The sequence below is a fragment of the Temnothorax nylanderi genome, unplaced genomic scaffold, assembly GCF_030848795.1.
Source record: "Temnothorax nylanderi isolate EJ_2023f unplaced genomic scaffold, tnyl_v1.0 TNYL_tig0336_pilon, whole genome shotgun sequence".
Taxonomy (NCBI): Eukaryota; Metazoa; Arthropoda; class Insecta; order Hymenoptera; family Formicidae; genus Temnothorax; species Temnothorax nylanderi.
The window spans coordinates 14,895-86,983 of record NW_027249398.1 but is presented as its reverse complement, the minus strand read 5'-3'; the positions used below and the strand labels follow the sequence as shown (position 1 = coordinate 86,983).

The following is a 72,089-nucleotide window of genomic DNA, read 5'->3' as shown; positions in this document are numbered from 1 at the left end:
GTTACCTGCCGTGTTATGATTTTTACGAGGGCAAACGTGTTTTCGGAAGGTGAAAGTTACATTTTCTGCGCGTGGAAATTTTGTAATATCTGCTATAATATTTGCTCTCCAAATCTCGAGGTACGTGATTATAAAGAGTAATGCATGCTGAACACGAATCCAGTGTAGTTTTTTCATTATCATTGATGTCTAATATTTCGTGGGCGATCAAACCTGAAACTTGTGTTTGGGGTTAATCCGTCAGTAAGCAGTCCGGGTGCATTTCCAAGGCATTTCCGGGCATTTCCAGGCTCACTGCATATGGAATATGGATGAGACGGGAATTACAACTATTCAGACACCGAATAGAGTCATCGGACGTCGAGGAGTGAAACAAGTCGGGCGAGTGACTTCTGCGGAAAGAGGAACCCTCGTAACTATTTTTTAATAACGTTTCGCATAAAAATTTTAAATAAATTTTTATATTTTTCTCTTAAAAAACAATTATTAAGATGTATCCTATCATTTTTCAGGATTAGATGTACGTATATGTATTGAAAATGCAGTGTAACGGTTAAACCCCGGCATTTTTGAGATTTCAATTTTTGCACCGTTGTCGTTTTTGCTCTATACCGGTTAAACAAAGCGACGTAGATAAAAATTTCCTGTATAAATTTTGTAGCTAAAGGTTCACTCTTTACAGTGGTATACCACATTTAACTACAATTATTTATTTTGTTGTTAAAAATCGGCACCGAAAAAAAACGAACGGTCTAGCCCCGGTCTCCCCTACATTCAAATTTAATTTCTCCATTTCTCCTCCGAAAGATAGCCCAGTTTCTCCGCACGAGGCCCCACTCGTGCGGGGGGTGCAGTTTGGAATATAAAAATTCCTGTGGTCAGGTGGACTCGAACCCGGGTCCTCGGGATTACGAGTCTGGCGCTTTACCACAAGACCACACTGCCACCCTCTTGTACCTCACATACATTATATACACATATTACATGTATAAATTTCAAAATTGACGCATATCTAGTTCACCTTCCTCATCGTTATTCATCCGTCAGACGATAGCAAACAATCATATAATTATTTTTAAATAATGTTACAGAATCGAGTGACGACCTTTCTGAGGATAAAGATGACCTAAATGATTGTGACAAATACGATGAAAAAGAATAAGAAAGATTCCTAGTTTTTTTATTTATTTTTTATGATGATGATTCAATGCTTGATTATATTATAATCAAAACAGAAAAAGTAATGAAAAATAGCATTGAATCATCATCATAAAAAATAAATAAATAAACTAGGAATCTTTCTTATTCTTTTTCATCGTATTTGTCACAATCATTTAGGTCATCTTTATCCTCAGAAAGGTCGTCACTCGATTCTGTAACATTATTTAAAAATAATTATATGATTGTTTGCTATCGTCTGACGGCTGAATAACGATGAGGAAGGTGAACTAGGTATGCGTCAATTTTTTTCTTCGAAAAAGAGAAAAATCAGTAGTCAAACAATCATATCATGATTTTTAAATAATGTTACAAAATCGAGTGACGACCTTTCTGAGGATGAAGATGACCTAAATGATTGTGATAAATACGATGAAGAAGAAGAAGAAAAAGATTCCTAGTTTTTTAATTCAATGCTATTTTTCATTACTTTTTCTGTTTTGATTATATAATAAATAACCATAAAAAAAGATATTGGCTTCAGTTTACGATGTACTTTTAATTATTTATTTGAATAATGAAAAGACAATAAGAATTAAAATGAGTCCTGATGACCATCAATGGTGAATTCAAAGAAGGAAAAAATTCATAAGTTGCAGACTGTGGAATTTACAATATTTTATGAGAGTTTTGAGACCCACTTTTTTGTCAGTCAATTATGCTAATAGTCATAGAACATATCAAAGACTTATGGTGCAAAATGACTGACATACCGAAATGATTTGAAAAAAATGACATTTTTGGACGGTTTTATACCCACAAGCGACTCACTATTTTGTCAGTCCCCGGAGCTTTGATCATTGAATAACATTCTGAATCACCACAAGAAGTTTCATAAGTACCGAAATAATCACGAAAAAATGGAGCTAGCTCCCCTACTAGTATAAGAGGTCCCTTGTATTTTTCTGGCGTTTGTTGCAAGAAATAAGTTAGCAGTGTGTCATATTGTGCAGGTCAAGATATTCTGAAGCGATAGCAACGGAGATGGATCATCCCGATCATCCAGAGCCGTCGACATCGGGTAACATCAAAGAAGAGAAGAGGACATCAAAAATGAAAGTATTCCAGTACTCTTGGTTAAGTATAGATATTTTTAAAGAATGGTTAATGCCACACGAAGATAATAAAAAGGCTCTCTGCACGGCTTGTAATAAAGTTATTTTATGTGGTAAATCAGAATTAATAAGACATTCCAAAAGAAAGTCACATGTAACGAATATTAGTAAGAGCCGTAATGTCACACCATCTGCTTTATTGCCTAAGCTCAAATATAATATTAAAGATGCGGACCATGTTAAGAAAGTTAAAACAGCCGAGATAAAGTTAACTGCTATGTACGCGGAACATAATATAGCTTTTAGAATTGTAGATCACATGGTCCCTGTAATAAAAGAAACTTGCTCTGATCCACAGGTACTTAACGATCTGACATTGTCAAAAACAAAATGTACAAAAATAGTAAAAAATGTCTTAGGAAAACGCGAAACCGATAAACTTACTACAACTTTAAAAAGTCAGAAATTTTCTATTTTAGTAGATGAAAGCACAAGTATCTCAAACGATAAGTTGCTTTGTATTTTAGTAAAGTATGTATCATTAGAAACCAAAAAGTGCATTACTCAATTATTAGAATTAGTAGCATTAGATGCAACGGATTGTTCTGCAGACAAATTATATTCTGCATTTGAAAAATGTTTAAAAAGTAAAGGAATACCATTGTCAAATATTGTAGGAATGGCTTGTGATAACGCCTCTGTGATGATAGGAGTTCGAGATTCTTTTGCAAGTAGATTAAAAAAAGAGGTACCGGCCCTTGTTGTATTAAATTGTATATGCCATTCCTCAGCTCTTATATCGAGTAAAGCTTGTTCAAAATTGCCGGATTCTTGTGAAGATGTCTTGCATGCAGTTGCTACATATTTTTTGAGCAGTGCAAAAAGATCTGCTATCCTGTGCGATTTCCAGAGCTTTTTTGGAGTAGAATCACGTAAAATCTTAAAATTATCAGGTACAAGATGGCTCGTCTTACAGAAGTGTGTTACTAGACTTCTCGATAACTGGGAAGTCTTGAAACATTACTTCCACCTGGAAACTATTGAAAGTAAAAATAAATCGGCAATAACAATTTTTAATACTTTAAATGATAATAAAATTAAAGCATACATGTTATTTTTAAAATATTGTTTGAAATTCTTTAATCAGTTTAATGCGTTCTTTCAAGGAAGGAACATTTTAATTCATAAAATAGCTGAGAGTAGTGAGCATTTAATAAAGCAGATAGGTAACAATTTCTTGCTGCCTCAGGCGTTAAAAAATATTTTTTTGGAAATTATTAACTTACAAAATTTTTTACCAGTAAATTCAATATATGTTGGTCCCGAATGCGAATCTTTGTTAAAATTAGAGTCTTTGGAATTTGTTATAGAAATAAAATCCAGATGTTTATCTTTTCACATAACCGCGTTAGAAGAAATGATAAAACGATTGCCTTACAATAATGAAATGTTTCGAGAACTGAAATTTTTAGATCCAAGTATAGCGTTGAGCGACGAAAGTAGACTTACCTTTCCAGACTTGAGAAATGTAGCAAGACATTTTCAAATTTCCGATATTACGGCTCTAGCCTGTGAGTGGAGAACGTTGCCTATTGTATTTAATGATGCGGATAAAATTCGTTTAGCTAACTTAGAACTTGATGACATGTGGAATAATATTTTTCAAAAAAAGAATTTGAATAATGAACCGTCTTTTCCAAATTTAGAAAATTTAGTACATGCAGTTATGTCACTTCCACATTCCAATGCCGAAGCAGAGAGAATTTTTTCAATTGTTACAGATGTGAAAAATAAAAAGAGGAATCGGCTTCATGTCGCCACTTTGGACGCAGTTTGTAAAGTACGTTCTAGTTTCCAAGCTAATAATATTGATTGTCGCACTTTCAAAGTAGATTCAACACATTTAGAACTGCACAATTATAAGAATTTATATTCTCTTAACAATAGTCAAGATAAAGATAAATAGGAATTGTTAATTTTTACGCATGCTTTTTATTATAACTTTTCCTTCTAGTGTTGATACAATTTAACCTCATTTTTTTTAAATATTTCAGTAACATTTTAACAAGTACAAATGTAACAACTTCTTTGAAAATTTTTCTTTTGCTCCCGCGACCCATGTGTTTTGCCATTGCTTTTAATATTTTTGAGCATAGGCATTTTCCTCTTTTTATTTCAGTGATAATTAATATTTCTATACTACTTTGTTGTCACACAACTCGTGTTCAATTATTTTTTGCTTATTGTTTATTGTAATTTTTTAATTTTACTTTGTGTGACAATATCAAAGCAGTGCAATACTTTTTTCTTTCTGTGATACTTATTTCTTTTTTAATTTTTTCTTTTTAATTTTACTTTGTGTGGCAATATCAAAGCAGTGCAATACTTTTTTCTTTCTGTGATACTTATTTCTTTTTTAATTTTTTCTTTCTACGATCCAGCATGCACAGGTGCATGCATCTGAGTTTTAAGTATTTATGAATATTTATTTTAATATTTTTTTAGATATTTAATTATTTATTGTCAATTGCACTATTATTTTCTTTGTATTTTATTTGTAGAGACTTGTCTTATATGTACCTGTTATTAATCAGTAAAATTTACTTTGTTTTAGCAACCTTCTTGAGATGCCTCCATTTCGTCAGACTGCGGCAATATTAAGTATTTATCACATTGTATATTTATTCACATGTATATTTCTTATGTACAATGTTTTTTAATACTGGTAAGGTTTTCTGCAGTTTCCCTTACCCTTGCAGCAAATGTTGGTATTGATATAATAAATCGGCTGCAGACGTATAAAATCACAAATAAATTAATTTCGTTATTATCATTTATATTACACTACATTCTATTTTCTTAATATAAACTCTTTCTTCTCCCCCTGCAACTTCCTTCACATCCTTTCATACTTTACTTTCCTTTCTTGCCGGGCCCTGATAATACCTCATATTTGGCCGAAGTATATACGTTACTTGCTGTGACGTCAGCTGACGCATGCGCACGACGCTCCCGCGCGGGCCGAAAAACCCACGGCGTGACAACACTGCCCCCGTGTGCCGCAAACCCGCGCGCCCGCGATCTCCGTACACCACTACCGTATCCGCATCCGCGACTTCCGCGATCTCTGTACATATCGTCGACTCCCGCGCTCTCGGTATATACCGTCGACTCCCGCGATCTCTGTACACCGCTCCGAACTCCGCGATCTCTGCGTATCGCCGTTACCGTATCCGAATCCGCGACTTCCGCGATCTCTGTATATATCATCGACTCCCGCGATCTCTGTATATACCGTCGACTCCCGCGATCGCTGTACATGCCTCCGACGCACCCGCGCTCTTTATACATAGCTCCGATGCACCCGCGCTCTTACTGTACACCATTTTACGCTTTATAGAATAAACTTGTTATATTGTGCGTTTTAACCGAGTCTTGTGTCTTCCTCCGCGCCTACTCCGAACCCTGACCAGCCGCGAGCTAGATCCGCGCTTCGGAAGCTAGGTTGTTTTAAATTAATTCGATGTTTTTACATTCCTTATAACTCTGTTTTAATTCTTAGATGGCACTGTGAGGTATTAAACGCCCCGGCCTAGTTCAGCTCAAATTTAAGCTCCTTTATATTACTAAGCTCTAATTTAAGCCCCCTATAGTACGTCCCAGTGTGCCAGCTATGTGATTCTGGTAAAGTGTTCCAGCTAAGGGTTAACATTAACCCTAGAACGGTACACGGGGTTAGCGTGACCTATAGCGATTTCAAAAGTCGCGCCACTTCTATATCGTACAGGAAGGGGGGTCCGAACCAGGGGGGGGGGCAGAGATGCCAATTTCAAGCCGCTTATAGCATGCGCACACAAGCGAGCAGCCATGGTATAAGTAATAAGGTGTGCTACGGCGCAGGCATTTTTACTGACCAATAAGAGAGCGTGACAAAATTCCACTATCTTGTATAATTCAAATGGATATTAAAACGAAGATTCGGGCAAGAAAGGGTTTTAATTAAAGGGTTTTATGAAAGATCTTTCGTGTGTAACTTGTGACGTGACAGGGTCACGTCCTCTGTTCAGATGGTAGCTCGACCGAGGGGAACGTTCGGGATGTCGGTCGCCTCCATCCGAGAGGAGCGGGGCGACCGCGTACTCTATTAGGAATTACATTCTTTTGCGAGACTTACAACTGCAGAGTAGATGGCCAGGAGGAGTTGTAATGGCTTAAGTCGCATAGCGGGAACTGAACGGAGGCGTTCTACGGAGGAGTTGGCCGACGGGCGGGTCACGCTCGGTCCCATTGCCGATACCGCTTGGAGCGTCTCGCAGGGCGAGTGCTCAGCCCGATGACGCCGAGATAAAGCCCGCTCATAGAGGATTCAGGCAGGGGGACGCCCCGACAAGATTCCAGCCAAGGGTGTAGAACGACCCTATCGCCCACGGGATTCTGCCTACCGGTCGACGTAGCCATGGCCCGTCCAGCCTGGCAGTCGAATTACCGGTCCAGAAGTCGCGGCTTGGACAGCCGGACTCATAGCAGCTTTCAAACATACCGCCGGCGGGCGAGGCAGACGCGAGGGGCGCCGACAGGAGCGGAAGGCGCTCGGATCGGACGCAGCGCTCGCGAAGGGCTGATCGGCAAGGAGGGCTTGCAAGTATGGCGCGCAGGCGCGCGGACCCAGCGTGGTCCCGCCGGGCTAGAGAATCGCCACTGTCGTGTCAGCGTGGCGCTAGGCAACATCCCGGGAAGCACCGGCTGCCGAGCTTGCGACACTACTCGAGCATCTTGGTAACAAGTAAGATTCTTCTCGAGGCAGAGGCCCTTCCGGGAGTCGCGCAGTGCCGCGTGAAGCATGCATACCGTGTATTAATTACCGAAAGAAACACTGACGGAGGGCCCGGCCGAGAGTAAAACGTGATCGCCCTTCTCGGAGAAACGCACGCGGCCGACAGTCACCGCGTAATTAGAGCCACGTTGTACATACCGTCCCATAAGGTGGGATCGCATAATTGTAGAATTATTGTAAAGTTATCCTTGTGGAATTCGGATTTGTGTGTTTGGCGAGGTGTCGATCGCGTAATGCGAGGCATCTTTCGGGTTTTGGCGAGGTGTCCTTCGCGCTTATTCAGACATAGTATTGTCGCGGAACTGTGAGATACGTTTCGCGTAATCGCGTCTTGATGTGCGAGGCACCTTTCGCGTTTTGGTATTGCGGACTTCGCGAGGTATCGTCGCCTGATTGCGAGATATCATTCGCGGAGTCATTGCGGGACTATTTGCGAGATATCGTCGCGTATTCGTGAGATATTCGCGTAGTCACTGGTATTGGGAGCGAGGTATCGTCGCGTAAGGGCGAGATATCATTCACTATTAATTGTAGTGTCAGACGGAATTCGTGTTATTCGTTGTGGAATGCTTTAGGGTCGTTACGGTATTATTGAAATCCGCGAAACGACTTGTCATATACCTTATCCTTATGAATTATTAAATATATTATCTTTATTGTTTATACTATTTTTGTGTGTGCTAATTGCGCTGCGCTCCCTCTCCTTCTTCTATCCGAGATCTAACAGCGATCTGAATTACTAAGAATTCACGCCTGAGATATTTAGCGTTGGCTTGGATTTAGTGTACCGTGGTGCGAGTATTCGCGCCTGGCGCCCATATCGAGTTTTGGAGGACATACCTGGTCGAGCTACCATTCATTACCATCAATACCTTTTACCGATTTCTATATATTGTGAATTTGAGATATATTTAGTGAATTTGACGGCGTGCTCCTTCTCGGCAGGCGAGACCAAGGGACTCGCGTCGTTCATAAACTATAATTACAGTGATTATATTTTTTAAAAAATAATAAATACAAACACATAAATATAAATAAACAAATATAACAGATTCATAAACACGTATAAGAAACAATAAACACATAATAAACGTATAGATATAGTAAAAATTACTTAACTTAAATTACTTTTTATTTGAGAATTTTGTCATTTTTCTTTTATGTCTTATTCTATTATTTTCTGCCGAAATTTTTTTATTAATTATTCGATGTCTTATGTATGTATGATGTATTTTTACACTTTTTAAATAAACACGACAGCATTATAAATAGTATATACTATACATGGTGTAAGGATATAAGGTGTACCATTGCGCATAATGGCTGCTGTTAGTACGGAGCAGCCAATCAAATTTTGACCATAAATGTAGCGCGAGATTCAAATGCAGTATTAAGATCGGATTATGAATATTCTGTTCTAATACATGTAATGATAATAAGTAAATTGATAATATATATGATAAGAAATAAAATAATAAAAATAAATTGATTGTACAAAAATATATATGAAGGTTAATGTGTAAAAATAATTATAAAACATAATAAATGCATTTTTTTGTACATGTTATTTTATTTGTGTAAATACATTTTCTTTGTTGCTTACACCCAAAAAAAAATAATCTCAGTTTTTGCGGAATCCTCTAAATTTTAGCGGATTTTACTCTTATATATGGCCTCAAGAGGAATCCTCTAAAATCAAGAGGAAAATATTCTAAGCACAATATTTTTACAATTAGAGGAATTCGTCTTGCATTTACAATCTTGCTCTTCTTAATATCATTTTCCTCTTGTATACAGATTATATTCCGTTTCAAGTAAACATATTCCTCTTAATACAAGAGGAAAACCATTAGAATAATATGTAATAGATTTTTGATGAATAGTCCACTTTATTGACAGAGGAATACTCTTTCTGTAAAAGTTTTTGCTTAGAATATAGGATTACAGGAAATTTCACTTTGTAAATAGAATACTTTTTTTTGGGTGTAATTTCTTAATTTTGTTTGCTTTTCTCTTTACTATGTTATTTAGAACAATACCTTATTTATTTTGGAGTGCTGCAAGGCTCACATCTTGGCCCTCTTTTATTTGTGTTATTTATTAATGACATAGCTGCTTTTATTAAATTCTGCTTCTTCTTATTGTATGCTGATGACCTTAAATTATACCGTCGGATTAATGGACCTGCTGATGCACTTTTATTACAACATGACTTATTTGAACTTGAGGCCTGGTGTAGGAGGAACTGTCTTCGGCTTAACGTCTCTAAATGTTTTGTCATTCATTTTACTCATAGACGTAACTCATATTTATATAATTATACTCTTGATGGTTTACCTCTCTCAGCAGTGCGCGAAGCTCGAGATCTCGGGGTCTTATTCAGTGCGGACTTATCATTTAATACACATATACAATCAATAGTTTCATCTGCTTATAGAACGCTTGGATTCATCCTCCGATGGGGTAGATTTTTTAAGAATATAACCATTTTAAAATTATTATACTGTACGTTAGTTCGCCCCAAGTTGGAGTACTGTTCCATAGTTTGGTCTCCGTATTTTAAATGCCATCAGCTATATTGATTGAACGCGTGCAGCACAAATTACTGCGTATGGCTGCTTATCGGCTAGGTAATCCCATGTCAATTACTTGCCATGACTACTGCACTATACTAGATAGATTAAATCTGCTATCGTTAGAAAGTAGGAGACTAACCTTTGACCTTACATTTATTTTTAAGCTTCTCAATCACTCTACTGATTGTTGGAACGTATATATTTTAACATCCCGACTAGAGAATTAAGACAGTACTCCATCTTCCATATTGGGTACCACCGTACTTTGTATAGCGCAAATTCTTGTGTTAATAGGCTAATAATATCTGCAAGTAATTTCTCCAATAGGGTTGACTTTTTTGGTGGTTCTGTATCAACTTTTAAACAAAAACTTTCTCGTCTACTCTTGTAACCTGAATGTTCTCCATTTTATGTTGTAAAATTTTTAACTTTATTTTATTGTTTTTCTTTTCTCTTTGTACGCTAAAGAGTTTATTACCCGTTAATAAAGTTTATTATTATTATTATTATTATTATTATTATTATTTTTTTTTTTCTTAAACGTATGTATGTCCTAGTACGCACCAGACATGCAATAACTTCTCTAGGAATACAATTATTACTTTTTAAACATACAATGTTCGTTAATTTGTCAAAAATTTTGTCTTGTGTACTTAAGAAAGTACCGTGAAATTTTATGAACTCTGTATTCATTATTTCTGCTACATTTTTAAGTTTTTCGGAAGGATACATGCAATTTCCTCGGGATAATGTGCAAGTCCAATTATTTGGTGGATTTGGGAGATCTTTAGTAGGAACTCCCAAATCACCATAACGATCACGGAATCTGTGTGCAACGTAACCGGCTATGTAGAGAAGTGCATTTTTTTCTATTACGTCTTGTGCAACAAGCCGCTCAAAATCTTCGAGTAATTGTACTTCATGCAGACCAGGCTCATAAGAACTTAGATTTAACACTAGAAGGATATAAGATTGATATTAATGATTAGGGTTGCTTTTCAATACATCCTTTTCGAGGAAAATTTAATTGAAAATCTATAGTAGGGGAGACCGGGGCAATTCGTGACAATACGAAAAATTTCCCGCGCGGATAACTTCTATGCATTTGCTGGTAGAAACCTGTATTACAGACCATAGATGGGTCTAATGGTCCTCTATATTAGAACAAAATTCGGTGTGCGTATCTATTATGTTTCGTTGTCAGTGGCGGAAAAAGTGTTTACCTCGTGTAAAAGTAAATTTTTGAATCTACGGATATTTTGTATTCAATACGAAGCAATTGCTTCCAGATTTGAAACGGTAAGTTTTACTTGTTCACCTGGCATTTACACACACATGTGTAACGCAGGTTGCATGCATTTATTTCTTGTCTGGGTTTTTCGGACCACGAAAGATAAAAAGTGACGCTGGGGCATTTCGTGACATGACCGCCTGGGGTAATTCGTGACACATTGCGTGAACAATCCTGGGAAAACGATGACGATATATGACATCCCTTCGATCGTCACCGATTCTTTGCCTTTAGCCACAACAAGTACAAACATCAGGGCCGGATTCAAAGCAGCAGGAATCTTTCCTTTCAATCCTAACGTTTTTGGTGAAATCGATTTTTTACCCGGTCAAGTCACTGATCGAACATGGAATGGAGATGACCAACCACAGCCAGGTACCTCAACTGAAAATGATGTGTCAAGGGCCTCAAACACAAATGAAAGCGACGATGACATCCCCCTCGCTCAGGTCCTTCAATCCCTTCGATCGTTTCCAAAAGCGGGCGAAAGGAAAGTCACGACAAGAGGACGAAAACGAAAGAGAAATGCAATTTTGACTGACGCTAATGAACTCGATGCACTTGTTGACGAAAATGACGAAAGAGTACAAAATAAAAAAAAGAATATAAGGATCAAGCCCCCCAAGAAACAGCCAGCTTGCAGAGGACGTGGACGCCCGAGAAAGGTCGTTACTCGCAGTTCGGAAGACGACGAAAGCGAAGCCTAACGATTTTTTGCCCTTCCTATTCCATTTAATGTACAATTTGATTAATAAAAACCTTTTTTGAGTGAGTAAGTGTACGTTTTGATATAAATAATGAAAATAGGACAAATTCGGATATTGAAACCCGTTGAAAGAAGAATTGTCACGAATTGCCCCGTGCCTTGTCACGATTTACCCCGGTATTGGGGCAATTCGTGACACAAGACAGAGTGAGGCATTTCGTGTTCTACTTTAAAAGTAATGTGATGAAAAGACACAAATAAATATTTTTTTAAAACTAGAAGGTTGCACGATAAAAAAAACCGGCTAAAACGTATTTTTATCTCAAATACTTATCTCAGAAAAAATTCAAAACCAAAAAATGTCACGATTTGCCCCGGTCTCCCCTATATGCAGGGGCGTAGCTACCGCCGTATCAGCCGTATCAATGATATGGGGCCCCCGGGCTACAGGGGCCCCGACGTGTGTAAGCAAAAATTCGTAAAATGTTATCCACAATCTCACTCAAACTCTTAGGCCGTACGCTAAACTTCCCGGGAAAATGGATTAAATTACAATTAATAAAAAATTAACTTTAAGAAGGAAACGGGCGCCCAAAAGTTGGCAACACTGGACGTCTCAGATTTCTCGCGACGCGCGTCAGCAGACATCAGTCATTACGGGATTTCCCCTGTTCAGGTGAATGAGAACAATCTATACGCGTTTATTTCAATCTGTACACGCGATTCATAACGTTCAAACGTTGTAAATCTTGTGATTATTTGTTTGTTAATAAGTTTAATTGTGAAAAAAATGAGTGAAAGAAAAAGAGATTATCCCAGTGGAGCTATGAAAAAAAAAAATAAACAGAAAAAGGACAAAGTAATAAAGAAATTGCCTAAAATTTCTTCATTTTTTCAGCAATCAGATTCTGTGAGTGATTTAGATTGCAATGGTAAGTACTAAGTACCTATCTACACCGAGAAAATAATCGGTATAGTTGTGAGAGTCATACAGATTGCTGAGACTGTAAACAGTTTTGTTCTAATATGTACCATAGTATAATAAGAACCATGATATAAAGTCAACTAAACCAACCTAACCTAAAACACGACGCCGGGAATCTTATGGACTGGAATCGTTCCGCAATCCGCACCGCTATTAATTATAAATATATAATATTAGCAGAGATGAGTTCATCTCTGATATTAGGCATGCCTACGCATTTAATTACGTATATATGTATGTAACATATATACCAAAAAAATTAATGAACTGCTTGACTGCTTGCTACAAAAACTGACAGCATTTTGGCTTCAAGGCTGCAGTATATATACTGTCGTATACGACAATGTATACACTATACGTCTGTGCTATACGTAAAGCACCATCACGAATACAAGTTTATTCCTCCCAGTTTGATAATCAGTTATTGCTCTCATAGCAATACCATATAGCTCAAATGAACAAACGACGTTCAGAATACTGGTATTGCTGAGACAGCTATACCGTGTCGGTATGGGGACGGCGACATGACAAGCTCAGCGCAGAGGGCAGCACCAAAAATGGAGACTTGTCATAATGTTTACGTTTAATGAGTAGAGAGGTTTGGAGAATTTTTTAACATGCCGGGGAAATGTTTGTGGCATATGGATGTAAAAATAAGGGAGGGCATCGGTTCCCGAAGGACAAGATGATGAAAAAACGGTGGATCACTGCTATAAAACGCGATTTATGTCCGAATACAAATTCGCTGTGCACAAACCACTTAGACCTGAGGATTATATTACCACCGGCTTTGAAAGTAGTGAGTTTACAATAAAATTAATAGACATATAATGAAACATATGTTTAGTCGCGAATTTGTATTCGGACATAAATCCTCGCGTTTTATAGCAGTGATGATCCACCGACGTCCACCGTTTATTTTTCATCATCTTGTCAGTCTTGTCCCTCGGCAGTGATCGGCAAAAAAAATTTTTTCGATATTTATTATTATTTTTTTTTATAACGATTAATATAATAAACTATTATTTTAATTTTTTTTTATGAAAAAAATTTTTTTTATTTATTTTTAAATTTTTAAAAATTTAATATTTAAAAATAAAGAAAATATAAATTTTATGAAAATTATTATTTAATAAAAAATAATTACAATTTTTTAACAATTGAAAATGGAATAAACTTTAATTGCTAATTATTCGAAAATTTAGTTTCAACATAACATAAAATAGTAAATATTATAAAATTTGTAATTTTCTCTGTAAAATATTTTTTATTAGTTGAATATTTAGTAATTAGCAATTATAATATTTCTAAGTATTTAGATATTTAGTAATTAGATATTACAATATTTCTAATTAGTTTGATATTTAGTAATTAGTTACAATAATACTTTCAAATATTTAGATATTTATATCATAAAAAAAGCGGCATAAATTACGAAGGGCATAATATCAGTGTAGAAAGATGGAAATGTCGGATAAATAACATTAATGAGGACTATAATAGTAGAAATGTGTATATAACAAAAAAATATATTAATTGTTCACAAATCATGCACTCGCATACAAAATGTGGGTATATAGTGGAGAGGGGGCAAAACGGACTCTCTAAAACTTTTGATGACTAAAAATCTTAGAGGCAAAATGGATTCCCTAAAGTTTTTTGTAGATTAGAAGTTTTGGAAGTAAAATGAACCTCCTAAAAGTTTTGATAAAGATGTAAAAATAATTGAGGGCAAAATGGACTTCTCAAAATTTTTTATGTCTTAAAATAATTGGAGGAAAAATGGGCCTCCCAAAATTCTAAGTTTTTAATGGACCTATTTTATTCCACATTTTAAATTTTTTTTGTGATGAATATACTATTACTTAGCGGATAAAATAAAAGTAAGTAATTAAAAATAAATGTAGTTAATTTCTTTATGGGGCCCATTTTGCCCCGAATTTTGAGTTTTTAATTATTGATGGCTGCAACATATTGATACCAAATACATATCCAGGGACTAAAAAAAAAGTAAAACGAGTAAAAAAATCTCAGGTTATAAGCATTTTTTTCTCAGGGGGCCTATTTTGCCCCACCCTCCGCAAAATGTAGTCACAATGGATTCCTAGAACTTTAAAACGTCGAGATCTGTACAAATCTGAAAATCGGAAATTCGGACTGAAACCAGTAACTTCTCTTTTTTGAAAATTTTCAATTTTCATGCAGTAGAAAGTTAACAATATTTTTTAATATTTGAATAGTTAAAAAATATTATATTGACAATGATAAAAATTGAATAATACAAAAAAATTATTTAAAAATATTTTTATTATTTTCATAGATAAATCAAGTAGGTATATAATATTGAATATAATATAATATAATATAATTTTGGTCAAGTTCGCGGCATCCGACGCGGCTTATCAAGTTTTAGAGCTGATTAAATTTTAGTATCGATCAGTTTACTAATTTAAAAGTTATCATCAAAAAATGATAAAGTTTGTAATTTTTTAAATCTTTTATTCACGATATCTCGCGAACAAATTAACCGATTTAAGTCCGGTTTGCGGCATTCGACGCAGCTTATTGAGCTTCAGAACTCATTAAATTTTGGAAACGATCAGATTATTAATTGAGAAGTTACGTACTAAAAATAATGAAATTTCTAATTTTACAAATTTTTCGTTCACGATATCTCTTGAACGAATTAATCGATTGAGGTCGGACTTGCAACATTCAACGCAGCTTATTGAGTTTTAGAGCTGATTAGATTTTGGAATCGATCGGTCAATTAGTTTAAAAGTTATTTAGAAAAAACACTTTTTGCAAAAGTATACTTTTAAAAATATCTTCGAATCTACTTGATCGATTAAGTCTAAATTTACAAGAAATCTAAGTTCCGGTAAGACCTTTCGAATGGCGCAAGTCCCATCCAAATCGGTACATTCGTTCATAAGATATTCAAGGGTTACACACACACACACACACACACACACACACATACACACTCGGACTCCCTCTGAAAATGATCAGAATAGCTTCCTAGGACCTCAAAACATCGACATGTGATGAATACTCGATTAGTAAAAATCGGGATGAAAACAATAATTTCCCGAATTTTTCGAAAATCTTCGATTTTCATAGGGGGAAGTATACCATAAATAATCTAATAATTCAAAGTTTTTTATTTTTTTATTTACTAAATATCGAAATATTTAGGAATATTTTATTGCAAATTACTAATTATTCAAATATTTAGTAGTTATTTTCGAAAAGTTAGAATTATTGAAATATTTAGTATTTATATCCGAATAATTAGAAATTATAAAAGTATTAAAAAAATTTTTTAATTTTTTATTGGATTTTTAAAAATCAATATTATTCCTAAATAATTAATTATTTAATAAACAATCAAAAAAAATTATGTAATTTATTTTATATTTTTATTTAATTAGGATTTAAAAATTTAAAAATATTATTATAATAATAATTGATAATAAATACTAAAATCGCTAGCGAAAATATAGTTAGTGCCGATTACTGTCCCTCGGGAACCGATGCCCTCCCTTATTTTTACATCCATATGCCACACACATTCCCGGCATGTTAAAAAATTCCGAAATATTCACGTTTATGTACACAGATTTTCTCGTTAACGATATGCTCGGTACTCGGTGACAGCTCGGTGTGTCTTCAATTTTGCTAGCGCCCCTAGCGGCTAAGAGTGGCACGCGCCGTCCCCATAAGTCTCTGAACTAAACAGTATTGCTCTGAGAATCAAAATATCGCCGTACGCCCCAAACTTTTTTTTCAGTGTAGCGTGGCATTCCACCCCGTGTGACGTAGAACTCATAGGTTTATTTAATTAATTTTTAGATTCTTCTAGAGCACATTGTCTATCAGAGGTTCCGGAAATAGAAGAAACCCATACCGAAGATCCTAAGAAGTCTGAAGAATTTCATAATATATCTTCGTCAGATAGAGGAAATTTTGGTGACAGCCTTACTGAATGCGAACAAAAAATAATTTTTAAATTTGGCCCATTTAAACCACAAGGACCGTTTTCAAAAGATCCAGAAACAAAGCGATGTTTTTCAGCCTATCATTACTCTTATTTAAATAAGGCTGGTATAAAAATTTCAAGGCCATGGCTATGTTATTCTAATATTTTAAACAAACCGTATTGCCACTTCTGTTGGTTGTTAGCAGATCGTCAAAGCAAATCGTACTCCTCCGCATGGGTTAACGGTGTTTCCGTTAGAAGCAATTTTACACAATGTATATCTGACCATGAAAACTCACAGCAGCATATTAACGCGGCTCTATCTTATAATAATTGGTTACAAGGAAATACCATCGATACTTTATTGCAAAGTGAAATCAACAGTAAAATTACTTTCTGGCGAGATGTATTGCATCGTATAATTAATGTTATAATTACTTTAGCATCATGCAATTTACCTTTAAGAGGCCATGATTCTGAATCTGGAAATTTCATGTCAATTTTACGTTTACTATCTAATTATGATCCTATTTTAAAAGAACTTCTTTTAAAGCCAAAAGGTAAAATCAATTATTTAAGCCCCACGATTCAAAATGAGATTGTTGTGCGAGAGTGCGCGGATGCGCGTTTAATGGCGCGAGGAAGACGACCACGAGGAAAGCGGTTCACACAAATCAAATACGTATAAGTCCAATAAAATAAGTATATTACAATAAAGTCTCAATATGTACAATGGATACAGTGTTCCTTTACTTTTAGCAAAGCAAGAAGCCGTAAACGCGCGCACAGATGTTAGTACGGCATGCAACGGTGGTGAAAGCGGGTTCGCGAAGCGCGATAGCGAAGAGCGAACTCAAAGCGGTGTATACAGCGGTGTTAGCTAGCGTAGTTAAGCGGTTTAGCGAGCGGAGATTCTGGGCGATGGACTTTCGACAAAGAGCCCGGAGCGCGACGAAGCAAGCTCTTTTATACGGGAGCTTCTTCTCGCAATAACCAATTGTTTCGAAGCGTTGTCGGTGACCTCCGATTTTCCCTTGTGATTGGCGGCAAAGGGCTATGGCACGCATTGAGTCGCACCTGATTGGCAATCGGCTGCCTACGTCACCGCATCGCGTCGACGCGAGCCGAAACATTGCTAACCGGCCGTTAGCAATGTTGTTGTTTGTCACACCGGTGACTGTTTATAGCGTGGGTTTCTCCATCGCGCAAGGACATGAAAACAGCGTTTTGGAAACGTCTTGAAAGGTATCGATTGCGAAATGCCTTTAGAGAAGCCCACGTTATAATGCAAAGTATTCAGAACTTACATATTCGGATTAGGATTTTTATTGAAACGATGAACTTACAATACAGAGAAGGCACGCGCATTGTGCCCTTTCATTTGACGAGACCGATGCACGCTATGATGCACTCGTGATCTCAAACAATTGTTAATTTGCTTGGTACCGCAGTTAGGGAAAATATTGTTTTAGAAATTAAAAAAGCTCCATTTCTGGCGATTATTTTGGATACAACACAAAACCTGTCAAAAATTGACCAACTTTCTGTAGTTTTTCGATACATCTCGATAACAGAAAATGATGATCGTGTACCTAAAGAAATAAAAATCTGCGAGTCCTTTTTTGGGTTTATATCAGTAGCCAATTGTAGTGCAGAAAGGCTTAAAACTGAAATTTTAAATATCATAAAAGAATATAAAATTGATTTGTCCAAATGTAGAGGGCAGGGTTACGATGGAGCAAATGTTATGTCGGGTGTATATGGAGGATTACAAGCCCTTATAAAAAAGCATGCGCCAAATGCCGATTATGTTCATTGTGCGGTACACGCATTAAATTTAATTTTAAATGATGCTGCGAAACGTGTTCCGGAAGTGTCAAATTTTTTCAATAATTTGGAAAAAATATATACTTTTTTTGGCAATAGTATAAAACGCTGGTCAATGTTGAGTAACGATTCATCTGAAAAATATAAAATTACCCTTAAAAAGGTATGCCCTACTAGATGGTCTTCAAGAAACGACGCTTTATCGGCTATAAGGAAAAATTATTCATTAATAATGAAAACTTTGTACCAACTAAATTTAATTTCCACTAAAAAAGACGAACGTGACGAATGTAAAAATATAATTAACATTTTAGAGAGCTACGATTTTATAGTGCTTGTCGCCTTTTTTTCTTCACTATTTGAAATCATTAACCCTGTTTCTAAGGCCCTACAGCATGAAAATAATGACTTACAGAAAGCTAGTATTTTACTAAGTAATTTTGAATAGACTGAGCGAAATAAGAAATCAAAATTCATTCCATGGTTTGCTAAACGAGTCCACAGATCTAGCAAAAAAGTGGGGGCTAACAACTGTTTTCAAAAATAAAAGACGGAAGATAACGAAGCGTTTTTTTGATGAGTTATCAGAAGATGAGAGAATTTCAGACCCGGAATCGTACTTCAAAGTCAATGTATACTATTGCTGTTTAGATATATTAATTTCTCAAACTAAACAAAGATTTCAGAGCCTCTGTGACCTGAGTAATACGTTCGAAGTGTTACAACCGGAGAAACTCTTATCGTTTTCAAACGAAATAGTAAAAAAGGAAGCCGGAAAACTGACTGCTAAATACAGTAAAGACATGTCAGTTGATCTGTATGAACAATTAATTGCTTTGAAAACATGCTTAAAATCTGAAATTCAGAAAATTCATTCCATTAAGGAACTCACGGAATTATTACTGATAAAATTCAATAGCCTTGCATCCAGTTTTCCGGAGGTAATAACAGCATGCTTCCTATTTTTGACCCTTCCGGTTACAACTGCAACAGCTGAAAGAAGCTTTTCGAAATTAAAACTGATTAAAAATTATCTTAGGACTTCTATGGGACAAGAACGGCTATCAGACTTGTCAGTACTGTCTATAGAGGCAGAAAATCTCGAAAAACTAAAATCGTCTTCAGCTATGGATGATTTAATAAATAAGTTTGCCGAAAAAAAGGCGAGAAAAGTATATATCTGAATTGTTTGGCTAACTTGGCTCCTAGGATCATTAATTGTAAGTAATTACTTATAATCAATATATATTTATTTTATTCAATGCGAGCGTTTTTGTTTCTTTTGTGAAAAATCTTTACCCTCCATTTGGGCTTCGCCGCAGTCGGGTAGAAGGGCCCCCCGACAAATTTTGATACAGGGCCCGTCTAGGGCAAGCTACGCCACTGAGTATATGTAACGTAAACTATAGTTATTTCAATAACATTTTCCTTAACCCTTCGTAGTCACACTGGGTCGATTTGACCCGCGCTCAAGTTTGAAGCTAAAATATCGGTAAGTGCCTGGCTTAAAATGGGGTTTGGCTCGCCATTTACCGAGAGTTTGAAGTATCCTCTATCGGTAGAGATCGTTAGTCATTTGATTAAAGCATCTGTATTTGTATGACAGCGGTTGCGGAAACATCGTGCAAAAATGCGGGTCAGATTGACCCATAGTGTGACTAGAACGTAGTTTCAGTGAAAAAAAATCGGATTTTTTTATTGTCTTTAAAACAAGTGTCTGAACCGTAAGTGTGACTGTGGCACCTGCGATATTTTTTTTCCATTGTTTTTATAATAATAACGGTGTTATTTGTTATCAGATGGCATACAATCTGCGTAGCAGTAGTGAGTGCCAACTGCGGTGGCACTGAATAAATGACTTTTTTGTCGTTTTATAACGAAAAAACAATAATGCTTATGTTTCTGTGTACTCAGGATATACATAATAATAATAAAACACATTATTTTCTGATAAATCCACATTTTTTTCACTCCAAAATTGGGCCTCTTTATATGCCGGAATAAATACCTTTTTTGAAACGCGCACTAGAGGACTATTTTTTTTTTAAAGTGTCGTATCTTAGGAGTATAACCTGCAAATTTTATTTTAAAAAATTAAAAAATTAAAAAATTATGATTTTTTAAGTGAAAAAGCTACTTTTTTACGCATGTACTCGTTCACGATTTTTTTTCAACATATTGCCATTTGATCTCTCACAAAATCGCAGTTGTTTTATATTCTAGAATGTTCAAGGTATGTTCCAGAATTATTTGAACCCGATCGGACCGATACTATTAAAATGCCAACCATTTAAAAATCGACTGGGTCAATATGACCCAGTATGACTAGAATGATATTCTAGAGAAGTGTGACTACGAAGGGTTAAATAGGATGTTTTGGTATACAACATAGAATATATAGAAATATATAGAATATATAAGAATAAGAAGATGTTTAAAGATAAAGCAGAATAAGGACAGAGATTGTGTATTCGTCGATATTAGATTCAAATATAGTTCGAGCGAGCGAGTATAGATGGCGACCTTGCTAGCGAGCGCTACCAATTCACATGTGATGTAACACTGCGCGCGCGGCGCAAACCGCGTGGCAGCCCGGGTATTGCGACCGGTCGACAATGTATCAATGCGCATGCGGGAGCGGGCGTGTTCGTTCGTGCAGCGCAGCGAGCGTTCACTCTCGTTTCGTACGTCCACCGCGACGGATCGTTTGTTGAGTTAGCTATTGCGTCATAAAGAGTTGTTGTTTCTATTGGTAAATTCCGTATATTCACGAGCAATAGATTGAATCATCAATATCTGTACGACGAGGACGACACGCTTTTGAAAGGCTGTATTACATTCAACATCAAGAATCAACCATTCTACTGAACGAGGAACAGAAAGAGAGAGAGAGACGGTAAACGACGACGCAGCTTCTACTGGAACGTTCTGGAAAGCTCTGGCGAGATTGGTAACACGACCAATATTTTCACTCGAGAGAAGGCCCTTTCGATCTTGATCGAGGCCGTAAATCATGAGACTGTATTCACTGACGTCGACAGTACTCAGGTAACGAGTTAATTTCCTTTTCTTTAACCAATGATCGTTTATGGGAATGCGTTAGATTTCGATCTAGTGCGGAATCGACCGCATGGTCATATCACGTTTCCGATCATTGGTTCCAGATAATACGAGAGCACGACAAAAGAATCATTCATCTCTTACAAAGACGATGAGATAAATCTTCTGGATCCATTAGACTTTGTTGAAAATACTGAGCTCAGTAATTATAATTCTAAACTATTTCTTTGGTAAAATGGCGATCGTCGATAAAGTTTCTTCAATATTCTATTTGATTCATTAAATGTAACGATAATACTTTTCATTAACAACGTTATGTTTATCCTTACATACTTGAGTGTGATCAAATCAATCTTTCTTTGTGTAAACAAGCGTTTCATTAATTGTTTAACACGATTCAAGTACAAATCTGTCTTTTGCGTTTCTTTAACATTATTACGAGCGTTTTCTTTATAACGAAGATAAGAGATAAGTTCATATACATTCGTGCGAGCGTTTCATTAGCGATTACTTTAAGGTATAATAATTTGAGCTATTTGCTTTCTTTAAGAACGGACTTAACGTGTCACTGTTAATGAACACTGCTATACATTGCATATATTCTATTGTTCATTGAGATTGAGAATAATAATTATCATATTATTATCTCTTGTATTACTGGTTAACTGGAGAAACTGAGTAGTGTTGTTTTCTAAAAGATTATATATCAGAGACCAATTAAGTTGGCACATTAAGTCTATTCGTCTTATTTCTTATATTATTTCTGTGTTCTTAATATATATTGTGTTTATTATCCATGTTTGACAATTAAGATCCTTTTCTGGATAAAAGTAAAACGATTAGTCTCCTGAAAATCTGCAGGACATCAAAATCAGATAATTCGAGATACGTATCATCTTCAACTCAGTGTTGTAAACAACACGAAAATCATTCTCTTGAAATAAGTGTTACTAAGAGACAGATACGTAACAAAATATCACGGAAGGGATCTTTACGACTAATTACTTTTTCTTTGCATTATATAAGAAACAGCTTACGTTATTGTATTCTATTTATGTGAACGATATATGTTCTTTCATTGGTATATATTTCTTTGCGAATACACAGTCTCTGAGCAGTCCACTATTTGGTTTCGTGTTAGTTCCCTCATCAAATCATTAGACCTGGCTTCTGCGCGAGCTGGTACATTAAACAGAAGATATAGAAAGATATAGAAAGATATAAAACGAGTTGTTCTGTGTGATTTAGCATTTAGGTAAGTGCTTTATAGATTTGTTTACTGAAAACAATGAAGGATGTGGCATAAAAGTGGAAGCTAAATGAAGCAATCAATATAATAATATAGTGGATATAAAAGAATACTTGGTATGTGATACAATGTTCCCTTCATGTAGTCATATCACTATTTACCATTATTTTCGAATCTACAATACGTGTAGTAAGCCTGTATTTTTGTTATTCATTAAAAGAAATTGTACTCCGTTTTCTTATACCTTCACTATCTTCTTCTCTCTCTTGTACATTATGTAAGTCTTTATCTATGTCTCTTATATTTCTGACATCCTTCAATTGTGGAGTGCACATAAATAATTTTTCCTCTTCGCATGTTGGGTCATCAGGATCAATAGACTCTTCACATATTGAGTCATCAGGATCAATAGAATCTGAATTATGTACATCTTCTATACCCCAATCAACATTTTACTAGTACTGTCACCTTCAGTATTCCTTTGCTGCGAGACTACATGCTCGGAATGCTTGCCCAGAATATGTAATTTTAGTCTATTTTTTACTTCTACAGGTGCAGAATGATCATATGCACTTCCCATTGATCTTATATATGAAAAAAAATTTTCTAAAATATTCTGGTTTAATCGTCTTGTTAATATATATTTCACGTCGAATTCTTCAGACGAGTACTTATGTTGTATGTACACGAACATTTCCCGCAAGGATTTGTTGCACAATAAAATGCCCTTCTGAAATTACATCATACTTTTTCTTTGGCCAACCCGCATTTCCTCGATAAAGGACCTCGCACAAAAAGGCTGCGAAATGGCTCCCAGTCGATTTGGCTGAAATTTGAATATGATGTAGTTAATGTTGTCCTGATCAAATGTCTCATAGGGCTGGAAGACCAATAATGGCTAGTTTTTGAGATATTCGACTCCAACATTGAGAAAATAGATGTTTTAGCGTATGTATATAGCTTTAATATACAGGGTGGGAGAAAAGTATGGAAACCCTGAAAAATCTCAAAAACTATAAGTTTTACAGAAAAATGTTTCAGACAAAAGTTGTTTGGTTTCGAGCGGGCCATAAGATGGTATCATTGGTTTGACCTTGGATGGTCGTTTAAAGCTCACGTAAACAACACCTTTAATTTCTTAAATGGAAACCCCTATTTTTCAATGCATATTCTTGTAGCTAATCTCGAAAGCTTTTTAAAACACTATAATAAAGTATTTTTTCATTAAGAACTTTTGGAATTATGAGGCTTGAAAGTTCTAGTATTTTGACATAAAATACAAAATATCTTGTAAAACATTAAGTTTTCGGTAATGTTACCTTAATACTTTTATGCACAGAATAATGAGACAAATCAATTGGTATGAAAAAAAGACATAGTTGCTTTTAAGAAAAAGTATGCAGATGCGTGTTGCAAATTACATATTTTTTCTTAAAGGAACTGTGCCTTTTTTTCATACCAATTGATTCGTCTCATTATTCTGTGCATAAAAGTATTAAGGTAACATTACCGAAAACTTAATGTTTTACAAGATATTTTGTATTTTATGTCAAAATACTAGAACTTTCAAGCCTCATAATTCCGAAAGTTCTTAATGAAAAAATACTTTATTATAGTGTTTTGAAAAGCTCTCGAGATTAGCTACAAGAATATGAATTGAAAAATAGGGGTTTTCATTTAAGAAATTAAAGGTGTCGTTTACGTGAGCTTTAAACGACCATCCAAGGTCAAACCAATGATACCATCTTATGGCCCCCTCGAAACCAAACAACTTTTGTCTGAAACATTTTTCTGTAAAACTTATGGTTTTCGAGATTTTTTAGGGTTTCCATACTTTTCTCCCACCCCGTATACGAATTGCATGTGTATTCGTGTGCGCTCGCGCGCATGCAGGTGTGTGCGTATGTGTGTGTGGGTCGGTGGTTGTGTGTGTGTGTGTGTGTGTGTGTGTGTGTGTGTGTGTGTGTGTGTGTGTGTGTGTGTGTGTGTGTGTGTGTGTGTGTGTGTGTGTGTGTGTGTGTGTGCCCTGCTCTCGGCGTAACCCAGGATCAACGACGTGGACGTAGCAGGAAGCTGATCCCTTCGGGGTGTTGGTTTAAAGTGAGTAATCCCCTAACCTTTCACGTGTGTGTGTGTGTGTGTGTGTACTACTTACTTCAAGTACTAGCGCTCTCTGGGCTACTTGAAGTAAGTGGAACTTCTTCACACTTCGAGTGTTTCGGTTCGACTTTTATGCTGCTTAATTATTTTCAAATCCGGAGCTTATAAACCAATGATGATGAACGCGGCTCAGCTGTATGTTTTTTATATCGCGTATGTCATTTTGAAGGATGCGAATTCGCTCTCCCAGATTTTCTTTCAGGTCTCGTGTTTTACAGTTTCCCGAAGCGGAATAGCACTATAAAAGATACTAAACGACGGCAAAATTCAGACTGGAATCGATATTGGCTTTCTGTCTTATTATATAGTTTATTTTGGTAAGTACATTAATACGTATGTAACATTAAGTCTTTAAAACTTTTATTCTGCATATTTTCTTGTCAGTCTTCAGTGTGTACATTGTGAAACACATAACAGCTTCGTAAAACTCGTATCCTACTGTAATATTGTACATCTTTTACAATAATGGCATTTAGAAATCTTCTACGTTGTTACGTTTGCGATGGAAGATTCGTGCCCCGTATGATGACTCGAATTGATGGAGATAATAATGCTGCCAAAAAAGAAATTGCTATCATTCGACGAGATGGTTTCCAAAGACCAGCGTTAGAAGTAACTTGTATGACAAAAATATGTACCAACTGCAATCAATCGATTTGTGACGAGATTGTTGCTATGGAGGAAGATCCTGCCTGTTTAAGATTAAATGTGTTAACACAGACACGAAGTAGCACTTGTATTATATGTGATAGAACTGATAATTTGAATAGATTATCAGTTAAATGTAAAGTAGATGTTTTCATTTCACACAATATTTTTATCCCAGAAAACGTAAGATCTTGTCAACATCATTTGAACGACGATGGTGTGCTTCTCGGGCCGCTTGTACAAGGTTTACATTTCATCAACAGGCCCTATGTAATCAGAGGTTATTATCTTCAAGCTTTTTTGCAAGAACTTTGTGGCGTGGCAAATCAAACAAAAATATTGGATGAAAATAATCTTTCGGATAATGAATTTCAATGTCTGTATCCTATAAACAAACAACAATTCCAAGAATTGTTCACGTTTTGTGATGCAGTTTCTTGTCCTGGTGGTAATAGATATGTATATAAAAAGGACCTTCTTATGTTCTTATGTAAAATTCGTCATGGTTTGTCAGATGAGTTTCTCAAAGTTATGTTTCATTACTCGAGTAGGCAGGCAACAAGTATGGCTGTTGAGACAGTGCGAAAATCTTTAATGATTCGTTTTGTACCACAGAATATAGGATTTGACGCTATAACGAGACAAGATTATATCGATAGACATGTAACCGATTTTGCCAATCAGTTGTATAATTCGGAACCACAAACTCCTAGAGTAATTACATGCATTGATGGTACGTACATATATATACAGAAAAGTAGTTATTTCAGAGCTCTTCGACAGTCATATTGCGTTCACAAAGGTCGACACTTAATCAAACCAGTATTGATAGTTGCTCCTGATGGTTATATTTTAGATATACAGGGGCCGTACTTCTCTGACAGTCGCAATAATGACGCTGCGATACTGCAAAATGAATTTGATAGAGACGCCGAAAGGATGTTAAGATGGTTCCAAGAAGATGATATTGGGAGCTTTCCAGCAAGCGACACAAGTCGACACAAGTATCGTTTTATCTTTGTTACTCATTACCAAAAAAGAAAGATAGAACAATGCTCGTGTCGACTTGTGTCGCTTGCTGGAAAGCTCCTATTGTCATACTTGATAGAGGTTATAGGGATGCAATTGAACTTCTGAGGCGTTTGGGCATCACATGGAAGATGCCAGCACTTCTTCCACGAAATGAAGCCCAACTCACGACAGAAGATGCAAATGACTCCCGTCTTGTCACAAAACAAAGGTGGATTGTAGAAGCCAGAAACGGACACTTAAAGCTAATATTCAAATTCCTACAGCAAACAGTACCGATGCATCATGTTCCTAATATTGGTGATTTTTGTAAAATAGCAGGTGCTATCATAAATAGATATCATCCCACTATCCATATGGAAGGAGCTGACGTAAAAAGAGCTAATCGTATGTTCGAAAAAGCGAGAGAACCGAACGTTGTACAAGCTCTTGTTGAGGTTCAAAATCTGAGAACCAAAAACGCTCAACGTTGGGTACCAATAAATGAGGGGCAGTTAATAGACTTTCCAATGCTAGACATTGAATACCTTAAGAATTTAACGGTTGGTGTTTATCAAATAAAACTAGCACCCTCATACATTCAGGACAACGTACAACGAAACAACGATGAGCAATTCCAAATCGACATGTTACGTGATGCAAACCGTCTTCCACAGCCAGGATTACTGAGAGTGAGAGTTTATTCTAGGTTTCGTAATGCGACGAAATATCAACTTTGGATTTCATATAAATCCATCGATGATAATGAGATAGACGATGGTATGGACGAAAACATAGACGAGGAGCTGTCACCAATATTAGGATATTATTGTACCTGCAAGTCTGGTACTCGTACACTGGGTACTTGTGCTCACATATGTAGCGTTTTGTGGTATTTGGGTTATGCTAGAAACAAAGAGCACATAAAATATCCGTCAACTACACTAATTCAAACCGTCGCTAATGCAGGCAACCGACCACTTCCAAGGAATAGACACGTGCCTTAATTAGAAGTTCCACACGCGCGCCCGCGCGGGCGCGCATACGCACACATACACACCCATACACACACACACACACACACACACACACACACACACACACACACACACACACGTGAAAGGTTAGGGGATTACTCACTTTAAACCAACACCCCGAAGGGATCAGCTTCCTGCTACGTCCACGTCGTTGATCCTGGGTTACGCCGAGAGCAGGGCACACACATACACACACACACACACACACACACACACACACACACACACACACACACACACACACACACACACACACACACACACACACACAACCACCGACCCACACACATACGCACACACCTGCATGCGCGCGAGCGCACACGAATACACATGCAATTCGTATATATTAAAGCTATATACATACGCTAAAACATCTATTTTCTCAATGTTTGGAGTCGAATATCTCAAAAACTAGCCATTATTGGTCTTCCAGCCCTATGAGACATTTGATCAGGACAACATTAACTACATCATATTCAAATTTCAGCCAAATCGACTGGGAGCCATTTCGCAGCCTTTTTGTGCGAGGTCCTTTATCCATATTAATGATTATTTCATTTTGTCTTTCTAGATCAATGCCATATGCATGTGATGAATCACATTTACCATATTTCAATGAACTATTGAAAATGTCAAACCAATCGTTAAATAGTTTTAGTACGTCAGAGGTGTATTTCCAATTAGCAGAAGATATTAACCGTTTTCTCCACACCATCTTATTGCTGACGCATTTTGATTGGAAAACATTTGTGCAGCCAGTTTTACATTTTGTCGCTGTGTTCCTTTGACATCAATATGCGTTCTGTTTAGTTTATGCACTATTTTCAGATCTCTTTCATTTAATTTTAATAATTCTTCTAAACACGTTTTATTGACAGAAATTCCGTTCGTGTTAAATCCAAAGTCCAAAAGATTGTTTCTTGCGAGTTTTATCAAGTGTGGTATGTCGGCATAAAAGAATATTTTTAGAGCGTCGTTACAAGGATGCACAACAAAACATTTCCTCTCGGTGTTTGTACTGCTTTTGTCAGTGGAATTATTATTATCAGTTCCGATTTGTAATTCTTTCCATAATCTCATGTTCGTTGGACCCATATCGCATGTTATAGCGATAACAATATAGCCAATATCATATAGATGTTGTATGATACTAAATAAAATTTCCCGAGTCATTGCTGTATCAAAATTATAAAAAACAGGTTGCCTCCAGTTTTTAAATAACCTCGACTCATGATGAATTGGCAGGTTTTATGAGATCCATACACCTTTTGTTGCTTTCGTTCTATTTGTAATTGATTGGACACATATAATTCATCGAATGTCAGAACAGTCAATTTTTCTGTTATTGATAGGTCATCTCCTTTACTAGACATTATTTTTAATACGTCATTTAAAATGCCTGGTAACACATTAAATTTAGAAACCCAATTCTGCAAAGTGGATGCACACGGTAGTGGAATTTTCTGGACATTTCTTAAGTATCTGTAAGCTTTAGGGCTTAATAATCTTAAACCTATTGCAGACACAATATCTTCGGGCGACCAGCGTATACGGCTATTTGTCGATGACTTTAACCTCGCAATTTGGCCTGGTGTAAATATCTTCCTTAAAACTTCAACGGATATTACGTCAGTTTGCTTCTCTCTATCCGTAGTCATTTTGGTTACTTCTGCTTCTAAGTGTGTTACTCCTGTTTGCAACTTTGTCACTTCCATACGCAATTGCTCATTTTCTTGTTTTAGTATGTCTTTTTCTTTCAATAACTTTCGATTTTTTTCCTCTGACTCTTGTAGATGCACCAATAATGTGCCCATTGCATTTCTCATTGAAACATTTGTATGATTATCAACCTTTTTGTCTCTGTAAAATAAAACGTTTCGATACAAACTGTATATATTAATAAATAACATAATAAAATGCTTATAAGTAATTTTTGTTTTTGGAAAAACATTTACTACATACATCTCTACGTTTGTTGTGTCATTTTCCAATTCCATATGTTGCACATATTTTTCTGTAATACTGTTTATTTCTTCAATATTGTTAGTATTGTCTACATTTTGTGCAGCTTCTGCTTCCATATTTTGCACTATTTCTTTATGCGAGAAATGTTGCCTTTCTTAAACACATTTCACAAGATCTGTGTACGTTGGTATTCCAGTCGTTATTCTTAAAGAATATGACGAGATATTTCATTTCCACAGGCATGTGAGATTTATAACATTATATACAAATGTAAAAATACTTACGGTACTTTACTTTCACCGTTTTCTGGCATTCTCTTTCTTTTTCTCCCACGTTTTTTCTTCTCTTCTTCTTTTTCTGGTATTAACATCTTTGTTGGAATAGAGTTCTTTCTTAATCGTTTCATTTCTTTGGCTGGTACATTCTTCAATCTAGGTTGTGTCCACTCTATTATGAAGCAATCAGCATCGAAATGATTACTACATATCATTGCTATAATTAGATTAAAATATATGTATTTTAATATGTGTAGTTTATATATGTATTCTATATGTATGCAAATTAAATTAATTATATAAACTTACCCGTATCAACTTTGATATCTGTTTCCATTCTTTTACAGGCATCAAGCCATTGCTGACGAATAACGTCTTCTTTTGGAAATCCGAAAAATTTTAAATTTTTTGTCTTGTCAGACGTGCGACTAGTGCAGTGTTTTATACAACACGTTGGCATCGTTTTTTCAAATAAGGCTTATTAATATAACACGATGCTAATATAACCTAATCTGTGACTGTGACAGGCATGTATACAAGAAGCCATGTTGCTTTTTAGCATTTTTGGTCAAATTCTGATTGGTCAAAGAGCAGACGCTACTTTGAACCACTGCGCATCCTCGAGAATGGTACACCTTATATCCTTACACCATAATACTATATAGTATATAATAGGGTGTGAGGCATCTAAAACAGGCCACCAGAATAACTCGCCTGCTTTTGGCGATAGAAAAAAAATGCATCGGATCAATTTTTTTTGGTTTCAAGGGGGACATAATCTGAGGTCAATAGGTTTTTTGTAGGTTGAGATACGGAGGAGATGCAAAGGTCAACTTCGTTTTTTTTAAATAGAATTGTATGATCTTTTACATAATATAATTCTTCTAGTTATTCTGCATATAAAAGCATTAAAGCAGATATCAAAAAATGAATAGTTTACGAGATATTTTATATTTTATTTTGGCACATTTTGACGTAAAATATAAAATAAAATATCTCATAAACTATTCATTTTTCGGTAACAGTACCTTAATACTTTTATGCACAGAATAATAAGATAAATTGGTGTAAAGAAAACACACACAGTGTTGCTTTGCAAAAAAATTATGAAATTAGTAATATGTAACTACATATCTTCTTTGCAAAGCAACAATGTATTTTCTTTACACCAATTGATTTATCTTATTATTCTGTACATAAAAGTGTGAAGGTACAGTTACCGAAAAGTAAATAGTTTATGAAATATTTTATTTTATATTTTACGTCAAAATGTGCTAGAATAAAATATAAAATATCTCGTAAACTACTTTCTTCACTTTTCGGTAACTGTACCTTAATACTTTTATACATATACCCCTGGTGGAAATAATTTTACAACAATTTACGTATTTCTACGAAAAATTACAATCCTCTACAACAAATCACAAATTTCCAAAAATTTGTAAAAATTGTAGAAATTCATAGTAAATTGTAGTAAGTTGTAAAAAGTAATAGAATTCAATTCAATAGTGTACTTTATTCACCCCAAGGGGTCTTAAAGGGCGTTTTGTAGGGACGTACCCAACCCTGTACAAAAACATTGGCGTTTTGAAGGGACGTACCCAACCCTGTACATAGCTCGTGCTTCCTAACCCGTCCTGGCCATAGTGACCTCACATCTCATTTCCCTTCCCTTCGTCTTCCTTCCGTCACCCTTCTGTCCATCTCCTTCAGCTTCCCTCAATTCTGCACCCATCTGACTCCCTCCTTTCTGCCGATGCTCTTCCTTTTTCTTTCTGGCTCTCTCCCTCCTCGTGTTCGATGCCTTCCTTCTTTCTTATTCTACCTTCACTTCTCCCTTCTTCCTATCGTCTTCGTCTTCATCCGTATCTATTAACAGACTCTCCTCCATCCTTCTCGTTATCTCGTCCTCCGCGGTCCTCCTTGGTCTCCTGCCTTCCTCCTTCCTCCTTTCTTTTCTCCTTTCTTTCTCCTCTCTTTCTCTCTCGTGAGTATTGCTTGTGTCACGCTGTTTCCTTGCTCCGCAATTCGTGGAACATCATTTCTGCTGTAAGTTGCCTCCGAACAGTTTTGTTGCAGGTTTGAGCAGGACTTTGGTTGCTAGTTAAGATAGATATAAGGTCTTTCTTTTTCTGCAACTTGAACGTTGGATATTTCTGTGGTAAAAATTGCTTTCATTTCTAACCTCAATCTGGCTGGATTCGGGTTTTGGCGAGGATCTCTGCTGCGCATGCTCCTGGCTTCCGCTTCTCATTCTTTCTCTGCGCATCGCTATTCTCTGTGCCTGGACACGTGCATGAGTTACCACCTTCACTATTCTCTCTGTATTCGGCTGCTATTGGACGGACAAAATCGTACGACATTGATCAAATTACAACTGCGGCATCTCTTGTGATCTTCACGTACTTTCATGCTTGCTGCACGATCAGTGTGCCTAGGGACTTTACTACCTTTAAGTTTAAGTGATAGATATAACTTATAACACATGCAGCCTACGTGCATTAAGTGCAAGAAGTTAATAGCGAACAGGTCGGTTGAGTGCGAGGAGTACAGAAGGGTGTTTCATCCTGGTTGAATTAGGTCGTATTCCGTAAACAAATACGCGGATGCTTGCTGTAAGGCTCTATTATTGTCATTAGATATACCTCTCACACCGAATACAGAAAAGAGCGTGCAATCTTTTGATTTTACGGACATGGCTTTTTCTATTGACTCCGGCACTAAATTGAGCTCACAAGCTACGACAAATGAGCTGTTGCAGAGACTGGGTGACAGATTGGCTGTTTTCATTGACAGTCAACAGCGAACTAATAAGGAGATAACTGATAAGCTCAATGATCTTGGTCGCATTGCGGATATGGTGTCACAAAATAGTAAACGCATAGTTACACTTGAGCAAACAGTCTCTGCATTAGCGCGTGAAGTCGGAGAACTCAAGGAACTAAAGTCTGCACCGACGGTCCCGATTGCTCATGAGCACGTAAATAATGAGCTCGTCATCTCGGGGGTACCTGCGGTGTTACCAGTCACACCTAATAAGTTGGTACAAAATGTGTTCGCGGCCCCTGACATTAAGAATCTCATGTGTCATGTTTTAAACGTGAGATCTATGGTTCGGAAGGCACTCCCGGTTGCAGATCGAGATCGTTCTTCGCGTGCGGCCGAGACTAGCTCGATTGCTATTACCCTGACCTCTGGTGCTGTTCAGGATGAGGTCATGTCTAAAATGCGTACTAAGCGGGTACTCAAACAGAGTGAGGTATGCGGAAATGACTCGGATCGTAACATTTATGTGAATGAAATGCTACCCAAGGCCACATATGATCTGTTGCAATTGACTAGGCGTGTTGCAATGGCAAAGTCCTATAAGTATGTTTGGATAAAGCACGGACGTATATGTGTAAGACTTTCAGACGGCAAGCCTATAATTAATATTGATTCCGAGTCGGACCTCGCTAAACTAGTTTGACCAGGCCGACATAACTGCAAAACGCCTTCTGCTAATCATGAAAAATCTCTCGTGAAATCGTCTCAGTTTTGTGTTGCTCAGTTCAATGCTAATTCCCTTAGGGGACACATTGATTTCATTAGAATACATTTTGCTACTAACTTTTTTCATGTCATCTCGGTATCTGAAACATGGCTGCATTCTGATGTCTCTGACGCTCTTGTGGCTTTGGATGGTTATTTCTTGATTCGTCACGATCGTGAGGGTAGACGGGGTGGAGGGGTTGCCTGCTTTGTTCATAGTTCATTGAAGGTCAAAATTATTGCTGTTTCTGCTTCGGGGGCTAACATCAGCTCTCCAGAGTATCTCATTATAGAAATCCGCTTGCCTAATAATAAGTCAGTATTATTCGCGTCAGTTTATAGAAGACCTAAGGGACTCCTCTTACATGAATTCGCTGAAGCACTTACGAGCGTTTCGCATCTCTATAAGAATATTGTTATAGGTGGTGACTTGAATTGCAACCTCCTATTGGCTAATTTCGAAGCCAACCATTTGCGTGATTTACTGTCAAGTATATCTATGAACATTGTGCACTCTGGGGCTACGTACCACACGGCGACTACCGACTCGTGGCTAGATGTTTTGGCTGTTGATGACAGTGACAAGGTTCAAATGCTAACCAGGTCTGAGTGCCCGTTTATTGCTGGACATGATCTCATTGAACTAACGCTTTCACTTGGCACGAACCTGGCTAATAGACGTTCTATTATAAGACGTAACTACAGAGGTATTAATGGCGATGAGTTCAGGGATTGCCTTCGGTCTGTGGTGGGCAATTCTGTGTTCCTTGCGCGCGTTCAAGCTATAGCTGATGGGGTTGGTGACCCAGCTGAGAGTCATTGTGTCGATGGTATTTGTGCATTATTGTCCATGATTGAAGCACTTGATGCTTTGGCCCCTGCGCGCGAAATTGTAATACGGAAGCCACCTGCGCAATGGCTCTCAGATGATCTCAGGGAGCGTCTTCGTACTCGTAATATACTGTATAAACGGGCCAAGCACTCGGACTGTTTACTCGACTATACCGCCTATAGACTTTTTAGAAACCAGCTCAATGTTGATATTAAGCGGGCTAAGAGTGAGTTCCATTATGACTCTCTTATTAGAATTACAGACTCAGCTAAGCTTTGGAGAGAACTCGAACGACTTGGTCTGATCAAACCAACATTAGTCTCTCCATTACACTTTTTCACACCGGATCAGTTGAATGTGTATTATGTTTCAGTTTCCAAGGCTCAGCTGCCATGTTCATATGCAGACTTTGTCTCATCTACTGCCCAAATCCCTCGACTAACCCTGCGACCGGAGTTTACGTTCTCTACTGTAACGCCTTGTGAGGTCTATAAACTTATTACAACTGGACCCTTACACTCATATGCGTCGGGTTCGGATGGCATTCCGCTGTACATTCTAAGGATTGCTTGGCCAGTGATTTCTTCAGGGCTTACTACATTGTTCAATCGGTTCTTGGAGACTTCTACGTTCCCGTCGGAATGGAAGCGAGCACTTATTCGCCCACATTCGAAGATTCGAAAACCACAGTCTCCGTGTGACACGAGACCGATAGCAAATCTGCCGGAATTGTCGAAGATTCTTGAAAGGATTGTTGCCTCGCAAATTGCACAATAGCTGGATGAGTTTGATTTGTTAAATCCCAGACAGTCTGCTTACCGCCCGGGTCACAATACTCAGTCCGCTCTCTTACGGGTTAGTGATGATATCAAGCAGGGGATTGATAATGGTCATGTTACAATCATGATACTCTTTGATTTCAGTAAAGCGTTTGACACTGTTCTACATTCTCGACTTTTCATAAAGCTGAAAGAGATCGGTTTTTCTGATGCTGCTATTATGTGGATTTTCTCATATCTAACTGGCCGATCTCAGGCAGTAGTTGATGATGTTGGTAACATCTCTGAATGGCTGTTTACGTCATCTGGAGTGCCTCAGGGTTCTGTGCTTGACCCTTCGTTATTCTCTCTCTACATCAACGATATAGCCCGTGTTTTACTCTATTTACATCACATGCTATTTGCTGATGATATTCAGGTATATCGCTCTTGCCCACCGGCTGATATTGCTCAGGGACTTGAGTTGATTTCTAGAGATGCTAAGGCTATTTTCGATTATGCCGAACTGAATGGTCTCAAACTCAATCCGGCTAAGTCAAAAGTTATGATATTCGGCAGTCAAGCTCATATTAGTAATATTGATCTCAATCTTTTACTATCTGTAGTTGTAAATGATACGTCTATCCCTTTCGTGAGCGAGGTGAGGAATCTGGGCGTTATCTTTACGTCCAACCTTTCTTGGAAGAGGCATATCTTGCTTATCTCTCAAAAGGTTCATCATGCGCTATACAATCTCAAGTTTAATAAGAACTCTCTTTCAACTGCACTAAGGATAAAGCTTGTCGTCACCTTAATTATGCCTCATATTGACTACTGCTGTCTAGTGTATCATAGCATGACTGATGAGTTAAACACGAAATTACAGAGGTTAGTCAATTGCAGTATTCGATTCATCTACAATCTCAGGCGTGATGAACATATAACTCCATATAGGCGCAAGCTAGGATGGCTCCGTGTTGAAAATAGAAGGCTTTATCTTATGGGCTGCCAATTGTATCGGATCCTTCATATGCGTTCGCCATCTTACCTGCGTGAGCTTTTCACAATACCTGATCCATTGCTAAGAAGATCTGAACGTCTGGTCACCTCTTCTCAGTACTTCCACATTCCAGCTCATAGAACGGTTACATACAGAAACTCCTTTCATATCTCTGCAGTCTATTTCTGGCACTCGCTCCCTGACAATATAACTTCTGCATCGTCTGTTGTATCTTTTAAGAGTCTTCTTCGATCATTTCTGCTAGCATCTGAATCTGACTGAATGTATCAGCTTGCTGTTCTTTTCTTATTCTTTTATTGAGGTCAGTATAGATGTCAAGTATTTTGAGTGGCGGTGTTAAGTAGTTGGTTAGTAGACTAGCTTTAAGTGCGTTAGTTTTAAGTTGTTTATTATTATAGTGCGTTAGTTTTAAGTAATTTATTATTATTATTGTTCTATAGATTTTTGTTGCTTTATACTGTATTAGGTAATTCTGTGTATAACGTTATTTCTATCGATTTGTCGATACTACACAGTATATCTGTACACTGTTATATTGTACTTTGCTCTTTAGCCAAGGCTTGGGCATAAATATACTTATCTATCTATCTATCTATCTATCTATTTCTCTCCGACTTACCCCTATTCTCTTTACTGTCATCCCTCTTCCTATTCCATTCTCCTCCCTCCTCCATCTTGTCTCATTTCCTCTATCGCTTTCATTCATTCCTCTCCCCCTCTTTTTTCTCCCAGTAATCTCCCTGCCACATCCTGCCACCCCTCTCCGTCCCACTTCTCCCATCTCGTACACTCTTCCCATATGTGTTCCCATGTTTCCTCTTCCCTCCCACACATCCTACACCTTCTGTTCTCCTCCCTTTCCCAATATAGACCTTCCCTAACTTCATTACCAAGTCTAAACCTTGCAATCCTACTCCACCTTGCTTCCTCCCAGTCCTTCTTCAAGTATTCCGGGATCCCGTCCTTCCTTATAAAAAGTAATAGAAAATTTTTACAAGTTTTAACAACATTTTTATGAGAACGTAGTAAATTATAGAAGTTGTAGATTATTGTAAAAATCACAAACATTTACAATTATCTATAACATTCTACGAATATTTTTAAGATAATTATGTAGTAAATTGTAGAAGTTGTAAATTCTTGTAAAAATTACAACTATTTAAAACTTCCTACAACATTCTACGAATATTTTTATGATCTAAATGCAGTTTGTTGTAGAAGTATAAGAACATGTTTATAAATTGTACAAATTTGTACAACTTTTCATCGACTAGTGAACAATAATATTATTTACAACTTTCTACGTTTTTTGTACACAACATACAAGTTTGCATGACGTAAAAGGCACTATACAATTTTTTGTATCAGTATATTCCCTGTAATACGTGGCTAATATTTTTCAGCATTATGAGTCCATAAAAGATTCAATACATTTTTTATATTTTTAAAAAAAGTTTATTACAAGTGGTATTAAATTATTAAAAAATCGTAAGAAATACTTATAATTGCCTCTTTACTTTGTACATTTCTACACACAACAATTCAATGTTGTAAGTTGACGTATTTATCCTAATACTTAACTTATCTTTACTTGTGGAAGTGTTTTATTACAACATAGAGAAAATAAATAATTGTAAGTCGTTTTATTCACATTATAAATACATCCCTGGTGGAAATAATTTTAGAACAATTTACGTAGGGAAGACCGGGGCTAAAACGTCAGTTTTTTTTCGGTGCCGATTTTTAACAACAAAATAAATAATTTTAGTTAAATGTGGTATACCACTGTAAAGAGTAAACCTTTAGCTACAAAATTTATATAGGAAATTTTTGTCTACGTCGCTTTGTTTAACCGGTATAGAGCAAAAACGACAACGGTGGAAAAATTGAAATCTCAAAAATGCCGGGGTTTAAACGTCACACTGCATTTTCAATACATATACGTACATCTAATCCTGAAAAATGCTAGGATACATTTTAATAATTGTTTTTTAAGAGAAAAATATAAAAATTTATTTAAAATTTTTTATGCGAAACATTATTAAAAAATAGTTACGAGGGTTCCTCTTTCCGCAGAAGTCACTCGCCCGACTTGTTTCACTCCTCGACGTCCGATGACTCTATTCGGTGTCTGAACGGTTGTAATTCCCGTCTCATCCATATTCCATATGCAGTGAGCCTGGAAATGCCCGGAAATGCCTTGGAAATGCATCCGGACTGCTTACTGACCGATTAGCCCCAAACACAAGTTTCAGGTTTGATCGCCCACGAAATATTAGACATCAACGATAATGAAAAAACTACACTGGATTCGTGTTCAGCATGCATTACTATTTATAATCACGTACCTCGAGATTTGGAGAGCAAATATTATTGCAGATATTACAAAATTTCCACGCGCAGAAAATGTAACTTTCACCTTCCGAAAACAGGTTTGCCCTCGTAAAAATCATAATACGGCAGGTAACCTGCCGAAACTCGGTTGGTCACATGGGTACCATAAGCAGCGTTTACAATGTTAATAGCGAGTTCGCACAATATACAGGTTCCGAGATATTTGATTTGACGCTTCAACCCCGTTGACGTTTTAGCCACGGTCTCCCCTATTTCCACAAAAAATTGAAATTTTAGAATTTCTACAAATTTGTGAAAATTGTAGAAATTCATGGTAAATTGCCGTAAATTGTAGTAAGTTGTAAAAAGTATTTAAAAATTTTTAAAAGTTTCAACAAATTTTTATGAACATTTTTATGAGAATGCAGTAAATTGTAGAAGTTGTAAAAAATGTTTATTTTTAGAAATTTCTACAACTTTTCATGAACTTTTTTTTAGCAATTTATAACTATTTTAGTAATATTATAACTATTTACAACTTTCTACATCTTTTTACACAGCATTAAACAAGTTTTTATGACGTAAAAGGCATTTGAATTTTTTATGTCAATATATTCCCTGTAATACGTGGCTAATATTTTTTTTAGCATGATGAATCCATAAAAGATTCAATACTATTTTTTTTATTTTTATGAAAAGATACAAGTTGTATTAAGTTATAATAAATCGTAAGAAATGTTCACTATTTTCTATATTTTACAACAATTATATTGTAAATTGACGTCTTTTAATACTTTAATCATAGGGAATTTTACTTACATATTGAAAATTATTTATTTGCATAAATATACAGGACCTAATAAAATATAAAATTTAATAATTTTTATAATTTAATAATTTAATATTAAATGTGATAGTCAGACCACACACTGTGCACACACAACAAACTGTTCACTGCAATGTTTGATAACTCGCAATAAGCGCGAAGACGCCCTGATTTCGCGAGAACACTAGTACCGCGCGCTGCCGCGACGCGGCTATAACACGCGTCACTTTCTCGTAATCAAAAATCATCACGCGCTAGTATAAGAGGCGAGCTTGTGAGAAGCCTAATTACGATGTTCTTTGCTGTAGATCAGCTTAAGTGATACCTCTGGTATCACATAGTGCAGAGGTCTGCGAAGCAATTTTTGATAAATTGTTGGATACGTCTTACTTATTTATTTACATGTTTTTAAATAATTTTATTAAGCATGAAATATTTATATTTAATAATTGTATTTGTTGCGAATCGAATAAATGAATGTTCGCGAAGTGAATATTCTTCGTGAAAGCGAACATTCTTCGAGATCGCTCGAATGGCTCCAAACCGCGACGGTTTACTTCCCCCCCTTTTTTTTGTGTTTTCGAGCCAACGGCTCACAGGTGTTTCTCGCGTGATCGCAAGCACCGCGACCAATCAGCGTTTCTCACGTCACCGAATTCCTCGCGGCCTAACGCGAAGCTCCGGCCGCGATCCCTTACCTGCTCCGGCCGGGACGGCAGTGAGCCATCACAACTCGTACGCGATACTTGTATTTATCGCCGTCGAGAAAACGGAGTAGAATTCAGTATTGAAATAGCGAGTGCGAAATTGAAACGCGCATATGTCAGACAGTGTAACCCGCTTTAAATAAAGTGACTCTTGTCTCGTTTTACACGAGAAACCTGACTCTTCTTTTCTTGTGCTTTCCTCGGCGCGCTTCGCGAAAACTTCGAGCGGTCCACTAACAGTATTAAATATAAAAAATACTTTCCTTATCTTATAAAATATATTTTTTTGTGTTAGATGCAATCATCACGCATATAAAAATAACTAAATAAGATATGCAACAACTTACAAATAATTATCTAATTTCTTAATCCTTATCAACAAGCAGCATAGTTCATCGTAAAATGTTGGATATATCACGTATTTACATCTAAAAAATTGTAGTTGCATAAAAACTTTCTACGTATAATAAATATTTTTTTTTATTTTGCTCACCATATCTTCTCTTAGTTTATCTTCACCTTTCTCTCATTAAATTTTATAAATTCAGTTAAATTGTCAATTGGGAGAGAAAAATTACGATTTTGAGGGAATTTATCAGCGTTACAAATTGGGTTTTTTTTCTTTGCATTAACTCGTTACAAGTGCTTATTACTTTTCTTTTAAGGAATTGGATATTTATCGCACTTTAAATTTACTATATCTTTTGCTGGTGTCTTTAGACCTGATAATTTAGAATATGTATTGTAATTCAATTTTTCTGTATTAATAATTAAAATAAAAAGATTATTTACATAAATATTTATTACCTAGGTGTGATATAGTTATACAAAAATCATATGAGAAAAATAAATATATTTTTATATATTTGTCTTCGACGAGCGTGATGAGAGGCAGAGTCTCTTACAGATACACAGTCTCTTACAGACATGGAGTCTTTAAGGATTTATCTAGACAAATTTTCATAGCGCATAAACATAAGAAAATTGATTTGTCTATATACATATGCATAAGAAAATAGACCAATCCATTTCCTTATGTATATGTATGTATGTACATGTATGCATATGAGCATTCCATGACAAATCACCGAAGATTTTCCTCGACCATTTTTAATTTAGCGGAAATTTTTTTGTGTTTTTGTACTAAATGAAAGTAGCTTCCATGACTCTTTTTAGATTTTTATCTCTATTCATACTTAATGTTACGTCCAACCCCAGGATTAGGATAAGAAAAACTGGGAAGCGAAGGAAAAGCTAACCAGAGGGTTAGGAGTAAGGAAGGACGCAACCAGATACTTACAAATGTCGCTCGCAGGTACACGCTCTGAAGCGGGTGGCGCGACCCGAACGCACTTTCAATAGCTCAGGAAGGGTCAACGTCCGTAGGGACGCTAGGACGCCTTCCGTGAGCGGTGGTCCTCTTTTGAGTCAGGGAATTTAATCCCTTTAACTCAGGATCGGACCTCGTGCGATTTCGAGAGGGAGAAGAGTAGTGGGTGAGGTCTTAAGTTATAAATAAATGAGATGGGAATTTATATTTAACATAAATAAAACATTTATTACAAATATAAGTTAAGTAAACTATCGATATTACAATAAGTGAGAACTAGGCAAATTAAACGCGAGATTGAAAACATTTAAGATATATTTAGGTGTAGAATGTATGTGTAAGGTGTATGTTTGTGTGCATTCTTCGCGGGTGTTACAAAAGTGCGGGGGTGATCGGGCAGGATTTTTAAGGGGAAACCTATTTAAAAATCGACATCCTGCCCGCTATTATTACAATCGAGATTGGAATTGAACTACATAATTCTTTAACTAACAATAAGTGTGCGTATGGTGTATATGTGTATTTGAAACTAAATTAAATCGCAATTAAAAATAAAATATAAAGAAATGTTCGCGGGGTGAAAAGAATTTATGCATGGAAAATGGTTAAGGATACTGCCATTGAAATATAATCCAGTCAAATTAGATCAAAATATAGCGAATAGAAAAAATAACCGGTAAAAAGCTATAAATTGGTGGAGACCTTTATCTCGGCATACTATTGAACATACTAAAAGTCCGGACCTCTATCTGCAGGGCTCGATCCGCCATCTTAAAAAAAAGGTACTCCAATTCAGTTTTTCCCTCATATCTCGGTAATCGTTAATCCTATCGTAATGAAGGTTATTATAAAAAATAAAGCTTATAATAAAAGCTTCTCTATAAAAAAGGTCCAATACATTTTTTTCATACCTTTAATAGTTTTTCTGTAATACACTGTTGAATATATGGATATTTGTATTTTGTCTCACGCTGTCATACAAATCAGACTCTCGGTGTAGAATTTGTAAGAAAAAATATGAATAGACAAAAAATATCAAATGTGTGCGTGATATTTCTCGTACATATGAAAATTTGGCAACTCTTACCATTTAAAATTGTTGTACACGACTAGTACTCGGGGTAGCGTCGTCTACAAGATTCTTCTGAGCCGTTTCCTGAAGTTGTGAATCTGCAGGGCTATGATCATCATCTCGATCTTCAACATCGATTACGAAGAAATCGTTTTCGTCAAGCTTCCAATGCTTGACAGCTGAAGCTTCCAATAATTGTACCTCATTATATGATGCGCTGAAGCCCAAGCTAGATAGTAACGTCACTAGATTTTTAGAGCCAAATTTCCGGTATAAAAAAGCAGCAACGCTGATTAAAAGTGGTGACAAGAAAGATCTTGGCCTGGTCGCCAACATAATAGCGTGCGCTATTGAAATGCATTTTTGTTCGAGCTGCTGCGATGGGCATTTTCTTCCTTTAACTACAACGTTTTCCAGAAAAATATTGAGGGATTTCGGTATGTAGTCTTTTACATCTGTCAAAAAATCATCGCTTGAAGGATATGCAGACGTGTCGTTGATTTGTGAGCGAATATCTTCCCGAATTATGGCTGCGTAGCTGCAGTGACTACTCGAAGGCGTTCTTCCCGTCCATCGATTTTCTTTCATACCAATAACTCGACAAAATTGTATATCCTTTGTTTTGGAAACATATAGTAATAATCTTCTTATTTGTCGCTATAACAATCGCGTCACCGTATTTTGTCTCACCGTATTCTTTTAGTTTTCTTAAGAACGGAAGAAAGTCGATGAACGCCCTGCAGATTTACAACCTCAGGAAACGGCTCAGAAGAATCTTGTAGACGACGCTACCCCGAGTACTAGTCGTGTACAACAATTTTAAATGGTAAGAGTTACCAAATTTTCATATGTACGAGAAATATCACGCACACATTTGATATTTTTTGTCTATTTATATTTTTTCTTACAAATTCTACACCGAGAGTCTGATTTTTATGACAGCGTGAGACAAAATACAAATATCCATATATTCAACAGTGTATTACAGAAAAACTATTAAAGGTATGAAAAAAATGTATTGAACCTTTTTTTAGAGAATTTAATAAGCTTCATTTTTTATAATAACCTTCATTACGATAGGATCAACGATTACCGAGATATGAAGGAAAAACTGAATTGAAGCACCTTTTTTTCAAGATGGTGGATCGAGCCCTGCACACGGAAAACCGAACTCACTATCAAACTTGATGCTAGAAATTGAGGTAGCTGTAATATATCATTCGAGCACTATGTATATGTCGATCAGCACTATTTATTTGTATACATATGCGTTCAACTGTATAGTGCTTACTGGGTGCGTTATTTCGGAACACACGAATAGGTTTTTGTTACGTCTGCACCAGATTTTGTGGTGCACAGTGCTAGAGTTCTCGATACCATAACCTACAACGCTACTACGCTAGTGAGCTTGCACCAGAAAAAGTGGTGCACATTTCAGAAATGAAGATGCGCTTGAGGTATCAAAAAGTATAATGCATGCGCATAAAAGACGACAGTGATCACCACGCTATCTTACGGTGCATAACCATTAATATTTACCCAGTAATCTATGCATCATCTTTCATTGCAAATTGGGTTTTCCGTGCAGATAGAGGTCCGGACTTTTAGTATGTTCAATAGTATGCCGAGATAAAAGTCTCCACCAATTTATAGCTTTTTACCGGTTATATTTTCTATTTTTGCTAATTTGACTGGACTAATAAGGTTAAGGTTATTTAAAGTTTTAAGACGTTTGATTTTACTGATTTCATAACCAGCCTGTTCCGTCGATTCCGTCGATTTAATTGACGTTTTATAGGACATTATTGGAAATATAATTCATTTAATTTAAAATAACTATTATGTTGGATTTTACTTATGCAGTGGTCGATCTTCTTCAGACCCGCTCAGAAGTATATAAAAAAAAGAAAATGGTTACGACCTTAAGGTGACAGCGAACCGGCCGAGTCCGCGACAACAACAAAGACGCCGGGAGTCAAAGGCCGACACGTCAGCCAGACCCGCGACAACGCCAACGACCGCCGCGAATCCAATGCCTACGCCGATCGACCCAAACCCGCGATGCTAATAAACTTGTTATACTTAATAAACTCCCGGGGATCCGATAGTTGATAGACCACTTTTAAAATAAAGGGATAGAAAGGGGAACGATAACCCGAAAAAGGAGAAAAGAATTACGAGACTTACTACTTGATGATGTGTTACGTTCAATCTGGCTGGATCTTTTTAGGCCCTGTGGATACGCTCTCGTCGATACTTAATGAGTTTAAGTTCGCGCACAGAATTTAACTTAAAACTCAAGATCGGATTTGAATGTAATACTGTTCGTAAAACAGAAGAGAAAGGAAGTAAATTGAACTGGAGAAATGAACCGGAGGGAAGAGAATTTGATCTAAGAGATGAACCGGGGTGAAAAGGTGAACTGTCTGAAGAGGAGCTGAACTAAGAGAGGGAGTCCCGTGATGTCGCGATTTATATAGAAAAGCTCAAAGGATGGAAGGGGTGGATTTCACGTGGGATGTGTCTGGTTTTCGTTTCGAGGATTTCTTATTGGCGGGATGTTTTTCACCCAAGAGGTGGGTTTTTAAGTTTTCGCCTATCCTGGAGAGCTAGAGACGGTTATCGATTTTTACGGCTGTTCATTGGCGAGTCCTCTCGTAAGGCCCCCCCACTGTCTTATCGGGGGTACAACCCATCGCTTCTTCCAGTGACTCATCTTGTTTTTCGAGTATCGCTGATTTCTCTTTTATTAGGGTCCCTTATTTATCTCGCGACCTTGTTTTTAGTACCGACAGACAAATGCATTCCATCTAATCTTAATTGCAGTTTTATTACAAACAGAAACCTCCGCCACGTGCTCTTACAAGATTTCTAAACGCACGTTTTAGACCTCGTTTCTGTTTGTCGGAACATTGCGCGGGCAATTTTGAGCTAGTCGCGCGATGCAATAAAGATCTTCAGCAAACTCCGTCTGGGATTAAGGCCCCTTTGGCGCGTCATGTCGCCGTGTTTTATAGTAGTGGGCCAGACAAAGTTGATAAAACGTATTCGTATATGCTTTGTCTGTTTGGATTTTGTCGTCTGGAAGTTTTCTCTCGATTTCTCGATCTCGTTTAGCAAACATAAAGGAAAATAAGAAATAGCGTCGAGATCATAACTCACTTGCCGATGGATAACCGTTCGTGCTCAGTTTACTTATCTTAATCTTAAGGGCTATCTTAGACGCATAGGAATTTCCGCGAAAAAGGGAAATCGTGGAGTTCGCAGGACGTAACATTAAGTTATGGATTTAAAAAAAAAATGCAGTTTAAAATTTCAAATGCCTGTAACTTTAAGAAGAAAAAAGATATTGTAAAAAATGAGGTAATCTTTTTCTTTTTCGTTTTTCACTGTACTTTTCGAAGAAAAATCGAAAAAATTTTTAAAGGACAATATGACTGTTTTTTTTTAGGATTTAAGTAAAAAATATTTTTTTCTGTTAATGCGACCGTTTTGATTTTTTTTAAAAAATCTCATAAATCCTAGACGATAGACTTTACCGATGGCTATCAAAAAATTTGATAAACTTGTAGACAGCAATTCTGAAATTTCGATCTATATATCTATAGATCTATAGATTTATCAAAAGGAAATTCAAATATTTTCTATTTTTTAATTGCATTTTTACTTATTTTTATTATTGAATTACTTTTTTTTAAATGGAATATTATAAATTGGGGAACTTAACGGATAGCATGTGACAATTAAATATATATGTCTTTATTTCAGCTATACGCCAAGAAAGGACTTGGTTTACATTTCTTACTTAAACACACATCCATCCACACATCATCCATCTTTCTTCTTTACAAATAAGCCGCAATACAATTATTATTTACAACCGTTATTTTTTTTATAGCATTCCTCTCTCCTTTTCCATAATCTATTTAGCACCTTTCTTTTTTCCATTCTAAATTTGTCATCGCATATGTTCATTAATATCTCTTTGTTATTCCTACCTAGATTCTCAAACCACATACTTTTGATATTGCACTCACTTATATAATGCTCTAAGTTGTCCCTACCTGACTTGCAGAATCTACACTTCGTATCTTCTTCGTCAAGCCAGTATTTATTTGTGTCCTCTAAATTGCCACACTTTAATTTTACCATCGCTCTAATCTCATCTCCTGTTTTTACTTTATCCAAGTTCGCTTTTAATAAATAACTCGGTGTTTTGTTGCTCGCCTCTATCTCTTTGTACCTTGTATTATACCTTGCCTCTATTATTTTACTGTTTATTATTTGCCCTTAAATGTCCTGTTCCCTTATTCTTACTAAGCCTTCAGTATTTTTACCTTCATTATTTAAGGGGGGATTCTAGTGTAACGGGTCAAAAAAATCGAAATTTTTTTTTTGCATAAATTAAAAGTATAACATCTTAAAAATATGCTCCTACAGTTATAAAGTCGAATTCGCAAAAATAAAGAAGTTATAGCTCGAATATCATAATGAGAAACGACTATTGAGTGCACACCGTCGTAGTTTAGAAAGCACTAAAGAGGCTCGTACAGCCAGAAGAATGGAGAAAACAGTACTGCAAGACTTTTTCGAAGAAGAAGAAGAAGGTTTAATGTATGGGGCCGGAATAGCAGAATAAACGTTCAAGTCGATTTTTCAGCGGTAAGTATCTAAAACTTTAACGCGTTTTTCTCGAAACCATGTTTTTCAAGTTGGCGGGCGTGATAACTTGAGAACTAATAAACCGATCAACTTCGGTCAAGTTTTGTTCAATGCGTTATTCTCTAGGTACTATACCTATTATTTTATTTTTATTGCATTTATTTATAACATTTTTTGATCAATATATGATCAAATTTATGTCAAAAAATAAATTTTTTTTTTTTAAACGCTATAACTTTTTTAATTTATTATTTTTTCTTTGTTAGGGAGGTATAGTACCAGCGGAAAATATCTAACTTTAAGAAAATATTTCGTTTTTTGCTTTCAGATAACCGGGAGGAACGTTACAACGCCCGCCAATAGACGGGAAATCGCAGAGAGAAGTCCAGATTATTTATTATATATTAAAATTAAATAAAGCAAATTGAAAATAACTAAAATTTTTTGATACCTTAAGAATGCCTCTTTTTATCCCAAAAAGTTTTATTTGACTATCATTAACAGTTTTCTAGAAAAAATTCTTAAAAATCGCTTATTTCTTGGCCTGTTACACTAGAATCCCCCCTTAATTCTTTTATTACTTCAGAGCACCAACCATTGTTATTATAAAACCTTTCTCGTTCCAAATTATATAAATCCTTTTTCTTTTTATCCATTATGTCCTTTTCATCCCAACATGCCTTTACTAAACTTCCGTCTTTTTTCTCTCTGCTTCTTTTCTCGAACCTCATGGCTCTTATACCCCAACAGATTTTTAGTTTCTCTAATCCTAGTTCCCTTAGTATTACATACCTCGGTGTGCAAAAATCTAGTCTAAATACCCATCTTACATAATCCAATATGACTTTTTCTAACTCCTTTTTTTCACTCTACCCTCATATCTCTGCTCCGTATTCCATCACACTTTTCACTGGTACTTAAAAAGCGTCCATCTCCTACTAAAATCATCTTTACATAATCTTTCTCCTAAACCCCAGACCCTATTTGCAGCGATCGTTCCTTTCCTTTTCAGTTCTTTTATATGATCGACATAATTACCTTTCCTATTAAGGGCGGCAGTGTGGTCTAGTGGTAGAGCGCCAGACTCGTAATCTGAGGAACCAGGTTCGAGTCCACTAGAGCCATGGAATGTTTTTCCGGAGCTGCGCCCCTCCGTGCAAGATAGGCTCTTGTGCGGAGCAAACTGGGCTCCGTCTTTCGGAAAGAGACGTTAAGCCGTTGGTCCAAAGGGTTAAAGTGAGAGGAGAAAGGGTAGTAGTGTAAAGGTTTGGGTAACGTTCCTTATAAAAACGACTTGCAAACCCTGCGGGGATAAGCAATAAAGATAGTTTATGAGTTTATGAGTTACCTTTCCTATTAAACGTGAAACCCAGATATTTAAACATTTCTACTTCCTCTATTATTTTTTCGCCCCATTTCCATGACTTCCTGCACTTTTGCTTCCTTATAGAGGAAGCTTTGTTTTCGTGAAAAAAAATTTTTTTCAAGTATCTTTGGCAAAGTGTTTAGAATGTTCTAAAACGTCGAAAAATCACTTTTGTACAAAATGTCCGTGTGTATGTGTGTGTATATGTATATAACGCTTCTCTTGTCCGTTAATGCTCTAACTTCCGTAATTTTTTAGATATCGGAGTGCATTTTTTTTTAATCGATAGAGTATCATGTAAGGAAGGTTGGGATTGAATTTGGCAATGATCGGTAAAGCGGTTCTTTTTTAATAAAATTTTGAATTTTTGTAGAAATGTTCGTTTATGCTCTAACTTCTGCAAATTTGGAGATATCGATCTATTTCTAATTTTACAATATATTTTTCAGCCTTTTCTACTCCTATTTCATATATAATGTTTTAAGATTTGGTTGATTAGACCCAGCTTTATACGCGATCAAAGGTCTATAATTTTGCTCGCATATAAAGCTAAGTCTAATCAACCGAATTTAAAAGAATTATATATGAAATAGGGGTAGAAAAGACCGAAGTAAAAATTGTTTTTTGAGTTTTTGATGCCAATGTGTTGCTTATGTTCGAAAACGTCGAAAAATCGTAGAGTATCATTAAAGGTAGGTTGGTGTTGAATTATCTTTTTTTTTTGTTTATGGTATAACTTCCGTAATTTTTGAGATATTGGGATGTTTTTTTTTAATCGATAGAGTATCATTCAAGGAAGGTTGGTATTGAATTTGGCGATGATCGGTAAAGGGGTTCTTTTTTAAAAAAATTTTAAATTTTTTTAGAAATGTCCGTGGTTGCTCTAACTTCCGCAAATTTGGAGATATCAATCTATTTCTAATTTTATTATATTTTTTTCAGTCTTTTCTACCCCTATTTCATATATAATTTTTTAAGATTTGGTTGATTAGACTCAGCTTTATACGCGATCAAAGGTCCATAATTTTGCTCGTATATAAAGCTAAGTCTAATCAACCAAATTTAAAAGAATTATATATGAAATAGGGGTAGAAAAGACCGAAGTAAAAATTGTTTTTTGAGTTTTCGATGCCAATGTGTTGCTTATGTTCGAAAACGTCGAAAAGTCGTAGAGTATCATTAAAAGTAGGTTGGTGTTGAATTATATTTTTTTTTTGTTTATGGTATAACTTCCGTAATTTTTGAGATATTGGGATGTTTTTTTTTAATCGATAGAGTATCATTTAAGGAAGGTTGGTATTGAATTTGGCGATGATCGGTAAAGGGGTTCTTTTTTAAAAAAATTTTGAATTTTTTTAGAAATGTCCGTGGTTGCTCTAACTTCCGTAAATTTGGAGATATCGATCTATTTCTAATTTTATTATATTTTTCAGTCTTTTTTACCCCTATTTTATATATAATTTTTTAAGATTTGGTTGATTAGACCTAGCTTTATACGTGATCAAAAACAAAATTAATATAAACGAAAAAGTATAATAAAAGAAAGTTAAGGAAGGATAGAGGTAGATAGACTTTTAGGAAAAAAGTAAGAAGAAGATGCAGCTTGTAAATTTTATGAAAAAATTTGAAAAAAATTGTGCAAATTAGAAATTTGCACTTGGGTTCCTCATCAAATTAAAATTGTGCAAATTTGAAATTTGCACTTGGCTTCCTCATCAAATTGAGATGTGGAAATTTGCACATAGCAAAGTCACAATTTTGAAGTGAGAGAGTAGGAAATTAGCAAATTAAATCCACAACGTATTGCTATTTTTAGTTTTTTTAGTTTTTTTAGTGAATGTACATAATTATGTACACAGGCCCTTAAAGGGTTAAGTGTGCAAGTAGAAACCTTCGCTCACAAAGCTTCCTCTATGAGGAAGCTTTTATTTTATTTAATGTATAATTATTAGTATTTATTTGTATTGGCTTCCTCATAGAGGAAGCTTTGTAAGCGAAGGTTTCTACTTGCACACTTAACCCTTTAGGGGCCTGTGTACATAATTATGTACATTCACTAAAAAAAACTAAAAAAAACTAAAAAAATTAAAAATAGCAATACGTTGTAGATTTAATTTGCTAATTTCCTACTCTCTCACTTCAAAATTGTGACTTTGCTATGTGCAAATTTCCACATCTCAATTTGATGAGGAAGCCAAGTGCAAATTTCTAATTTGCACAATTTTTTCATTAAATATCTTCCTTTGCCCCTCCCTGCTCCGCTCAGGTCTATCCCTTCCATTTTCTCCTCTACATTTTTTATTCTTTCCTCTAACGATTTTCTTTGCTGCTCCCATATTTCTTCTCTCTTTTTTACCTTTACTATTAAATACCAACACTTTAGATTTTTCTGTATTTAATTCCAGTTTCTTTTCTTTTAAAAATCTTTTTAACATGCTCATCATATCTAGTAAAGCCTCTCTACTTTTCGCTACCAAAACCATATCATCCGCGTATGCTAATGACCACACTCTCACTCCTCCAAGCTCCACTCCTCCTATGCCACGCTTTTCTAAAACTTTATCAATGTCCGCATTGTATAAATTAAACAGGGCGGGACTCATCACACAGCCCTGCCTTACACCTTTCTTCGTCTTGAAGCTCCTTGTGAACCCATCCTTCGTCCTTATTGTCACCTCCGTCTCTTTGTAAATTTCTTTTATCCTGTTTAATAAACTGCGTTCCACTCCTTTCTCTTCCATAATCTTCCATAGAATTCCTCTGTCAACGTTGTCGAATGCTGCCCTTAGATCCACAAATATTGCGAAAATCTTGTCTTTCCCAATTGCCATACCTTTCTCCTTCTCCCTTTGCACTATATTTTCAAGATAAATATGTAAAAATAAATAGGTTCAAGATAAATATGTTGTCCATCGTAGACCTCCCTTTTCTAAAGCCGGCTTGGCTGTCAGGTATCATCCCTTTCCTCTCCATTATTTCCTCCAATCTGTTCCTTAGAATTTCCGCATATACCTTGTATGCAGTGCACAGCAGAGAGATCCCTCTATAGTTGTCTGTTCTCTCTTTATCCCCCCTTTTATATAAGGGGACAACTATACTTGTTCGCCATTCGGTCGGAATTCCTTCCTTCCAAATAAGCTTCAACAGATCAGTTAGACCTCTTCTTACTGCTGCGCCACCATACCGCCATGCTTCCATTGGGATTCCATCGACACCTGCAGCTTTGCCTAACTTCATGTTCCTGACTGCCCTCACTATCTCCTCTTCTTGCAACCCCCTTTCTGTATCTTGAACCTGTTCCTCCTTTCTTTCTTCTGTTCCCATGTCACGCAGCTCCTACGCCTCTTCCCTTACTTCCATCTCGGACCCCCCTAACAACTCCATGAAGTAACTTCTCCAGTTCTCTTTCGGGATATTATTCTCTTTCCATTCTTTCTTCTTTCTTCGACTGTTTATGTAGTTCAAAATTTTCTTTTCGTCCTTCAGTTTTCTTAATTCCTCTTCTTCCCTCTCTCTCTTCTCCATCCTTTTCCTCTCTAACCACCCCTTCAGGCATTTCTTTCCTTCCAAGTATTCTTCCTTACTTCCCTTTCCACTTCTCCATCTTCTGTACTTTCTTTTCACCTCCCTCTTCTTTTTGGTGCAGCTCCTATCCCACCAATCTTTGTGCCCTATTTTCCTTCTTTTCTTTATTTTGATTTCCTTATAAACTAAATGTGACAATTAAATCACATAGGAGAGACCGGGGCGAAGTCGTCACTATTTTTTTCTGCCAATTTTTAACAACAAAACAAATAATTTTAGTAAAATATGGTATATCGTTGTAAAGAGTGAACCCATGGCTACATAATTTATACGGACATTTTTGGTCTACGTCGCTTTGTTCAACTGGTATAGAGTGAAAACGACAAAGGTGCAAAAATTGAAATGTCAAAATTGCCGGGGCGGAGTCGTCACTCCATTCTCGGACTAAATGTTAAATGAAAATTTATAATTTCGATCATGAAAAATGATAGGATACATTTTATTAATTATTTTTTAATAGAAAAAAGAAAACAATTAAAAACACGCAGCACATATTATCCAAGTCCTCACCGGAATCCGACCACTGCTGCTTCTTTGACTTTGATTTTCGCCGGAAGCCTCCATGATATGGCTTGGTGACGACTTCGGCCCGGACACAAGTTTCAAGTTTGGTCGCTCATAAAATATTAGAAATCAATGAAAATAAAAAAACTTTACTGGATTCGTGTTCAGCATGTATTACTCTTTTGAATCACTTACTTCGAGATTCGGAGACACAATATTATTTAAGATATTACAAATTTTCGACGCGCAAAAAATTTTACTTTCGACCTCCGAAAACACGTTTGCCTCGATAAGAATCACAACATGGCACATAACCTCACTAAACTCCGTTGGTCACGTGGGCACCATAAGCCGCGTTTACAGTGTTAATGGCGAGTTCACAAAACATACAGATTTCAAGATAATTGCAATGACGACTCCGCCCCGGTGACGACTTGGCCCCGGTCTCCCGTATAGTTAATGAGAAAAAACACGTATATTATCTGTGAAAATAGCAAACAGATTTATTTGAAAATAAAATAAATAAAAAAAATTAAAATTAAAAATAAACATAAAATAAATGAAAAATATATATTTTTTTTTGTTACATGCTATATCCGTTAAGTTTCCCAATTTATAATATTTTATTTAAAAAAAAAGTAATTCAATAATAAAAATAAGTAAAAATGCAATTAAAAAATAGAAATTATTCGAATTTCCTCTTTATCTATAGATCGAAATTTCAGGATTGCTGTCTATAAATTTATCAAATTTTTTGAGAGCCATCGGTAGAGTTTATTTTATTTAAAAAAAATTATTTAAAAAAAAAATAAAAAAAAGTCCCTTAAAAAATTGAAGTTATTAAAATCCCATCTTCACCAATGGCTTAAAAATTTCGAAACTAAGTCTAGGATTTGTGAGATTTTTTTGAAAAAAATCAAAACGGTCGCATTGAGAAAAAAAATATTTTTTACTTAAATCCTAAAAAAAAACAGTCATTGTCCATTAAAATTTTTTTCGGTATTTTCTTCGAAAAGTACAGTAAAAACACGAAAAAAAAGATTACCTCATTTTTTACAATATCTTTTTTCTTCTTAAAGTTACAGGCATTTGAAATTTTAAACTGCAATTTTTTGCAAAAATTTATAACTTAAGTATAGGGATAAAAATCTAAAAAAAATCATGGAAGCTACTTTCATTTAGTATAAAAACACAAAAAAATTTTTGCTAAATCAAAAATGGTCGACGAAAATTCTCGGTGATTTGGCATGGAATGCCCTATAATATGTATGCCCAGATAACACAAGCATTTTCTACGAATATTCTATAAATATTTTTCGAGAATATTAGAATATTCCCACAATATGCTAATAAGATGGAAATCATGTTTTATGAATATGTATAGAATGTCAAAATGGGACTAGTTTTAATATTAAAAAATAGATTGAAAGAATATTCTGTATTATATTCAAGGAATATGAAAAGAAGCTTTATAGAATGTCAAAAAGGAACCAGTTTTAATATTGAAAAATAGATTGAAAGAATATTCTGTATTATATTCAAGGAATATGAAAAGAAGCTTTTTAAAACTATCTGAATAGTGTTTATAGAATGTTCCAAAAATACGTCATCCAAATCGTACAGCAGATGTTTATAGAAATATATATTTTGATAGGAAAGAAAGTAAGGAAAGGTATAAAGTGAGAATTAAAATAGGTATATATGATAAAACATTTTAATTCTCACTTTTACCTTTTCTTACTTTTTTTCCTAAAATATATATTTGCATAAACATCTGCTGTACGATTTGGATGACATATTTCTGGAACATTCTATAAACATTATTCAGATAGTTTTAAAAAGCTTCTTTTCATATTCCTTGAATATAATACAGAATATTCTTTCAATCTATTTTTCATTATTAAAACACGCTGTACAATTTAGATTGTATATAAATATGGATTATATGATGGAAAATTATACAAATAACATTATATATAATTGTAAATTCTGTACGTTTATTATAACACATATTTTTATTATGTTATAGTAATACATGAACGTAAATATATATAAACTTTATCTAAACAAAAAATTTATAACCTCTGTAAATGATTGTGTAGTCGCAGACGCCTAATTGCACACTTTTATCACTCGATCTGAATCTGAATAAAAATATAAAATTATTATAATATAAAAAGTATATTATTTTCTCAGAGATAGCGTTTTCGACCGAGGTGGGTTTCAATCCGGGTTTCAACCAGTTACAAGCGAAATCGAGCATCTACTGGTCAATTCGCCCGCGTTGACGAATAAATGCTCGATTTCGTTGAAACCCGGATTGAAACCCACCTCGGTCGAAAACGTCAAGAGACAAGAAGAATGCATAAGATGCAAATCATACCTACTTTACGTTACAACAGGCCTGTTCACGCCACGCCGCCCAACGACCAGCGTTCCACAGCGCGCGCGCGTTCTTTATTATTGTTTTTAGTACGTGGTACGTGCTCGCGGAGTGGCGCGGCGCTGCAGTAGTTCGACTTCGCCGCTTAATTTGATTAGTTTTGCTACACTCTATAATATTTATAGAATATACTAACAGAATATTTCTACTGACAATTTTATAATATTTCCAGTACATTTATAGAACATCCTTTAAAACGAAAATATTCTATTAACATTTATAGATGATTTCGTCGTTGAGAATATTCTCTTAACAGAATATTTGAAGCAGCATAACATATTTATACAATATTGTGTGTTATCTGGGTGTATGTATGTTAGGCCAGTCATATTAGACGGTGAATCGTCCAATTAATCTTCCCAGGTTGCAACCACCATGAATCGCTTTGATTTGAGGTGCTATAAGTGGGATTTATTTTGCTTCGCAAAATGAACGCGGAATAAAAAGTTATTAACAATTTTATGAACAAAAAACACGATTTCTTTTTTCTCAAATATCTCGAAAACTAAGTAAGATAGGGTAACTAACTATACGTACCTTTTTTGTAGAGCGTAAAATTATCTACAATAATGATCTGAACAACATTTATCGTTAAGTCAGTCGTTTAGCTTGCACGCGCCGTCAAAGTCCGAGACTCGGATCCCGAAAACCCTCGATTTCATCGTTTTTTTGATGTTGCGCCGGTGATTTTTTTCCGTCATTTAAAATGGAATTAAAAATCCCAAAAAAATCACACATTATCTGAGAACTACAAAGAATACTTTTCATGATGCAATCGATTTTTAGACCCTTTTTCTTTAGTTTGTAGCTATGTAAGCAAAAAATTTTGATTTTTTGGAGTAGTCTTAGTTTTTCGCTGTTTTCAGGCCTTAGAATTTACTTGAGACGAATTTTATCGTATGCATCTTGTTGTGGACAAAATTTGCAACAAAAAAGGACCCTTGTATTTTTTTCGTACGACGAACGCTGATTTTTTTATTGACGCGCAAAGTTATCCAATATTGCGCACAGGTCGGATAACGCTTGTTTTACACAAAAATAATTATTTTTTATTGAAATTTACGTGATTTTTCGCATTATTATTGAACCATTACAAAGCCGTTTTCAACACATTCTCTCATTTTTACTTATTTATTAACAAATTGTTTATTTAAAAATTATTATAAACAATTACAAAAACATGTTATATTCGTTGTACTCGTCGTTTCATATCAACTCGAAAAATGTTTTTAAAAAATTTATTCATATCACTTATAACATTTATTCAAACATACAGACAGTGTGCATCTTTTGACTATTTTCCACACCACCTCTGAGGTAAAGTCAATAGTGCGTTTTTTTTCTATGGTTTTCCCTGTAGGCCTAATCCACAAGCATTGAAAATATGTTCTTTTGATGTGATAATCATTTGGATAGTCCTTGGATACTAAAACTTTCGTCACTTTCGTTCTTTTCTGCCTCGTTTTGCTCAGCTTCTTGATCTTGGTGTTCGGGGAAGATCTCAAAATCTTCGCAGTTGGGATCATCTATTTTGTCCACTTCATCGTTTCCAAGGTCAATTGCCATTCGATTCGTGCAAGACATTCCTTGACAAGACAAACAGATTTGGGAGCATTGTAAGCCGAGTCGTCGACAGCCACATGCCTTCCCACAAGACCCTGTGCATTTACATGATATATTTCTTAGTAACGATTCTGGAGCGGGCTTTGATTTTGTCATTATTGGCATCAACGTAGAATTTTTATATTTCCATCCCCAATCCAGAACTGAAAATTCATTGTCGCCGAGCCACTCTTGCACTTGAAAATATACTCTTCGGAAATGTTGTGAAGCTGCTGCCAGTGTTGGTGGCAGCTGAGCAAGACGAACCTCCAGCTTAGCTCGAGCAACTGATGTTTGGAAACGCTTGAAACGATAATTATCAAGATGGGTATCTTCAATTGATGCTCCATATAATGCCAACATCAGACGTTCTCCTGCATCATTGATTGATTGTCCTAAAGCCTCAAAATCGTAAAAAACTCGTATATCCTTTACTAAATTTGTTTTTTTTTTAGGAGATGGAAAATGCTATTTTTCCCTCGTTGAAAAATTGCGCTCGTGGTGTCACAGCCAGTAAAAGCATGAGCAAGAAGAATTACCTCTTTTTTTGTTGCGTTTCCTTCTGATGAATACACGACATCTACTGTTTTTCCTCGCCCTTGTTTGAAAAAATGTATATTTCGATCCGCAGGTGTTAATCCAATCATGAGAACGGCAAGATCGACATCTTCACCCACGATTACGACTTTATCATGCTGGATACTCTCGGCAATAGCTGTGGTGACAATTAAACGATCAGCATCATGATCTGCTTGATTGACGGCAACGCCAGCAGTTTCAAGGTGTTTCGAGAGATATTCGATCAGTCTACTTTTGTTCTTGTCATTGCTCAGAAATTTTGTTTGATTCATGGTTGCCACCATATCCTCTGTGAAGATCGATAGACTAATGTAGGTAAGGGAAGTCGGCAAATTGGATCCGTAACTTCGGAATGAGGATTGGCTCTGAGGAGCGGGGCGTGTCGGGCTTGGTCGGGAAGCGGGTTTGGCTGACGTGCCGGGCCTGGGCGAGGTGAACCGATCGGCGTTCTCGCGCCGGTCCCGGGGATCCGAGCTCGGTCCCGTGCCTTGGCCTCCCGCGGATCTTCCTTGCTGCGAGACTTCCGTGGCGGCGCGAGCCGTCGTGGTCGTCCTCTTCGGCCGCCATTCAACGCTCAGCTCAGAACTGGCACGGACTAGGGGAATCCGACTGTCTAATTAAAACAAAGCATTGCGATGGCCCTCGCGGGTGTTGACGCAATGTGATTTCTGCCCAGTGCTCTGAATGTCAACGTGAAGAAATTCAAGCAAGCGCGGGTAAACGGGTAAGCTCATGTTGCGCATTACCTGTAAGAGGGGTGCTATGGCACCCCAGTCCTGTCAGTTTGAGCTGATCTAATCCGAGTGGATCACGCTCGCTGCAGGAAACCCTGCTACCTGGGGAACAGCACAGGTACAATATTGAGCCACAAGGGCGTTACGGGAAACCGTGCCCCTACGTTTGAGGAGTCGGCCTGTCCGGGAATACGTAATCGTCAGGTATGGGCTCTGTAAGGGGGAAATCCCCGGTGTCGGCTCTGATTCTAGCGTGAAGGGAAGTACTGATAACGTCGGTCGCACTCCGACCACGGGGAGGATTCTGGGTGGGCTAACCGCCCCCCCCCCCCAGACCCCCCGGTGCAGTCGTATCTATGACTCTCTTACAGTAGCCAAATGCCTCGTCATATAATTAGTGACGCGCATGAATGGATTAACAAGATTCCCACTGTCCCTATCTACTATCTAGCGAAACCACTGCCAAGGGAACGGGCTTGGAAAAATTAGCGGGAAAAGAAGACCCTGTTGAGCTTGATTCTAGTCTGGCACTCCATCCATCAGCTCCAAAGTTTTTGTTCGTTCGTCTCATCCTCTCATAATTTTTTGCACCTAAGGAATCGTTTCCATATCCATCAAGAACCACAATGCAATTTAAACCATAATGCCTCCGAATGTAAGCCTCATAGGTTTTGAATATGTCGGTATACGTATTCCCCAGCGACCATACTACTCGATGCAATAAAAATCCACCATCAATAATTACTCTGCTTCCAGTCCAAGTGAATTGATTGGCTGCCATTGGTGTTAACGATTTATATAAATCGGATTTCTTCGATTTTCTCATAAAGCCTTGATCATCGAATAAGGATAGTGGAAAAGGTGCCAATTCGTAGCAAAATGCATCACGTGTCGCTTCCTCATTGCCACTCAGCAATACAACTATTCGTTGGAAAAGTAAGGTCGTATTGACAGTGACAACTTCTCCATGGATTTCTACACCTCGTTTCACAACAGCTAAAGTCTGGACTCGGTTTGAACGCTTCAATTTTAAATCTGCCAGAGTAATCCCTACCATCGACTTCATTGCAGTTGTTCCTATTTCAAATGCTTTGTCGCAATTAATTTTGGGCCCTCCAACCAAACCAGTGGATATCGATCTCAGTTCATTGCATGTGGGGATTGGATCATGTAGTTCCAGCCATTCTATCAGGCGCGTGCAATCTTCCACGTCTCTTTTGATACGACTCAATCGCAAATCGACGTGTTGTTCACCTGTGGTCGATCTCACTCCGGCAAACGTCTCTATTTGGTCAATAACCTCATAGGCTGTCGGCATAGCAAGAATCCATCTGGCTAGAACGCTGTCGGATATTCCACGTCCATGTGTAACTCCTCCTTCAGACTTCAAAAGGCGCATAATCGTCTGCTCTATAGTCATATCCGTCCAATTTTCCGAAGTCATTTTGTCGGATCTTCGGATAGTAAAATAACTACTTTCCGTGAATTTTTGGTATTCGTTTACCGTCATGACTTGTTGGAGATTTGACATGTCCTGGAGATATAACTGTGCGGATTTAGCGTATGCCAAATGACCTGATGCGTGGAAAATAGGCAGCATTTCACGAATACACCGCAAGTGCAAATGCCAGTTTCCTAAACGCTCCGCCTCAATGTATAACTTGATGACATTTATGCAGTCCATATACTGTATCCAAAGCTGCGCCGTGCGTCCTCTTTTCCTCACTGCATCCATTTCATCTTTTAATTGGATTGCTAAGTCAAATAAACGTGTATCATTTTTTATAGTTTCAGCCGTTGGTGGCTCAGCGTCACGGTTACTGAAGAATTCGATGACATATTCACGAACGCTTTCATCGATGTTTGTCATACCTCGGACAATCATAGTGCCTAATGCCTGGTATGTTAGCAAATGAGCTCTCAGGGCACGCGCAAAAGCGTGTCCTGAGAGCATTTTTTCAACAGAAACGGATGCATACACTGTGGACCATAATTCGCTCAGTCCGCTGGCTTCCATTATGGTTCCCAGTCCTCCAAGGTAAGACAGAAGCAAATGAAATCTTTCCAATCTAACGACAACATTTGCTAATTTTTCGTCTCCCTCAGCGACAATTTCTCTGGCTTTGATGTAGAGTGGCTGATCGAAAGTAACAAAGCAAGTTTTTTGCCTTCTTTTTTGACATTCTGAAGCTGCATAAAACAGCACTGTATTAATGGCATCCTTGCTTGACGGAGGAAGATTGACAAACGGTAAACACAAAACACGAGAGACATCATACTCTATGTTTGTCGTAATAGCCTCGATATAGCCTTTCCAACTAGGGAGATTATCTACTCCAAAAGATTTGGCAATTACGTGGAGCGCATACGTAAGAGGAAGGTGCTCAGGTTCTTGTAAACCATCTTGTTCCAGTTTTTCAAAGACAAGATTTTTCAATCCAGATCCACTATTATTTCTATAATGTTTAATCTCAATTTTTGCTTGCGACCCCAAAATTGCAGCAGATGACATGGCTTTCAATTTTTCAATCCGTCCTTGTATTTCTAAGCTATCCTTTAGAGTAACACAACAAATGCCACCCATGCTGTGGAATGTATTGAGGCCATCTAATGTACAAACATTGTAGTCAGCGTTGTCAAAAACATATTGACCAAATGCGTGCTCTTTAATCAGTACTTCGGAATTTACAACTGCAGAGGCTTCAAAGAGCGTTACATTGTTATATGATGCACACAGTCCTAAATTGGAAAGAGTATCGATCAATAATTTCGAGCCAAATTTTCGATGCAAGAAAACACCAACGCCAATTTGAATCGATGACAGAAACGACCTGGGCCTTGTCACAGAAATGATAGCATGTGCTATGCTGTCTCTTTTCCTTTCCAAGCTTTCCTCGTTGCCTCTCTTTTCTTTCAGCATAACTTCATTTAAAAATAACTGCAAAGATTCCGGAACATCGTCCACTGCGTTGTCAAGAAATTGGTGAGGAGATGGATATGATCTTGTATCATAGAATTGTTTCATTATGTCGTCTCTGACAATTGCAGCTGCTGCCCTGACAATTCGTAAACGCTCTTCGTTTTTAAAAGCAGTCTCTAAGTCAGTTATTGGTGGCTTTCGTGTAGAATTCCCCGTAGGAATGTACGAGAAGCATTTATTACAGTTAGTATGGTACCGACCACCAACTTCTTTTAATGAATGTACTCCCTCAATTCTACTGAGTACATCATGGGCCCATTGGTCATTTCGTTTTCGTGCGGTCTCTTGAATTCTCAGCTGAATTCTGTCGACCGAAACAAGCCGTCTCGTTCTATAGTCTTTACATTGTTTGTCGCAAAAGAAACAGTTAGATTCGAAATTAAATCTTTTAGGACTACTCGATCGTCGAGGTCGAGATGGTCCAGCTTGAGAATATTGCGTCGGATTTTTCTCGATACGAAGAGTTCTCAATTCCGAACTGTATGATTTCCGACACTTGTCATGAATGCGGATCTCGTCTAAATTCTGCAAAACCAACCATTTATTGTCTTTACGCCTCTTACTATTCGTTATAAAAGTGTTGATTGCTCGACGTTTTGCTTAACTACAGTTTCTTTTAACAGGCTCTCATTGCAAATAAAACACTCGTTAGAATCAGACATGTTTGTCTTCATAAGTTAACTTTCTTCGCAATCAATACAACTTTTTAAATTCACAAATACACAAACTGCTCACGATTAATACAATGCAATGCTCAGAAACATGAACTGTTCACTCGAAACGTTAAACATTGACAGGCAACATTGGCAATCTCTCATTTAGACGATTTTCAACTTTTCGGATTTAAATATACATTTTTTCAAACGGCGAGGAAAAACGCTATATATCGTGTATTCATCAGAAGGAAACGCAGCAAAGAAAGAGACAAATTCCTTTCGCTCCTTTTACTGGCTGTGACACCATGAGCGCAATTTTCCAACGAGGGAAAAATAGCATATTTTTTACGATGGAAAAATAGCATTTTCCATTTCCCGGTCAACCCACACAATAAAAATGACCGTTCTAGAATTGTTTTAGACGTCCTCAAGAATTTTGAACAAAATAAGTATATGTTCGCAGATGGAAAAGTTAATGAAGTGCGTTGTTTGGTCTCTAATTCACTACATGATTTCATAAAAACAAACAAGAAATTTAGTTCTATTGATCGGCACATTTTATCGCAGTTTTCAGTTTGTAAAAAGTACCTTAGTGTCAACTCTGACCTTTTCGTCACTAACGCAGATAAGGGTCAGACTACTGTCATTTTAAACACACATGACTATATCACGCAAATGCAAGCGTTGCTCAGTGATTCATCGACATATAGAAAATTGAACAAAGACCCGATAAAGAAGATCACTTCGAATCTTAACAGTTTAGTGAAATCATGGTTGAACAACGACATTATTGACGCGAGGGTTTACAATGTACTAAATTGTACGAATGGCAACCTTCCACGTTGCTACGGGCTCCCGAAGATCCACAAGGAGAGCTATCCGCTGCGCATAATTGTATCGGCCATTGGAAGCCCGTTATATAATATCGCGTCCTATCTACACAACATCCTCGATAAGGCAGTCACGAAACCGATTTCTCATGTTAAAGACAGTTGGTCGTTTGTGAGGAGTATGAAGCAATTCTGCATCCCTCCTGACCACATCCTTGTCTCTCTCGATGTTGTTGCGCTGTTCACTAACATACCCATTAAACTTGTTTTGACCGGAATTGAAAAAAGGTGGGATGCAATATCGAGAGAGACTCGGATGAGTCTGGATCAGTTCCTACACGCTGTTAAGATGGTTCTGAGCTCCATTAGTTTTTCCTTTAACGGTGAATTTTACGAGCAAATCTTCGGCAGCCCAATGGGTTCCTCCCTCTCTCCGATTTTGGCTGACATAGTGATGGATGACTTAGAAACTTACTGCCTTCGCCCCTTTGACTCTCAAATTAAGATATTCCGCCGTTATGTGGACGACATCTTTATGTGCATTCCGAGATCAATACTCAATGACGTTGTCGTCGCATTCAACAACTATCACCCTCGGCTCAAATTCACGTATGAGCTGGAGAAGAACAACGGTTTGAGTTTTTTAGACACGATTGTTTTTCGATATGATAATCGCTTAGTTACGAACTGGTACCGAAAACCAACGTTTTCGGGCCGTTACATCAGCCATCCGTTGAAATACAAGATCAATACCATTTTGAATTTAGTCGACTACGCAATACTCTTGTCAGACGAGCGTTTTCATGACGAAAACATTAACCTGGTAAAATCCATTTTATCGAACAATTGTTTCCCTGACGCGTTCATGAACAAACATATTCAAAAAAGACTTGCGGAAATTAACAAGCGGTCGAATAATGACGACAGCGTTAACAATGACGATAGAGAATATAACATCCCAGATCTGAGAAGTTATGTGCCAATTCCCTATCTAAAAACCTTTAGTAAAGGCTTGCGAAGGACCTTCAGTAATTACGGCATAAGCACCCTATACACCGTTCCTAAGAAATTAGATACAATAATTAAAAAAGGGAAGGACAGATTGGAGAATAAGAAATGTACGGGTATTGTCTACAAACTCGAGTGTGCTGATTGTAGCGCTTGTTATATTGGTCAGACCAAAAGACACTTGGAGACCCGTATAAAAGAACATTGCGCTGACATTAGCAAGCGCTCCAACCAGCACTCCGTCGTTAGCAAGCATAGATTAGATTTTTACCACAACTTTAAATGGCAAGATGCCAACATTTTATACAAAGAACAAAACCTTAAAAAACGTGAAATTGCGGAAATGTTGTTCATTAAAAAACATACAGATGTCATTAATTCGCAGAAAGATACCGAAAATCTACCATTAGTCTATGACCGAATTATAGTTTCGCTTTAAACTTTACCTTCTATATAATTCACGGTAGTTTGCGATTGTTTATGATGTATTTACCAGTCGTTCTCCGGGCTTTGCACGGCACGGTCATGTCTCTAACGTTCGCTCTGTTATACCTCCTGACCACATAGTTTAACGATGATAATATGTTTCAAAACTTGACGCGCAAATCAATGTAAGTTTTGCATTTATATTTGCACCAATGCTTATTAATTTTTGTGTAATACCGGCTATTTGTGTTGTTCCAGCAATGCTAAATAACTTATAACTTGATAAGGACCGAAAGTAGAGGTCAAAACGTTGTTTTATTAAGATTAAAATTATTGCCAGTTAGGCCGACGAAATTTCGTGTTTTATTTTCCATTTCCTTAGAAAAAAACCGAATTTACTGAAAAACGTACGACTTTTTGACGATCTTGAGGCAGATGTTAATTTTCATCAACATCTGCGTGTTGGATAATTTTAGTATCCAAGGAATGTCCAAATAATTATCACATGGAAAGAACATATCTTCAATGCTTGTGGATTAGGCCTACTGGGAAAACCACAAAAAAAAAAAACGCACCACTGGTTTTACCTCAGAGGTGGTGTGGAAAATAGTCAAAAGATGCACTGTTTGTATGTTTGAATAAATGTTATAAGTGATATGAATAAATTTTTTTAAAACATTTTTCGAGTTGATATGAGACAACGAGTACAACGAATATAACATGTTTATGTAATTGTTTATAATAATTTTTAAATAAACAATTTGTTAATAAATAAGTAAAAATGAGAGAATGTGTTGAAAACGGCTTTGCAATATGGTTCAATAATAATGCGAAAAATCACGTAAATTTCAATCAAAAAAGGTAAAAAAAAGTGCCAAGTACACGCAATGTATTTTGTAAATTCAATCGAAAAATTATCTCACAAAATTGTCTCACAAAAATTGTCTCACAAAATTGTCTCACAAAAATTGTCTCACAAAATTATTAAATTACAAAATTGTTATTTTATTCAATCCAAGTGATATCTACCTCGAAAAAACCTAAATAACAAGTGGTATCTATTAAAAAAAATACGTGAAATCATTTAATACTGCGCCAATTACAAAGAGAGAATATATATATATATATATATATACCTTAACAAAATTATTATTATATCACGAAATTGCGTTACCAAACTCAATCCAAGTGATATATACCTTAACAAAATTATATCACAAAATTGTTTTACCTAACTCAACCTAAGTGATATGTTATTTCAAAAAAATATATGAAATCTTTAAATTACGCCAACTACAAAGAGAATATATATATTGCTTTGAAAAATAATTGTAGTGCAACTACTCTTAAAAAATAAAACAAAATTGTGTTACCTAACTCAACCCAAGTGGTATGTATCTTTGTATTCCTGAGGATCTTTCTATCAACCCAAGTGGTAGTAGTTTTAATTCTTCTTGATAAAATTATAATATTACAAAGAATCATTTAATCATTTTAATCACAAAGAATTAAAGAGGTAACATTATAAAATAAAAATATTTAATTAAAATAAAATAAATAAATTTTTTTTGTAAAAAACTTGGCGCTGCTTTTTTAAGATTAATCTAGACAAACTTGCATAGGTGCATAAGCATATGCATAAAGAGATGGATTGGTCTATTTCCTTTTGCACATATATATGAACCAATCAATTTCTTACGCTTATGTTTATGCGCGATGCAAATTTGTCTGGATAGACTTTAAAAAAGCAGCGCCAAGTTTTTTACAAAAAAAATTTATTTATTTTATTTTAATTAAATATTTTTATTTTATAATGTTACCTCTTTAATTCTTTGTGATTAAAATGATTAAATGATTCTTTGTAATATTATAATTTTATCAAGGAGAATTAAAACTACTACCACTTGGGTTGATAGAAAGATCCTCAGGAATACAAAGATACATACCACTTGGGTTGAGTTAGGTAACACAATTTTGTTTTATTTTTTAAGAGTAGTTGCACTACAATTATTTTTCAAAGCAATATATATATTCTCTTTGTAGTTGGCGTAATTTAAAGATTTCATATATTTTTTTGAAATAACATATCACTTAGGTTGAGTTAGGTAAAACAATTTTGTGATATAATTTTGTTAAGGTATATATCACTTGGATTGAGTTTGGTAACGCAATTTCGTGATATAATAATAATTTTGTTAAGGTATATATATATATATATATATATATATATATATTCTCTCTTTGTAATTGGCGCAGTATTAAATGATTTCACGTATTTTTTTTTAATAGATACCACTTGTTATTTAGGTTTTTTCGAGGTAGATATCACTTGGATTGAATAAAATAACAATTTTGTAATTTAATAATTTTGTGAGACAATTTTTGTGAGACAATTTTGTGAGACAATTTTTGTGAGACAATTTTGTGAGATAATTTTTCGATTGAATTTACAAAATACATTGCGTGTACTTGGCACTTTTTTTTACCTTTTTTGAAAAAGGTAATTTTGTACTGATATCACCTATTTTGTAGTGTTAAGCAAGGATCTGCAAAACATTTTTATTTTTTATTTTTTAATTATTTACAAAATTAGCAATAACAACAAATACATAAAAATTAATAATATTTAAGTAAAAGTAAATTATACATTTCTCACAAAAATTGAAGGAACACTAAATTTATCTTAAAAAATAGGCAAAACTCGAGCAGCGGTAACTTTGTTAAAAATGAATAAAATTTAAATTTCAAGCTTAAAACCTCTACTTTCGAAAGGTTACTATTATTCGTCCAATTTTTATTATGTCTAGACATAATTTTAATTCAGCGGATTTTTATTATGTCATGACATAATTTTAATTCTGCCGCTAGGGAATTTTTAAGTCGATTCTTATGAATCAAGCTTGAATTTAATGTCTAGGTGTCCCAGGTTGCCGATAACGAGGTCCACATAGTGCGCTCCATAGTTTTCGGTGTCCAGGTGTATTAATACCTTGAATTCGATGTCCACGTGTTTCAGGTTGCCGATGACGGGTTCCAGATAGTGCGCTCCATAGTTTTCGGTGTCCAGGTGTAATAATACGTTGAATTCGATGTCTAGGTGCCCCACGTTGCCGATGACGAGGTCCACATAGTGCGCTCCGTAGTTTTCGGTGTCTACGTGTATTAATACCTTGAATTCGATATCTACGTGTCCTACATTCAGATTTAAAGTTATTAATACACCTAGACACCAAAAACTACAAAGCGCACTATGTGAACCTCGTCATCGGCAACCTGAAACACGTAGACATCGAATTCGAGGTATTATTACACCTAGACACCGAAAACTACGGAGCGCGCTATCTGGACCTCGTCATCAGCAACCTGGGACACCTAGACATCAATTTCAAGGTATTAATACACGTAGACACCGAAAACTACGGAGCGCACTATGTGGACCTCGTCATCGGCAACCTGGGACACCTAGACATCGAATTCAAGGTATTAATACACGTAGACCCCGAAAACTACGGAGCGCACTATCTGGATCCCGTCATCGGCAACCTGGGACACGTGGACATCGAATTCAAGGTATTAATACACGTAGACACCGAAAACTACGGAGCGCACTATGTGGACCTCGTCATCGGCAACCTGGAACACCTAGACATCGCATTCAACGTATTATTACACCTGGACACCGAAAACTACGAAGCGCACTATGTGGACCTCGTCATCGGCAACCTGGGATACCTAGACATCGAATTCAACGTACGATTACACCTGGACACCGAAAACTATGAAGCGCACTATCTGGATCCCGTCATCGGCAACCTGGGACACGTGGACATCGAATTCAAGGTATTAATACACGTAGACACCGAAAACTACGGAGCGCACTATGTGGACCTCGTCATCGGCAACCTGGAACACCTAGACATCGAATTCAACGTACGATTACACCTGGACACCGAAAACTATGAAACGCACTATCTGGATCCCGCAATCGGCAACCTGGGACACGTGGACATCAAATTCAAAGTATTAATACACGTAAACACCGAATACTACGGAGCGCACTATGTGGACCTCGTCATCGGCAACCTGGGACACGTAGACATCGAATTCAACGTATTATTACACCTGGACACCGAAAACTATGAAGCGCACTATCTGGACCTCGTCATCGGCAACCTGGGATACCTAGACATCGAATTCAACGTACGATTACACCTGGACACCGAAAACTATGAAGCGCACTATCTGGATCCCGTCATCGGCAACCTGGGACACGTGGATATCGAATTCAAGGTATTAATACACGTAGACACCGAAAACTACGGAGCGCACTATGTGGACCTCGTCATCGGCAACCTGGAACACCTAGACATCGAATTCAACGTACGATTACACCTGGACACCGAAAACTATGAAACGCACTATCTGGATCCCGCAATCGGCAACCTGGGACACGTGGACATCAAATTCAAAGTATTAATACACGTAAACACCGAATACTACGGAGCGCACTATGTGGACCTCGTCATCGGCAACCTGGGACACGTAGACATCGAATTCAACGTATTATTACACCTGGACACCGAAAACTATGAAGCGCACTATCTGGACCTCGTCATCGGCAACCTAGGATACCTAGACATCGAATTCAAGCTTGATTTATAAGAATCGACTTAAAAATTCCCTAGCGGCACTTTCTGCCAAGCGTAGGGTTCCTTCTTTTCCGGCAGCGGTGGTAATACGATGTAAGGATACGAAATCTCTCCAGATAAACATGAAGCAATTGACTAAATATGTATTATATATATACCTAATTTACCTAAATAGAAATCTTCCTCCTGACCGATAAGTCTATCGACCTAATTTAATTTACCTACTAGATCGATCGAAATACGCGCGCGATATCGAAACTGGCGATACCTGCGCCGCCAGCGTCGAAAAAGTGAAAGTGACGCGACTCCAGCCAATGAAATGATGGCATGGCATGATGAGAAACGGTCGACGTATCTGAACGACGTATCTTAAAAATAAATTTTCACATTTGGACTTTGCGTCGCAATATCTCCGCTCGTAGGGCACGTAGCGGAATATTATGAGAGAAACCCCCCCCCTTTTCGACCCCAAACTATCGATCAAGCCTACTTAGGGTGCGTTCCGTAAAGATTTCAGTAAGGAGTTTCAGTAGTGATGATATTGGCACTACTGCGTTCAGCGTTACTGCTGGACGTGTGTTCCACTCAGCTGTTTACTGAAGCATTGCGTCGGATCGTTCTCTAAATAATTGAAACATTTTTATTAATTATGAATACTCAAAATTTAATAATATTAGAATCTTCTTCGAGTTCTTCAAGTGATAATGACAGTGCTATTGAGAACATTAATGAAAATGATTATCATAACCAAAATCGAAGAAAGAAACCTCGAGTTGAAAATTTTATTGAAAGAGTTATTTATCGATATTCAGCAAGAGAATTTCAAGAAAATTATCGGTGAAACTAATTTATTAATTATTAATTAAAAATTTGTGAAAATACTGTAATATACTTAACACGGAAAATATTATTGTTACATATATATAATATATACAATAAATAATATATTTATTAATTTTTTTAGTCTAAATAGAACAACTTTTGATTATTTATTATTCATTCTAAGACCAAATTTAGAGAGTGGTCAATGTGGATTTGGAAAAATACCAATTTCTCCTGAAAAACAATTATATATAACATTATATGTTTTAGGAACTCCTGATTCTTACAGGTATAGATTTATTGACTGTTATTTTTTTTTATTAACAAGTATTTTCATTTTGTGACTATTTATAGATCAGTGATAACAAAATTTGATGTAGGAAAAGCAACGGCATGGCGTGCAGTGAAACGTGTAGTAAAAGCTATTTGTAAATTAAGAAGTAATTTTATTCAATGGCCTACAGAGCAAGAAGCATTTTATACATCAAATAGAATTGAAAGAAAATATAAATTTCCTAGTGTGATTGGAGCTGTGGATGGCACACATATTAAAATCCCTTCTCCAAAAAGAGATTCACAATCTTATATCAATCGAAAAGGTGTACATTCAATACAGCTACAAGTAAGTAGAAATATAAAATAAATTATCTGTGGAATTAGTAGTTTATTAGAATATATATAGTTATAAATTAATTTTATTTTTAGTTGTGCGATAAAATAAATACTAATTTGCAGAAAATGTGTATTTTACATATTAAATTATTATAGATATTTTATGCTATTGTTCTGCAGGTAATATGCAATGATAAACTGGAGTTTATTCATTGTTTTGCTGGTCTTCCAGGCTCAGTGCACGATATGCGTGTATTCAAATATTCCGGTGTCCAACAAAGATGCAATGCAGAATTTTTTTCTAATAATATGCATTTATTAGGAGATTCAGCGTACACCATTCAAAAACATATGATGGTGCCCTATCGGGATAATGGACACTTGACAGTAGAACAAGTGTATTTTAATAAAATATTGTCTTCAACGAGAATGATGGTGGAGCGTTCCATTGGACTATTGAAGATACGTTGGAGAAGCCTATTGGATAAGTTCGATATGCGAAGAACAGACTTAATACCGTATTATATATTATGTTGCTGTATTTTACACAATATTTGCTTAAAACAAGAAGACACATTTGAATATCCATTAGTAATTCCTGATAATGCAGATGAGGAGCTGCAACCACTTGACGTCGATAATATTTTGAAAGAAGAAGGCCTAACAAAAAGAGCAAGACTTATGCAATTCCTCAATGAAAATATTAATTAAGATACTTGTTATTACATAAAATTTTCTGTATACTTGTAATATTACTTTTTTTTACTTTTCCTAGTTAAAATTATAATAAAATATAATAAAAGTCAATATAAAATTTTATTTAATTTTAACCACCATGTAGTTAGTAAATTATATAATTTATAAATGCGTAGTCATAAATAATTTTATAACAATATAACAGTTGCTACGCTTTATAACAATTAGCTGACACTTTTCAATATATAAGAGAGCAATAATTATTTGTAAAAACGTATGAAATGAATTCTGATATAGATTTTTAATACACATCAACTTTTACAATAATAGTTATATAGTTATAAGTTTGCAAGTATCTAAAAAAGTTTTAATCGTACAAACTGATATTTATTTATCAAATATCTATTAGGATTCGTTTTACATATTATTATAAATAATAATTGTTATATATATGTATAGAAAATGTTCAGCTATGTTATTAAATAAAAAAATAAATTTTAAAATAAAAAATAAAACATGCCATCAAATCTCATCAATATCAATTAGAATAAAATAAGATATAGTTATTTGATTATAATGACTTACTTATGACTCAAGATGATAAAAGATAATGTTTTATAATATTTTAACCACAAGAATCCAAGAATTTACATAATAGTGCATAAAACTAATAATATTAAAAAAAGAAAGCACATTCAAATTTTTGATCACTAGATCTTAGGTCGGGCATTAGATTTTAAATAGTACAAGTCTTCCTTTCAAAAAACATAGTCCTTAAGCCCATATTAGACTAGAGATTGATATTAAGATTGAATTGAAATATAACCAATCAGGAGAAAGAAAACTAGTATAACTTTGCTATGATTGATCAAATTTCAATTCAATCTCAATCTTTAGACTGATACAAGCTTTAGAGTTCGATGAAAATTTACGACTATCAGATTTAACATTCTGTTTCTAAAATAAATTTCCATTATAGTTTGTATTCAATTAGATTAATTATATTATCAGTAACAACTTAGTACAAAATAATTTTTATTTATTAATAATGAATACAATTATTTTATTTATTAATAATCATTCCTTTTAGTATCAGGAATGATGTACAATCATCATGAGAACACATATTGGTTATTTACTTGCATCTATGTACTTAAACATTCAGTTCTGTTTCGGAAGACTAGAAAACTAAATGGTTTGAAATGTGTACGAATAAGATTAAATTTTATAGTTAACGTAAACTAAATAACATTAATTTGTAATTGAATCTAATATTTTTCAAAAAACAAACATAAAATTACAAACTTTTTTAAAACAAATTTTAACTTTTTAATCATCATACACTTACAATAGTTATAATAGTTCTCAGTAATAGATAAAGTACTTTGTTATTTAGTAATATTGTTGAGAAATGAGTAAATTTAGCTTAGTCATGTAAGTACATGTATATGTATGACTGAACGACACTGAGGGAGCACGCAACGAGCACGCAACGAGCACGTAAGCATAGATGTGTACAAGCGACGCGCGGTGCGAGCATACAGCAGAAAGATATGAGACTCTCTCGGGGCCGACACGCGGTCGAGCGCTCCAGCGTATCATATACAGTATATAGATGTATATAGTGTATTGAATATAAACTCGTTAA

The 72,089-nt window shown here is 36.0% G+C and overlaps 1 protein-coding gene and 1 long non-coding RNA gene across 2 annotated transcripts; one reads left to right on the top strand and one right to left on the bottom strand.

The window, feature by feature from the left end:
- Positions 1-54,381: 54,381 nt before the first annotated feature.
- On the bottom strand, positions 54,382-55,040 carry LOC139781421 (uncharacterized). Its single transcript, XR_011720528.1, has 2 exons — positions 54,792-55,040; positions 54,382-54,548 (listed from the first exon to the last, which is right to left on the bottom strand). It is a non-coding gene; the product is annotated as an uncharacterized lncRNA (long non-coding RNA).
- Positions 55,041-68,945: 13,905 nt separating this feature from the next.
- LOC139781411 (putative nuclease HARBI1) lies at positions 68,946-70,559 on the top strand. The gene is made up of 4 exons (XM_071720271.1): positions 68,946-69,148; positions 69,276-69,422; positions 69,488-69,755; positions 69,926-70,559. Exons 1-4 carry the CDS (start codon positions 68,961-68,963, stop codon positions 70,454-70,456), a joined length of 1,134 nt encoding a protein of 377 aa, XP_071576372.1. The 5' UTR covers positions 68,946-68,960; the 3' UTR covers positions 70,457-70,559.
- The last annotated feature ends 1,530 nt before the right edge of the window (positions 70,560-72,089 follow it).

What these genes read in the sequence shown, in the direction of transcription:
- LOC139781411 (XM_071720271.1), top strand. Translation starts at nt 68,961, where the DNA reads ATGAATACTCAAAATTTAATAATATTAGAATCTTCTTCGAGTTCTTCA. An exon ending in GAATTTCAAGAAAATTATCG is followed by an intron (nt 69,149 to 69,275) that starts GTGAAACTAATT and finishes TAATTTTTTTAG; the next exon opens with TCTAAATAGAACAACTTTTG. An exon ending in GGAACTCCTGATTCTTACAG is followed by an intron (nt 69,423 to 69,487) that starts GTATAGATTTAT and finishes GACTATTTATAG; the next exon opens with ATCAGTGATAACAAAATTTG.